The sequence below is a fragment of the Gastrolobium bilobum genome, unplaced genomic scaffold, assembly GCF_033153095.1.
Source record: "Gastrolobium bilobum isolate Gb01-03AN ecotype WA unplaced genomic scaffold, APGP_CSIRO_Gbil_v1 utg916, whole genome shotgun sequence".
NCBI classification, from domain to species: Eukaryota; Viridiplantae; Streptophyta; class Magnoliopsida; order Fabales; family Fabaceae; genus Gastrolobium; species Gastrolobium bilobum.
Genome location: NW_026896968.1, coordinates 110887 through 182975, shown reverse-complemented (window position 1 = coordinate 182975; position 72089 = coordinate 110887). Strand labels below are relative to the sequence as shown.

General features: G+C 37.2%; 5 protein-coding genes and 1 long non-coding RNA gene across 10 annotated transcripts in view; 5 read left to right on the top strand and 1 right to left on the bottom strand.

Annotated features, from left to right (window-relative positions):
- LOC133303066 (uncharacterized) overlaps positions 1–483 on the top strand; it is a 2403-nt gene extending 1920 nt beyond the window's left edge. Inside the window, exon 4 of the long non-coding RNA XR_009750423.1 lies at positions 222–483. This is a non-coding gene — a long non-coding RNA (uncharacterized LOC133303066). The remainder of the gene's footprint in view (positions 1–221) is intronic.
- Positions 484–15331: 14848 nt separating this feature from the next.
- LOC133303057 (uncharacterized) lies at positions 15332–17360 on the top strand. The gene has a single exon (XM_061502904.1). The coding sequence runs from the start codon at positions 15771–15773 to the stop codon at positions 17358–17360; it is 1590 nt and encodes a 529-aa protein (XP_061358888.1). The 5' UTR covers positions 15332–15770.
- Positions 17361–29565: 12205 nt separating this feature from the next.
- LOC133303056 (uncharacterized) lies at positions 29566–30480 on the bottom strand. Its single transcript, XM_061502903.1, has 2 exons — positions 30209–30480; positions 29566–30100 (listed from the first exon to the last, which is right to left on the bottom strand). Exons 1-2 carry the CDS (start codon positions 30478–30480, stop codon positions 29566–29568), a joined length of 807 nt encoding a protein of 268 aa, XP_061358887.1.
- An 11115-nt stretch (positions 30481–41595) lies between these two features.
- LOC133303065 (uncharacterized) lies at positions 41596–45980 on the top strand. The gene is made up of 3 exons (XM_061502920.1): positions 41596–41871; positions 42943–43416; positions 45259–45980. The coding sequence occupies exons 1-3, from the start codon at positions 41644–41646 to the stop codon at positions 45781–45783; spliced, it is 1227 nt and encodes a 408-aa protein (XP_061358904.1). The 5' UTR covers positions 41596–41643; the 3' UTR covers positions 45784–45980.
- A 2063-nt stretch (positions 45981–48043) lies between these two features.
- On the top strand, positions 48044–57668 carry LOC133303063 (uncharacterized). Of its 5 annotated transcripts, none has more exons than XM_061502916.1 (9): positions 48044–48087; positions 48295–48333; positions 48732–48852; positions 49295–49354; positions 54669–54771; positions 55250–55847; positions 56417–56516; positions 56665–56832; positions 56933–57668. In XM_061502916.1, the coding sequence occupies exons 3-9, from the start codon at positions 48772–48774 to the stop codon at positions 56987–56989; spliced, it is 1167 nt and encodes a 388-aa protein (XP_061358900.1). In that variant the 5' UTR covers positions 48044–48087; positions 48295–48333; positions 48732–48771; the 3' UTR covers positions 56990–57668. The 5 variants fall into 5 exon arrangements, with proteins under 5 accessions (XP_061358900.1, XP_061358898.1, XP_061358902.1 ...); XM_061502914.1 differs by having other exon boundaries at positions 56381–56516; XM_061502918.1 differs by lacking the exon at positions 56933–57668 and having other exon boundaries at positions 56381–56516; positions 56627–56794.
- A 3043-nt stretch (positions 57669–60711) lies between these two features.
- LOC133303055 (uncharacterized) lies at positions 60712–61743 on the top strand. The gene has a single exon (XM_061502902.1). The coding sequence runs from the start codon at positions 60712–60714 to the stop codon at positions 61741–61743; it is 1032 nt and encodes a 343-aa protein (XP_061358886.1).
- Positions 61744–72089: the final 10346 nt, after the last annotated feature.

Sequence of the window (72089 nt, the reverse complement as noted above, 5' to 3'; positions counted from 1 at the left end):
GTATGTTAGTACGTGCACAACGGTGCTATGAACGTACCTTATGAAGGCGTTATATACGCACTATGATGATATGTTAAACAATTGATCGAATAAGTTAAAATGTTGATGCGACTGTTTTGGAATTCTGTGCCTAGTTTAATATTGTTGCATTATTGGTTTTGCTATCACACTACTGAGATGTTTCTCACCCTTTTTGGGGCTCAATTTTTATAAAATTGCAGGAGGACGGAAAAGTATATGATGACGTTGTTAGTTGGATAATTGCTGTTTACTGCTGCTGTTTGGGATTTTTGCTGTTGTCTGCTTGTCTTATGGATGTTAACTGTTTGTCTGTTGGATGACTGTATTCTTGTAATATTTTGGGGAAGTTTGGATTACTGTTGGAAGCATGATTTAGCTTCTGTTTTACGATTTTTATAGTCGGTTTGCACTTTGGAAAAATTCTGGAAACTTTTTGCGAAAACTATTTCTTAAAGTTTTGAATGTAGCTTTATAAACTGTTTTGCGAGCACTTTGCAAGTTATATTTACTAGGGCTACAGCTTCCGAATTGCTTATAATTTATATGCGCGCGAAGCCCCACATGTCTAGTTTCTGATTATATAAATTTTACAATGAAATTCTGAAAGCACGATTTATTATGATTTTTGCACTAAGACAGGTTTTTCAGGAAAACAATTATTTCAGCAAGCCATGTTATTCACTAAGTTTTCACACTGCTTTAATTTCTTTTGACCAGATTTGAATACGAAATTTTAATGAGACGAAAAACAAATTTTTCGAACTTATCCGCTAATATTACGACTCTAATCCGCTTAGCAGACAACTCCCTTGGATGCATACAGGGGAGGGTGTCACAACCCGACTCTGATACTGTTTATTGGTGCAATTGGATCTATGGAAACATAAAGACCGTTGTGGTTTGAAATGCAATGAGTCATTATTGTTCTTTGTAATATCAAATCATACCACTTGGTGGTTAGACCCACGAGGAAACCAGTTGTGTAGGTATGGTAATCCTTTTTACCTCTGCTGCCAAGAAATCTCCTCCTTTTCTTCATAGCATGAACAAGTTTTCTTGCTAAAGATTGCTATAGGAAAGTTTTCAAGACTATTTTCAAGGGAGAGGAGTGTGTGGGCACTCTAAGGTTTCAGTTCTCAGATCTCACAACAACAACACTGGAGGCTGATGACTAAAGTGAGACTATTAATAAGGGCATCTAGAAATTCTAACCCTAGCTTCTTAGGCTCTTCTTATACATTGAACCCAATTAGACTTTTGGTAAAAAAAACACAAATCCAACAGTTAAACCTAGGGTACCAAAATATAAAGAAAGACTAAAATGCTATAATGGTGAACTTATAACACAACCACAATCGCCATTTAAAAGACAGGTATATGTCTGGTCCATAAAATTTTATTATCTAAAACAAATTTCCCTTTTCCAACATGTAAATTTAATGATTCTTTTTGAGTATCTCCAAAGCATTGCTGGTGATAAACTTGCTCCTAACACATGCACCATTATCACTTATATGTCTGTGAAGCAATGCATGTACCTTTTATCACTTATATATTTAACGGGAAATTTTACTTTCATATTGTATGAGATTGATATCTCATATTGCACTTACATCGAAAAATATGCCTCTTTTTTTTCTTTTTTTAAATTAGTGGGGCCCATTTCATTTGTCTCTCAACATAATAAAACTTCTCTCCTATTAAATGAGAGAAGTAATTCCCATATTTTATAAGTCTATAGTCTTATTTTCCTCTGTTTCTCTATTTTTCAGCAATCTCATCCATTTTTAATATATTTTTGTGAGGGTAACCACTCATTTTTAACTGAACCTTTCTGGAAAAGAGGGTTAAGCTATAAGGCTCCAAACTCCACAATTACTAGCTTGTGACTTGATTAAAACTCATAATGTTTATAACAAATTAGTATCTGCCACTGTTTAATTACCCACCGAAAAAAAAGGGTGCTATTTTCTAATCATTCGAGAACTTCAATCAATGATATGTCAGCCATATCTAAACTGCCTAATAAAAAATTGAAACCTTAGCAAAGTGGCTAAGATATCTATTACGAGGAAGGATATTCTTATTACCAAATTTTTTTACTACCAACTTACTACTTATCTAATCACCATTGTATCAAAGAGAGAGAATGCTAAAAAGTTTTTGAAAAAAGAGAAAATGTTGATCCAATGGTGATTAGATAGGTAGTGAGTTGGTAGTAGAAAATTTTGGTAGTGTTATGAACCTGACAAAGGCCTATATTATAGAAAGCCCAAATAGGGCTAACAGCTAAGAGGGAATTAATGAAATATTCGTTAATTATATTAATCCTATTACGGCAGCAATGGATCAACAATTGGACCCCGAATACTCCTAAAAGGCCCAAAAGTCCACTCCTACCAAGTAACCCATCTATAAAGAAATGGGTTAAACCAATAAGGTACACACACTCTAAATCCTCTCTCTTAACCTGTCACTGTGCACACACCACACGTCTTGACTATGTCATTATATTATAGTGCACAATGATCCGCTTATCTTTAGGGTACCTCTCCTATAGGTACCTGAGAGAGGGCAAACAAATCCTATATTAACATACCAATCTCTGATTGGATAGATCGATCTATCAGATCGTAACATTGGCGCCGTCTGTGGGAAACGATAAAATTCGATTCCTACCCAATAGTGGTGAAGGCTCAAAAGTCACCGACGTAATCAAATCCTAATATGATGGGCGCAAAGGACAAAATGAAGCTCATCAATAGCTCAAGGCCTATCAGAGTTCCCAATCTGAGATATGAAAGTCAATCTCAATAAGCATAACGAAATTGAGATTAGACCGTGATGCTGACTATGGCTGAGATCAGGATAAACAAAAAATGAGCAAATCAAGCAAAGAGTAAAAGCTAAGTTTTTCTCTTTTATCTATTCTTAATTTGCTTTTCAAGAAAAGGATCCACCTTTCTAATATTTTAGGAAAGAATCCATCTTTTTAATATTATTTAAGAAAAGGAACCACCTTTTTGAATATTTTATATCAATATTGGAGAAAAGTATCCATTTTTGTGAAATTATTTGAAAAGGAGATTCAATCTTTTAATACTATAGTAATAATGGAGAAAATACATCTCATGATCTTGAACATGAAGGAGACATTGTACTTGCATATTCTGCAAATAAAGATGCTGCCATATTGGTGTGCACGCGCCACAAGAATTGGTATCTTATACTGGTTTACAAAGTGCTCTCATATACAACGCAATATTCATATAAATTGTATTTGTAATTTATTATGATGCTGAATGTACCATGACACCATATACAATTTGACATTTATTTTATGGATAACGTGAATTTGTAAGGAAAAACCAACTCGCGTTGTGGTACCAAGAACGTACAGCTCCCAACTTTGGTATACTAGCATATTCAAATTATTTGGGACATGGATATGAGCTAATGGGAATGTAGCTCATTTACCGAGTTTCTCAAAAAATTAAGCTCAAGATATGAAGGCTTCAATATACCTCGACATCTTCAATTGACAGCAGAAAGGTTAAAGATGACGAGGATTAATAGCGATTTTTTCACATGTGCATGAACGCCGAAGTCATTGCTCCCAGAATCTGATTAGAACCACCAAAAAGTTAAGCATATTTGATCTTTGGATATTATTCAAAATATTTGATATTATCCTACTATCCAATTATATTAATATTGCACTATTGATTAAATTGAATGCTTTGGGAGTAATCTGTGGACAAATCAAAGATTTGTCTTGATTGGCATAATGTATTTAATACAGCCTTTGATTAAAACCTGATTAAATTGAATGCTTTGGGAATAATCTGTGGACAAATCAAAGATTTTTCTTGGTTGGCATAATGTATTTAATACAGTCTTTGATTAAAACATGATTAAATTGAATGCTTTGGGAATAATCTGTGGACAAATCAAAGATTTGTCTTAATTGACATAATGTATTTAATACATCCTTTAATATATATATACACGTGGCTTTATGATAGATGGTCAATCAAATTCGATAGCATGAAATACGGTCAACTAATGTTATTTATTGATTGATGCTGGTCAACTATTAATTGTTGATTACAATTATTATCTGATTACACATGGATAATTACTGATTGTTGATTGAAGCAAAATTATTGCTAATAGCCTACTTCATGCTTTACTATGTTGCATTTATTTTTGCAAAGAATAATCAAATAGGTGGTGTGGAGATCCCTCTAAAAAAGGAAGGAGATCCAGATCCACTCAAATAAAAAAGAAAATCCACCTAGATGAATGCAAGACTTAGGCGAAAGAAGCCAAGCTGAAAGAAGAGCCGAGGCACAAGAAGCCGGGCTCGAGAAAATGAAAAGACCACGGCAAATGAAGCCGGGTTATGATAAAATGGCACCGAAAAAGAAGTGGGGCCCAAATTAAAAAGCCATGCAAGAAGAAGAAGCAATGCAATTCAAAGAGGCAAAATGCTTCTCCTTAAATATAAGGCTTCAACAAAAGAAGCCAAGCCAGAATGAAGACGGATGTGGAGAGATCCAGTCCAAGATAAAAGTTGAAGAAAGAAAAAAATAAAGCAATTCAACCATAGAACCGAGTTCAAATACTCAAAATATAAATTAAGAAAGAACTCGACCAAGGGCCCTGACATCTGCAAGGCCAACCAACCAGCATTCAAACAGATGTGATGGCTAGCAAATACAAAGTTGACCAGCAAAAAATTATAGGCCAGGTGAATAGAAACTTACATCAATGGTTAGACAGTCAATATTTAAATTTTTATCAGTATATTTGATACATTAATTTGTGATAATGATATGAGCACACTAACAATTAATGGGCGAAGCCCATTTGCAAGTGCGTTATCTCCATAATTTCAGGACATGTAAAGGAAATTTGGGCAGTTAGCATGCCTTATGTATAAAAATCATAAAATGATGATCCAACAAATTTATTCCTCCTTAAAATGTTCTAGCAAAGAAACAGCAATAGGGCCATAGCCCCCAATAAATAAGCAAACTGGCCATGCAGCCGAGTTCCAAAAACTTTTGACACTAAATTCAAAGATCAAAAGCATTCTGATCACAGCATCGGGATCCGAGATAAAGAATAAAGACTGGATTAGAGAGATGGGATCTTGGCAAAAAGATCACATCATAATTTGAAATATAAATATGAAGACGGATTGCAATCCTTACGACAGGATGGCACCTAAATCCGAGATAAAGACCGGCCCACCGAGATATAAATGGTTGTTAAATAAAGACCGGCCCTCTGGAATATAAATGGTTGTGAAATAAAGATACGAGGTACAAATTGGAAATAAAATGAAGACGGATATGGCGAAATCCAATCCGAGATAGAAATAAAGATCTGAGATACAAATCGGAGATAAAACGGAGATGGATATGGTGAGATCCAATCCAATCCAAGTTAAAAGCGGATATGGAGAAATCCAATCCGGGATAGAAATAAAGATTCGAGATATAAATCGGAAATAAAACGAAGACGGATGTGGCGAGATCCAATCCGGGATAAATATAAATCCAGGATATAAACTGGAAGACGGACCCAATCCGGGTTCAAACATAATAATAATGCATGCATGCGACATCAAGCATGGTTCAAGGAAAGCGAGAGGACGCTTCCATAATCCAAACTGAACTAAAATTCAAGAGGGCAGATTGAAGCGACACTAATCAAGTCATCATGACGCCTTTGAAATTGAAACTCAGGCAAAAACCGAGTTGGATATTATGAAACAACGGTATACGAATCCGGGTTAAAGTAAAACAAGAGAACAATTAGATACCTTCGTAAATATGGATCCTTGTGTTTCTGATGCATCAACACAAATCTGAGATACAAGCGCAATTTGTCACGCTGACTCTGATCAAGTCGGAATGCTCCGTAGTAAGGTCGAAAGACCCAAGTGGGACATGTGACAATACTGCCTTTATCTTGGATAGTACCGGGTTATGAAACTCAGGTCATGATTGAAGGCGACAATGATCACCTTCATCAATGCTGACTTAACAAAACGTTAAGTAAAAACAAACATGCGTCACAGATAGTGACAAAAAGCGAAATCTGTATAATGCTTTGACCTCGGCCAGGTCAATATACCGGAACTCGTAAAATGCACGAGTTGCGAACATAAGAATTTATTCGAGTTGTAAAAATAACTCGTCTCGGATGAGGGACAACTCAGGTAAGGTTTGATATTCTTAGAAAATTGCCTAAGTTACAAACCTAGATAACAAGGATACAAGCTTGTTTATCAAAATCAAGAGAATGCTAAGTCCTTAGAAGTATTTAACGAATACTTCAAGCAACTCTAGAATCTGATGAACCTCAAATACTTAGAAAAATATATCTAAGTTATCAAGGAGGCATAAAACTCAAGATGCGAGTATAAAGGCAAAATCATTCAACGGGATTCTCACCCCGTTTTATCTGAACGTCACGACAAAGCAAGCCGGACTCAAAAAGGTGAATGGTTTTGATCAAATCAAAATCTATGAAACACACGGTATGCACTACCGGGTTGAAACAGAAGATGATATCACAACGAGATTATGGCAAAGCCGAGCTCAAGTGAATAAAGCTATAATATATAAAACTGGGCTAAATTCAACTCTGCAAATGAAACATGCTGAGAACCGGGAACAAAACCCCCCAACATCAGTGAAAAGGGATCTCAAAGATCCTCAAATCAGCAAAAATGGCAAATTGCAAAAGCAAGAATGTATTACGACATAAAAATGCTTGAATTAAAGTAATACAGCCCGACAACCCGGATTTCCCGACTGCCGGACTGGGGGGAAAGTGTGTAACAACCCGTTGTACAGCGGTATTGTTAAAATTAATTATGATATTAAGCGCAGTTACAATCACAAAAATTCATTTATAAAAATGCGAGTAAACTTTTTTCGTTTATTACGCGAGCATTTAATACCGTAAAAAGCGTAATAAATAAAAGCTGTGACCATAACTGTAAACTCTTGTGATACTTGTTTAAACTATTTTTATATCTTATTTTACTTAATACTAGTCACTAAGGGGTTCCCATAAACCCACTTAGCTAATTTCTCACTTTTACGTTTTCTACCTACCCGAACATAGTTCAGTATATTCATTTATATTCACTCAATTTTCTTTGTGTTTGTCTCATATTTTGACATGTTATTCTACACTCAATTACCTCTCTAGGAAGCTATCACACGCATTATTTAGAGCTCATTTGCTCCGGATATCACCGTTTGAAGTTGGACAAAAAAAACTTCCAACAAACCCCAAAACAGCTTCAAACATCCCTCACCCACGAATTACTGCAGAAAGTTCACTCAACCAATTGCTCTCAAATTTTTATACAACAAACTATACACCTCAAACTTCAATTTGATATATCATACATCTAATTTGACTTAGAAACGAAGTGGGAATTAATTTCTCAAAAACTGCCAGAAACAGCCCCTGCACAGGTGCGTTCTGCACAGTCCTTGTTCACAGGATTCTATAGGGCTTCGTACAACCCATAAAATTCTCAAATTTTAACACAATGTAGAGGAAATCTCAAGCTTCAAAATGGAGTATGGCACGTCCGTATTAGACCCCTGTGGAGGGAGATATGCCCTCCCGAAGTTTGCCTAAATTCTGCCAATTCTACAGAAAATTTGCCAGAGTTTCCTTTGTTTTTACAAAAATTCCCAAGTTGCAAATGCTTTCTAATACCTCAAATGTACCTAATAACCAATGTGTGGCACACACAAGGACCAACAATGCCTTGGGGCACTTACAACCAACTCAGTTTATAGTTATTACACAATTCATATTATATTGCTCACTTTATTATTCCTTAACTTATTTCAATCACCAATGTCCATTTACATGCATTCTCTAAACATACATATAATCATAATCCTAAAATAGGCCTATTGCCCTTTCATCGTATTACACATGCTTCAAATTACACAAGATCCAAATACAATCTTTACAATTATCCAATTACAACATAATTCATAAATCTCCAAATGCTATAAAATACTTATTTCTAGACTTAGGCAAAATATCATGAACAAATATGAACATAAAACTCATCCTAGCAATAAATAACATGTTCATGCCTTAAATATAGCCTAATCCCAATGGCCATCAAAATGCAAAAACATAAACTCCTCCAATGACTCATCCTACGGGCTTCTTGCCCGCCGCTCCTGTGCCACTGCTACCTCCTGAAATAATGCCCCCAAGACGGGGTGAGATATACGAATATATCTCAGTAACCCAGAGGTTCTGGAGAATACTCCGTCCAATGGCTCACTTCGATGCATATAAATAATATAAAACAACATCTTGAAAAATGGGATAAAGCAAAGGATATAGAGAAACTGGGGATCATAGGAATATAAAATACGACGAAGCTGGAATGGTAGCTACCAATACCACGCAACGCCCTGCCTAATGACTTGGCATATAAGCCTACAGGTCTCATCCAAGGCGTGTTACAAGAACATCCAACTAAGGTACCCCTCCCATCCGCATACACCCGAGACTTTCTAGTGTGCTCTAATCCGGATCACACACCACGACCCTAGGTCAACTGGAACTCCCTCTCGGAGACCTATTCAGTGGAAGTCCGAAATGCCCGAAGGATAACTGTCTACTGGCCAGAGACTCGGTACCTATGTACCAATATACATACTACATGCATGCTCATGCTGTTCTACACTACTCATATACATTTCCTACCATCACCCTCAACGGGCATGGTGGAACACACAAGGGGATCAAGCCCCAGTACCAAGAGGTTACCTTAATATGCCTCTCCACTTAGCTCCAAAGCAGTATATTCTCTGAGCTCGTTACTCAACAGAAATGCCTACACAGAGGACATTCCCAATCACTTAAAACTCATGCGAACACATGCAAGTTAACAATTATTCAAGCATTGTTCCAATCACTTACCTCAATCCCACTTGGTCCAAGACCAATGGTAATCCACCGACTCACGGTTCGAGATTCAACTCAACGTACGGCAACCTACAACAACCATGTACGAACAATCAATACACGACAAATCTATCAAATTACGAAAACGTCAAAAATCCTCCCCTACACCATGTAGGTTCGGCCATTAAGGTGCAAATTTTGCATTTTATTTTTCTAACTTTTCTCTCTCATTTTCTTAGGCATCCTTAGGTTGCTAAAAGGCCATACCAAGTGTCGTTTTTCACTTTACGTCTTTTAAACAACGTTTTGCCTAATATTTTACTCTAGGATCCTTTATGGCATTTAACACCCTCAATTATTTTCAATTGATCCTTCAACCTTCAAACCACCACACAACCCATCTAAATACCATTTCACACATGATACATCATCCAAGCAAGGCCAACAACATCAAGTCCCTAAAATCCCCCCAAAATGGCCAAATTGTTACCTATGCAATCCCAAGGGATTTTCATTCAATTTTTAACCATTACACACTTCATACAATCCCATTATATTAACATATAATCATCCAACAACTCACCAATCCAACCCCAACACATTTTCAAATTTCAAAGTCATGACACCTCAAATTTCTCTAAGTTACAAAATCATATTTTTCGTCAAAAATTTTCATTGCATTTATAGCTAATACACATTATTCTAAGACACATTCATGTACAAATTTTTTTCAATTGAGCTCTCTAAACACATCAATCACAAAATCCCTCTTTAAGGTTCATAAACTCAATCACCAAATTAAACCGTTAAAATACAAGGAAACTCACCCAAATGCAAGGCACAAGGCTCCTCCTAAACATACTCCACCATTGGAGCACCTAGAAGCTCCATGAACACAAATCTAAGCAAGTGAGCCGCGACCTGGGAGGGATATTTCTCAAAAACTAGTGGCTTTCAAGGCTTGCAACTAGAAGGTGTTTCCCAATGAATTTCAACACGAAAATCAAAGGATTTGGTGGAGAAATGAGTGATTTAGAAAGAAAAGAAAAAAAGCTTGGTGATTGGATATGGAGGGGGAAGGGCCACGGGTTTGCAAGGAAGGAGGGAGAGAGAGATGGTGTCTTGTGGGGTTATGCACATGTGGCATGCCCTACTTAAGTGAGGTAGGCCCCACATGCGATTTAACTTTAATCAATCACCTAATTTAAATCATCAATTCATAACCTACGTAATTTTCTCGTCCACGTCATATTTTTACTTCCTAGAAATACTGATTATATTTTTACGCTTATCGGTACAATTATACCGCAGTATTTTACACCGGAAAAATCATTATTCATCAAATTTTCTGAAACTTGCCTATCCACTCGATTTTTCGTTCCGATTCCATTTCCAGGGTTATTTTTATCATATGAGACCTTCTACTCAATTTTTATCAGCCTAGGGTTGCGTGTAGGGGTGTAAATGGGCTGGGCTGGGCTGGGCTTTGGCCATCCTGGCCCAAGCCTACGTCAAAAAAAATTCAGCCTATCTGGCCTACTGGCCTATTAAAGGCTTTATTTGTAGGCCAAGCTCGGCCCATTTTCAAAAATAAGAAAGCCCGACATGGCCTACAGGCCTTGTAGGCCTCCCACTATATATACTAAGCAAAAAAAATAATTGTATAGAGCAAAGAAAGCTCCATTCATGCATGCACTAATACTTCTCATAAGAAAAAAATGACAAACAAGAAAGAGTCAACATACTACCTCAGCTCTAGAATGTATATCATAGAGGAATAGAGTCAAAGAAATGGAAAAAATATGAAAAATACAATTACTGGATGCTGAAATAAAGTCTACAAGAGAATGTCATTCATTTAAAAATTTTTAAATCACCATCAAGATAAGGGAAAGAAGAGTATTATTGAAAGATTTTCATCAGCAACATCATAATCCAGCAAGGTACCCATTGCTCTATGGTATTAAGCTGCAACAACATGTAAAATTTGGAGACATTAGACAAGTTTTCCTTTCATAGAATAAAATAGCACAAAAAGTAAGAGATATTAGTATTTGGTACTTTGTGTCTTTGCCACATAAAATAAATGTTATTTTATTATTTTATTTTAATAAATTAAATAGGCCAGCCTACAAGGCTGTAGGCCGGGCTTGACAAAATTGGCCTATGGCCTATTTATTAAAAAATCTTTTTTATAAGCCTAAGCCTACTCTATTTTTCTGAAAGGTCGGGCCTGGGCTGGGCTCAATGTAGGCCGGGCCGTAGGCTGGGCTGGGCCAGCCTGGCCCATTTACACCCCTAGTTGCGTGTTGGCTAATTACCGTTTTGCCCTTTCTTTGTATTTTGGCCTATTTTTCAGGATTTTCACTAATCCTTCCCTTAAATTCTCATTTATTATTTTAATACATAGTTTAGAATTGCGAGGTGTTATAAAGTGCAGGAATACAACCAAAATTAAAAGAAGAAAGCAACAATCCTCATAAGTCAAGATCTCGGTACGACAGTAAAAAAGACTGGTCAACTAGTCCGAGCTACGTACCTCGACCAAAAAGGTTGAGGGAGGAATGTTGAAACAGCATACACGGTACCCGGCTTATGAGGTCAGACATCGAAGAAAGAACGAAATAAGAAAAAATAAAACCAAAACACGGATCGACAAGAATCCATGAATTCAAAAGCTTACTATTATGGGACTTTTATTAATGAATGTACCTGGATGACTTGGTTGTCACTGTTAAGATACAAAAGTGATGTCTTTGATGCCTTCAAAAATTTTTACAGCATGGTCCAAACCCAATATCAGTCTAAGGTTCAAATTCTACAATCTGATAATGGTAGGGAATATTTAGATGGCCACTTTATTGATTTCTTGAGCACACAGGGGATCCGACACCAAACCTCTTGCCCTTATACACCCCAATAGAACGACCTAGCTGAACGAAAAAATAGACAACTACTAAAAGTGGTTCGTGCCTCCCTTTTTGGTATGAATTTGCCTAAAACATATTGGGGTGAAGCTGTTGTTTCTGCTGCCTACCTCATCAACCGTACTCCATCCAGCGCCCTTCACTTTAAAACTCCACAACATACACTGGAATCTTATTTCTCCATTCCTCACATTCCCAACCTTGAGCCTCATGTTTTTGGGTGCACGGTGTATGTCCATATACCCAAGGTATTACGAAACAAATTGGATCCTTGTGCTAAAAAATGTGTATTTGTGGGTTACTCTAATGTACAAAAAGTTTACAGGTGTTATGATCCCATTCTCCACAAAATGCATGTTACCATGGACGTGTCTTTTAGAGAATTAGAACCATATTATTCAGGGGTTCTGTTACTTCTTCTCAGGGGGAGATACCTACTACTGGAGAAGAAATTATAACTCTTCAACACACTCCTGAACCAGATGTTACTCCTCCCACAAATGATTTTGCTACGCATCTAACACCTATAACTGAGGCATCGTCCCTGGATGTTCCTAAATCCATACTTGAGGTAAACACTAATCCTACTCCTATTTCTTCAAATGGACCTTCTATTACTAGCATAGATGGTCCCATCTTACCTGTCAGAGTGTCACAAAGACCAAATAAAGGTGTACCAAAATAGCTTTATGAACCAGATCCAAACTCTAAGGTCAAATACCCTATCGGTAACTACATGTCCAATCATAGGTTGTCAGAATCATATATTGCATCTGTTAATCAATTGTCTAGTATATTTGTTCCTAACAATGTGCAGGATGCTTTGGATGATCCAAATTGGAAGGAAGCCATGAATGTAGAAATGAATGCCTTACAAAAAAACTCAACGTGGGACCTGGTTCCTTTACCAACCGGGAAGAAACCAATTGGATGCAAATGGGTGTTTACTCTGAAGCTTAAAGCAGATGGCAGCCTTGGCAGATGTAAAGCCAGATTAGTTGCTAAGGGATACGCACAAAAATATGGGGTTGATTACCAAGATACATTTGCACCAGTAGCAAAACTGAACACAATTCGTATTCTGATTTCTATAGCAGCTAACAGGGACTGGCCACTCAAGCAATTTGATGTAAAGAATGCATTTTTAAATGGAGACTTAGAAGAAGAAGTATATATGGAAATTCCATCAGGCGCCAAACATGCCAACTTGAAGGGAAATGAAGTGTGTAGATTAAAAAAAGCACTATACGGCCTCAAGCAATCACCTAGAGCTTGGTTTGGCAGATTCTCTTTCTTCATAAGAAGTTTGGATACAAACAAAGTAATGCAGACCACACCCTATTCATAAAACATAATGGAGGAAAGGTAACAGTGTTAATAGTATATGTTGATGATATGGTTTTGACTGGTGATGATTTATTTGAAATGGAGTTATTGGAAAGACATTTAGCAAATGAGTTTGAAATGAAAGATCTAGGATCATTAAAGTACTTTCTTGGAATTGAAATTGCTAGATCAAATCAGGGAATTTTTTTGTCACAAAAAAAGTACATTTTAGATCTACTTGCCGAATCAGGAATGACAACATGTAAACCAGCAGCAACACCAATTGAAATGAATCATGTATTGGGTTTATATCCTGATCAAGTATAGACTGATGTTGGTAGATATCAAAGGCTAGTAGGGAGGCTAATTTATTTATCACATATTAGGCCAGACATTTCTTATGCGGTTAGTGTTGTGAGCAGATTTATGCACAACCCAAGTGAGGATCACATGGCTACTGTGTATCGAATATTGAGGTATTTAAAAGGGTGTCCAGGAAAGGTCTACTTTACTCAAAAAATAATAGTCCTGGAGTTAAAGGCTACACAAATTCAGATTAGGCTGGAGATAAAATTACCAGACAGTCTATTCAGGATATTTTACTTTTGTTGAAGGCAATCTAGTTACTTGGAAGAGTAAGAAGCAGAAAGTTGTGGCTAGATCGAGTGCAGAAGCAGAGTTTAGAGGAATGGCACATGAAGTGTGTGAATTGTTGTGGATTAAGAGCATCCTACAGGACTTAGGAATCTGCTACAATCAGCCTATGGAGTTACATTGTGATAATAAAGCTGCTATTGAAATTGCCCATAATCCAGTTCAACATGATAGAACCAAGCATGTAGAAGTGGATATACACTTTGTCAAGGAAAAGCTAGATCAAAAAATTATTCAATTTCCCTACATCAAATCGGAAGATCAGTTAGCCGACATCTTGACAAAGGTTGTATTAGGAAAAGTGTTTGAAGAAGCAATTAGCAAGTTGAGCATGATTGATATCTATGCACCAACTTGAGGGGGAGTGTTGAAATGAGATAATATTTGCTGAGTTGTACATTTGTTGGAATTTTAATCATTGATTACACAATTACATAATCATAGGAGATTTGTATTAAATAGATTAATTTTCTTATTTGCAGTTGATTGACATAATCATAGGAGATTTGTATTAAATAGAAATAGTAACAGGTTATTTCATTTCCTTATTCATAGCTGATTGACAACTAATTTGTAATGGACCTAGAATCTTCATTTATGTATATAATTACCCCAGTAGAGAAAGAATAAATATGCAAAAATATTTATAAGATGACACCATTATTTTGACACAATAAGAATTCCAGAGAGTTAAATAAAAAATAGCAACCAACCCTACTTGATAATGACCCACCAATCCAAATGTGTGAGGAATTTTACTTTACCAAAATGCCCTTGAAATGTGGAGAATCAAGAAAACAGTGGCATGGCGCATTGGCAGGCTTTGGTTGGAATATGAAGCAAATGGAACTTGATGGAGGGTAACCCAATGGACCCACTTGAAAAATCTGTTTCAAATCCAGCAAATTAAAACACAAATTAGTAATAGGAAGTCCAGAAGAATAACTGGCAGATAGTAGAACCTTTCACTTCAAGTGTGTCTTCGCACTCACACACACTTACACACAAAGAGAGACATTTCACTTCGAGCCATTAGGCTGCGTGAAATTATAGGTTCAAACTTTAGTGTTATCATTATACCCGAGAAAAAAAAAAAGACATTTCCTTAATAGCAAGACAAAGGAAGGATAGTTGGGAATGCAGTTAGTTTTTAAGTGGGTGGTTCCTCATCTATAAGGTGCTGACGTGGACAAATCTGAGAGCGTTGGATTAAGGGGTGGCGTAGTATCCTCAGTTGAGGACACGTGCTGTCCCTCTCTATCTATCTATCTCTCTCTCTTTACCGCTCTTCTTTATTTTATTTTATTTTAATCTTTGCTTCCATGCATGGATTTCTCCTCCAAATATAGTCAAGTTGAGAGAGAGAGAGAGAGAAACAAACGCACGCTCGTTCACTCTTAATAGTTCTTTTCTCCCTTGGCTTGCTCATCATAGCTATCATTAGTAACAAAGGTAAACACAACACAAAACTCATCTTAACCTCTTCAAGTTTAATTTTTTCTTCAAAACTCAACTTCCAAAGGAAAGCAGCAGCTGAGCCTGAGCCTGAGCCTGAGGAAGCTTTACAACACGTTCTCTTGGCCTTATTCTTTTCCTCCTTTTGTGCCTGAGATCTTGCACTTAGCTTGGAACTTTGGTGTAAATCCAGAGATGGGTTTTCTCTTCACTTCGGCAAGTTGCAAAGATGCGATGTGACTTGATGCAGTATTCGGATTTTGTACTTGATAATCTGATCTGGGTCTTGCTAGTTTTCCCTCGTATCCTCTGTTTTTATGAGCACTTGTGTTGATGAGATCGACCAATTCAGCATTCTTGGGTATTTTCTGATTCAGCATCGTGATCCGGTAACCCTTTTTGATTTTAAATCCAATGGAAGAAGATCAAGAACTCAAACACGCGTGCAAGTTCTGCAGCAAGAGCTTCCCTTGTGGTAGATCCTTGGGAGGTCACGTGAGGTCTCACGTGATCAATGTTTCCGCTGAGACAGAGGAGAAGTTTGCAACAACGAGGAAGCTTTCATCTCTTAACAACAACAACAACAACAACAATGATGGAGATCACACAGGAAGAGAAGGTTCTGAAGCAGGAACTAATAATGCTGGTTATGGTCTTAGAGAAAACCCCAAGAAAACTTGGAGACTCACAGATAAAAGTGAAGACACTTCTGTGTTGGACAAGTTCTGCAGAGAATGTGGTAAAGGGTTTCCCTCTTGGAAAGCTTTGTTTGGTCACATGAAGTGCCATTCTGAGAAAGAAAGAGTGTCCAATAACAGCTTCGGTGATCAAGATTCATGGACTAACAATGCTAGCCAATCTGATGATGAAGCCACTGCTCCCAATCGAAGGAAAAGATCCAAGAGAAGAACAAGGTACCTGACCCCATCAACTTCTTCTTTGTCCTTTGCTACCAATCCTTCATCTTCTGTTTCTGAGGCTGAACATGAACACGAAGAGGTTGCTATGAGCTTGATGATGCTTAGCAGGGATTTGAGTCCTTGGGGTGGTTTGGATTTTGTTGTTGAGTCCTCTCACAATAACTCTTTGCACTTGGAAGCATCATCTTCTGTTCCCACTAATAATATGGTTTCTAAGATTGATGGCAAGAGGCTTGGCAATTGGGTTTCTTCAAATCTCAACTCCAAAGGAAAAAGTTCAGAACTTTTGGATACTGAGAGTCCTGTGAATGGATTTAGGATGAACAAAACAAGAGTTTCCATTAATGGGTTCATCAAGAATGGGAAGGATAAGAATTCTGAGCTTGATTCTCAGCCTGCATATGATGCCAATGGAACAGAATTAGTTTTGTCAAATTCGGCTACTAGTAAAAAGTACACTCCAATCAAGGCAAAGTTTTTGGATTCTGAATCCAAGTCAAGTTCTTTGAAGAATTGTGTTAGCAAGCCTTCAGAAGCTGAATTCAGCAAGAGCTCTCACAAGAGAGGCAAGTTTGAGTGTACTACTTGCAACAAAATCTTCCACTCCTACCAAGCTCTTGGAGGCCATAGAGCTAGTCATAAGAAGATCAAAGGTTGCTTTGCTTCAAGAAGTGAAAACAGCATTGAATTTGAAGCAGACCTCTACCCTGACCCAACAACAACAACAACAGAAAGCAAGCTCATGAAGAATAGTGATATCAATGAATATAAGGAAGAACATGAAGTGGATAGAGTCTCCAAGAAGAACAAAGGGCACGAGTGCCCAATTTGCCTCAAGGTTTTTCCTTCAGGGCAAGCCTTGGGTGGCCACAAAAGATCTCATTTGGCTGGTGGGTTTGAGGGTAGAAACTTTCAAAGTCAAATTCAGGAATCAGTCCCAGAAATTAGGGAATTCCTTGATCTTAATATTCCTGCTCCTACAGATGATGAAAGTAATAGCAATGTCACTGAGCCTTATAGACCCTGGTGGGTACTTGGAGGTATCCACAAGCAGGAGGCACTGGTAGGCCTCATGTCTAACTAAACCTCATATAGTTCATTCCAGCAATGATTCAACTTCAGAGTGAAGATTTCAAACTGTATAGAAAAGTTTCTGCATTTATTTCATTACATGATTCATCTCTTCTTTGAGGTATTTCTGTTCTGCTCATATTCTTCAAGTAGTTCATAAGGAACTTTTCATCTGTTCTCTTCCCCTTTTTTTTCTAATTTTTTTTTTTTGGGTGACATATGTTGATTGCTTTGTTCATACTTCAGAGAATAAGTTCCTATGCTGCAAATTTTAAGCTCGTGATTTTGGTTCTCCTTGAAAGTTAAGGAATTGTAACAGATTTTTAACACAGTTTGTGTTGTTTTCGCAAGCTTTCCACCTCGGCAAATTATATAAATGCACTTGGTTGTAATGAAATTCCAAAAGTGACATTGTGGTGGGTAATTATCTTTTCTTTGCATCAAAGAAAAATGAATGAGGTGTTGAAAAATTAGGATAGGTACCGGACGTCATTACAAATGACATGAGAAAATCAAAAAGGCAAGATTTTATAATGAACATAAAAAGAAGGCATGTGAGCATAAAGGTGGTTGTTTAGTCACCTACCATAAAACCTGACCACCCATCTATTTCTTGTTTCCTTCTCTCACTTGTAACACAAGTGGTGTTTTATTAAATCCTTCTCACTAATCACTATGTACTGAGTATAGCAGCGTATAACTTCCCCATTTCATTGTTCTCAGTAATAATAGCAGCATATAACTTGACACAAAGTGCAGCTAACTATAAAGGGAAAAAAAAAGAAAAAGATGAAGAGAACAAAATCTGAGATCTCATAATAGAAAGGGTGAGATGCAAGAGCTGGGACCAATGAAATGGGGCTTAGATGTCTAGTTCAAAAAAATAAATAAATAAAAAATTGAGAAATGTGAGTGAATCCTATCATATCCCATTTTAACATAATCATATTATACGAGAAATGTATTCATTCCACCAAATAGGCGAATCAATTAGTAAAAGATTATTTTAACTTAATCAGTGCTCCCAATAAGTTCTATCAAATTTGAATGTGACTAATTAAATAACCCATAAATAGATGGATAATATAAAAAACAAATCTATCTATTAATTATCCATCGTCAAAATATATCATGTGAATCAAATGAGGGTAACTCAGTTGGCGCCAGGGAACTAAGTAGGTAGAGGTAAGAGCATGTGTTCAATCTTCCACATTACCATCTTTGGAAGGTCGATCCTTCGTATTACCATCTTTGGAAGGGGTTTAAAGGCTTAAACCTGGAATTCGTCCCGAATCGAACTAGTCACTAAACAATGAACCGATTGAAATATTTTCAATATATATATATATATATATATATATATGAGGTAGGATCCTTTGACATCATTGTCAAATTTGAAATTTGACACCTTATCTGAGAGCCGTCAGATCAAAAAAGATCAACGACTCCGATTTGTAAGCATATGACACCATTGATCTTTTGTGATCTAACGGCTATCAGATGAGGTGTCAAATTTAAAATTTAACACCGGTGTCAAATGATTATATATATATATATATATATATATATATATATATATATATATATATATATATATATATATGGTTTTATAAGAGTTATGTTGTAGGAAAAGTGATTGTGTAATGTTATAGAGATTCGTTTTGCGTGCCGTGATTTCTTTTTTTTTCTTTAAAAGGTGTGGGTCCCACAAAATATTGTGTGTAGAAAAGTTTATTGTGTCAAGTTAAATGACAAATGTAAACCCCATATATATATATGGCTTTAATGTTTCTAAAGTGAATGTAGATAAGTTATCTACATTCACTTCCAAAACGATGTTGTTTTGGGTTAAAAAATTACAATGAAAAAGACTATTATAACCCTGAAATAAATTATAATTACAAAAATACCTTGATTTCTGCCTCAAAACAACGTCGTTTTGAGCTCACTGTAGATAAGTTATCTACGTTGACCGTAGAAAAAGCGAACCCTATATATATATATATATATATATGAGAGGTAGGATTCTTTGACACCAGTGTCAAATTTTAAATTTGACACCTCATCTAAGAGCAGTTAGATCAAAAAAGATCAACGACTCTGATTTGCAAGCATGTGACACCATTGATTTTTTTTGATCTAATGACTATCAGATGAGGTGTCAAATTTAAAATTTGACACCGGTGTCAAAGGATCCTACCTATATATATATATATATATATATATATATATATATATCATGTGAGAAACCTCATTCATTAACAATGGTCAATCAAAATGACTATTTCATCTATTTCCTTATACAAACTTTATCATTAAAATTATAACTGTGAATAAATAAATGAATGTGTGGCTTTCAATGTGTCATGGCCAACTATCTTGTGCAGCTTAGAAAACGGCATTTGTTGGGAGAGGTAGAGGGTTTGTTCAGTAGCACAGAATGAGAAAGTCCCCGTTTTTCTTGGGGCAGTGGCAGGTGTTGTTATGCTGCTTTGTCAACTAGTACAAGGAACTAACTGCCATCTGCAATCTCAACACTCACATGTCGTTAGGCACCTGTTCCCAAGGGCATTCTAGTCATAAAAATTAACGACTTTTTTTTTTTCATAATTAAACTTATCTTCAAATTTGTGCCATAAGGCCAAGATAGAGATGGGTTGTCCGCTTGTGCATCAATATCTTTTTTCTGTGTGACCTTGTACTCGAATTACATGTTTTATAAATAGCTGGATAAGGATTTAGAGTATTTTGTCTAGTAGAATAAAATTATCCCAATTAATGCTTTGTTAAAAAAACAAAATATATGAATAATCATTGGTTCAAGTTAATTGTTCACTTTTTTTTTTGGTAATCAATTGTTCACTTTAATTAGAGGTTTCAAGTTCCAGTTTTGAGAATAGAATTCATAAATTTTTGTTAATTGCCCAAACTCTTGACTGTTTAACTGACTTTTGGTAATTAAAGATTTGTATAACATACTACCGTTATACTTTCTTTTTTACATTGTCACATGTGTCTTAACTTTACTTAGCTCCGTTTATAATGAAATTTATCTGAAAAAAACACTGTAAATGAACTTAAATATTAAATTATGGCATCGGCATATCAACCTTGCATCATGCTTAGCTTGGCTTAGGGAAATACTGAAAATATAATTAAGAAAAGAAAGAAGTGATGAAGAAGTTTTCGGGTGGAACTAAGAAAAAAGCTAAAATACTTCGTAGTCAACTTATATAATTACGAGCTAATTGGATTCCTTTAGAAGTATGGTTCCCATGTAAGTCATAGTGGGATGTGGGATGATTTAATAATAGTATTATAATATGGAAAAAGTATTTGTCTGACATAAAGTTATGTCATTTTAAGAGAGAGATAGACACAAAATAATATTTTTTATTTAAAATTTAAATTAAAAAAAACCACTCATTTTCTCCCCAATGATTTTCATTCTTTGTGTCTATCTCTCTCCTAAAATAATATAACTTATCTCATTTGAAATGACAAACACCAAACCCTAATATAATATATATATATATATATATATATATATATATATATATATATATATATTTAGTATATTGACTCTAATTATTTCTTTGAGACGGTTTCCAGTATTCTTACAAGTTTCAACTATTTGAGTCAACTATAAAACTAATCCTGAGTCAGGGCTTAATCACAATTAAAGTCTATCGTCTCTCCCAAAAAATAATGTTATAATATATATTAAACTTTATTCTCATAAACTTTTACGGTGGAGTCATGAAAATTATAATAAAACAAAGATATTATTTTAAGGGGAGGGATTCCCTTACCACCAATTAAGTTTATCACTTCTTACCATAAAATTTTAATTGTTAATTTCTGTTAGTGTGACAGTTATAATTTATTGAATGTCACTTATTAATTAATTATTAATTCTCAATAAGTTATAACCGTCAGATTAACGGAAATCAACAATTAAAATTTGGTAGTAAAAATTGATAAACTTAATTGATGGTAAGTATATCATGTCTCTTATTTTAAAACTTAAATATCAGTCAGTAAAGATTTATAAATATTAGATGTATACAACATGTATTGGATTTGGATCATCTCATGTGAAAAAATAGTCATATTATTTGATCACAACTATTCGTTTAAAAGTCATACACTTTTCTCTTTTATCTCATCATTAATGAGTGGTTGTGATCAAATAATATGACCACATGACCACTTTTTTACATGAGAAGATTCAAATCCAAATTTGATATACCACTTTTATACTTTCTTATTTGAAAAAATTAAGATAAAGAAATGTTTATTAAAATGTACTTTTTTTTTTGTTATACCATTAGAAAAAAAGAAGTTATGTATAATAAAATAATATGTAAGGCTAATATTTAAAGTTTTACTTTTTATAGTGAAAATTGTTGACGAAAAAGTATAAAATTATAATTGTTGATTAAAAATTGGTATAATAAATTATAAGGTTCTAAAAATTTACTCTCTTAATTTTGTTAAATAAAAATTATAATTTTTATATTTTAGCTTCTATAATACATCTTCATTTAATATCAGCCGATCATATAATAAACTTATAACATGGTTGGGGACCTTGGGGCTGGGGTTGAAAGAATCCGAATGATTAGTTCAGCCTTTTATTGGATCTTGACTTTTCCCATTTCCATCAAACTTAATGAGGGTCACTTCTCCTTACTAATGTTATGTTATTGAAAATAGTACTTTAATATGGCTGAGACAAGTATGTGCAGTGTTGTTCAAACTTGGCCCGAACATGCTATCGACTCCGTGAATTAGTCAAGAACTGCGGTTCGATGAACTGATTTTATTGTTCAAACTGATTTTGAAAAAAATATTTTCAATGTTGAAGCCACTGAAATTCAAACTCGAGTCTCGTGAGAATGTCCAACAACAACTTACTACTGTGATAAGTTTGTTAGTTAATTAATATGCACCATTTAATATAAGAGTTATGTTGTACTGAATTTCAAACTGATTGTGTAATGTTATAGAAATTCATTTTGCGTGCCTTAGTTTTTTTTTTTTTTGCTTCAAAAAGTGCGAGCCCCAGAAAATGTTGTGTGTGTACTGTGTAGGAAACTTTTTTTGTGTCATGTGACATGATAGATGCAAATCCCTTAATATATATATATATATATATATATATATATATATATATATATATATGGGAAAAGTGTTTGTCATTTTAAATGACAGAAAATTATGTCATTTTAAGAGAGATACAGACACAGAAAATTTGAATTTTAAATTAAAAAAAATCATTCACTTTCTCTCTCCCATAATTTCCGTTTTTCTGTGTCTATCTCTCTCCTAAAATGACATAACTTATGTCATTTAAAATGACAAACACCAAATCCTATATATATAGGGGAGTAAGACTTCTAAGTCGCATTTAGTAGGAATCGAACCCTTATTATGAAGATATAAATTATAGTCTTTAGTTCTTACCACTAAACTACATTTGGTTTTTAGTTTACTTGCACCATTTAAAATATTTATTATATAATTGAGTATAAAATATAAATTTATAATATATATATATATATCTGATTCATGTGATTGAACTAGTGATTCACTGATCCGGTATCCCGATCGGATCGATCACCGGTCTGAATTTAATAACATTGAGTATGTGGGTTTCATAATTTAATAAAAAAAGAAAAAAGAAAAAATTGGCACACGATTTGATGGGAATACAATATAAGATAACTTTCTCCAACACCAAGAGGTTTATATTTCCATTTTATTATTGTGTTCAATTATTTTCGATTAACACTTTATCTATCAATGATTTACTCTTATTCCCAGCTTTTGAACTGTGTTCAATTTTTTTTTCCAAAAAAAAAAAAAAAAATTGAACCCTAAAAAATAGTCTCCGAATATTTTATCATTTTTCTAAGCTTTATTGCAACTGTTAGAAGCACACATATTGCTATTTTCTACTCGTAATTAGTTATAACTGTTGAGATATATAGTCCCACATTGATTGGATGAGCAACTAATATGACCTTTATAAGGTCTTGAGCACTCCTACCCCTTGAGCTAGCTTTTGGAGTGGTGTATCCCAAGATTCTTTACAATAACTAGTTATTTTTCTTATTAATTAAAGTTTTTAATATTTTTTTTGGTCAATAAAAAAAAGTTTCTTTACCTTTTATATTATTTAATAAATAGTCAAAATATCTGACATTATAAAATAATTAATAATTAAAAGTTATATTTTGTATTTTCTCTATTTTTTTTTTTAACTTTTCCCATTTGATTATATTTTTAAAAAAAATACAGTTTTTGTGTGAGCAGAGAGATTAGTTTATAATGGTCATTATTGTTGGAGCACAAGCAAAAGGAAGTAAGAGTTGAATTTGATTTTAATAAATTCTGTGTAAAATTTATTTACTCTAAGATTCAATTACATAAATAAATATTGGCTTTAATGTTTTTACAGTGAATTCAAATAAGTTATTTACATTTACTCTCAAAATGACTTTGTTTTGGGTTGAAAAATTAAAAAATTATAATAAAAAATACTATTGTAACCCTGAAGTAAATTATAATTACAAAAATACCTTGATTTCTGCCTCAAAACGACGTCGTTTTGGGCTCAAAGTAGATAAGTTATTTACATTGACCGTAGAAAAAACGAATCCATAAATATTTAGTAAATTTTGCTTTTAAACTTAAGCAATATTTTCTTACCCAAAATAATGTTTCTCATAAGAGAAACATTAAATTTATTTCGAGCAACTTAAAATGATGTTGTTTTGAGATTCTGAAAAAAAGAGAGGATAGTTTGAGGAATTCATGTTACAAGAAAGAAGAAAAATTCCAAAAATTCTATATATTTTTTAAAAAAAAATCCCCAAAATAATATTGTTTAGAGATTGCAGGAGATAGTTTTATCTCCTGTGGCAAGAGAACAACTTTACCCATAAGAATTGTAATTAAATTTTGAAGCAATTCGAGCCACCCAAAATAAAAAAATAATTCTTTTAAAGAATTTTGCATAAATTATTTTGGCAATCTCTCCCCATCACTAAAGTACTTAAACTATGAGAAAAAAAAAAATTAGGACAGTCAAGAAACCATCAGAAAATGTATCACTTGGTGGCATTTTCCCTTGATTGCTACTTAAGGTTGGAAAAATGGTGTGAGTATCCTATTAGTCAATTTCAATTTAACGTGTTACTTTTGACAAGTAGCGTTATAGAAATCAACTAACTAATCCACGTAACTGCTACTTTTGACAAGTTGGAACAGTGCAAAATGAGTTCACCCGTTGAGCTTTTTTTCTTTTTCTTTTTTTCTTTTTTTGTATAAAGAGGAAAAGCAAGAAAACTACAAAGACAACTTCCTGGGCAATAGATTGCCCCTCTTATCATCTAAAACTAGACTTTCACATCCAGAAGGACTTCCACTGTACCACTGGATATCCCAAGTCGATTTGATGCTCCTTGTAGCCAGCCAATCTGCCACAAGATTCCCTTATCTATAGACATGACACACTTCAACTCTCCAATCTTCCTCCAGCAAAGATCTGATTCTGGAAATGACTTCATAACAAGGATGAGACCTTACGCATCCCTCTTTAGCTAGTTGGACTGCCACTAGGGAATCACTTTCCAGGACCACCTTTTTAAAACTCTTCACCCATACCCATTCAAGACCAATTAGGAGGCCCCAACACTCTGCCATTAGAGATGATTCTTGATAGATATTCTTTGAGAAACCCATGATCCACTTCCCTGCCTCATCTCTAACAACTCCCCCACAAGAAGCCCGAGTCAAATTCTCAGAGTAAGACCCATCAGTGTTAACCTTTATCCAACCAGCCCAAGGAGGAACCCAGCTAACCTAGAACTCAGTCTGCACTGAGGCAGCAAGACCCGCAGTAGAAAGCATATTATTAGCCTCCCTGATATTGTTTGAAAAAATGGAGGCTTGGGAAAAGATCCCCTGAGGAGAAAGGGACTTACTATTAAATACCAAACTGTTCCTATCTTTCCAAACCAGCCAGCAAATCACACCAAACTTCATCCTCCAATCCTTGTTCTTATTCATCCTGCCCAAATTATTAGCCAACCAGATATCCATATCATTTGCCAAGAAGCTCAACATCTCATTATTATCAATCCAACACCTCCAGACCTCCCGAACCCAAAGGCATTTTCTAAATATATGATCAGCATCCTCCACTGAGTTCTGGCATCTAGGACACAAGTCAATCATTACCATATCCCTGTGGGTTCTTTCTACATTGGTAAGTAGCTTGTTACCTGCTAATAACCAAAGAAAAAAACTGGATCCTAGGAGGACCTTCCCACTTCCAAATAAGGTCCCAATTCCAAGGACTAGTACTCATGCCAGGACTGGAAATGAATCTATATGCTGAATTAACAGTAAACTTCCCAGAGCTGGAAAGGGACCAGATTGCTCTATCAACTCCAGCAAGCCCAATTGTGGGGTTTATCTTTCTTATGGCTTCCAGGATATCATTGTTTAGGAACCTGTTCCAATTCCAGCAGCCCCCTAAGATACAGTCAGACACCTTCCAATTTCTGCAAACTGCAGAAACACTAGATGAGGTCCAATCAATCAGCCTGCCAGTATTAGGCACCCAATTGTCAAGCCAGAATAAAGTATTAGACCCATCTCTAATGATAACTCTGGATCCTTCCAACACCTTATCCCAAACTTTTTGAATACCTCTCCAAGTATTTGACCCACCCCTGCTTCTCCCAAGATCAGGCTTGAAAGAATCATTGATTTTATACTTGCTTTTCAATACTTTCACCCATAGATTCTCCTTGTTGGACAAGATGTCAAAGCCTAGTTTCATAGAGAAGGCTTTATTGACTACCTCGTGGTCCCTGAAACCTAACCCTCCCTCCTTCTTAGGTCTGCACACCTTTTTCCAGCTCACTAGATGGACTTTCCTTTGACTTTGAGAAGAACCCCAAATGAAATCCTTGGTCATCTTCTCCATTTCATTACAAGAACTCACAGGCAGAATTGCTGACTGCATGGAGTAAGCAGGAAGTGCTTCCAACATAGATTTAGCAAGGACAAATCTTCTAGCCAGAGATAAAGAGTTCTGGTTCCATTTAGAAAGCCTTTCCTGCATTCTGTCCCATACATTCCTGAATGTGCATTTGGTGACTCTTTTATGTTGAATAGGGACCCCAAGATACTTACCCAGATCTGTTGTTATCCCCATCCCAAAGTTTCACTAATTTCTTTGGCTTTATGATAGCACACATTCTTCGAGAAGAAGATCCTGATTTTATCCTTGCTCACCTTCTGGCCTGATGCATCAACAAATATCCTCAGAACCTGATTGATAGTATAAGCCTGCTCCAAGCTGGCCTCAGCACATAATATGATATCATCTGCAAAAAGAAGATTCGAAATAGGAGGAGCCTTTTTCCTTAAGAAAATAGGTTTCCAGGCTTTTGAATCTACAGCCATCTGGATTAGTTGAGAAAACTTTTCCATGCAAAGCACAAAAAGTAGAGGGAATATAGGGTCCCCTTGCCTAATACCTCTTTCAGGACATATTCCCTTAGTGACCACCCCATTCCATAATAGGCTCATAGATACAGAAGAAATACAGTGGTGAATTAACTGACAACGAGAGTCAGGAAAGCCAATATCAACTAGAGTTTCAAGGATAAAACTCCAATCCAGCCTATCATATGCCTTTTCTAAGTCAACCTTTATCAACATCCACCCTTTACCACCCTTCTTGGTTCTCATAGAGTGGATGATCTCCTGTACTATGATGATATTATCATTACCTTGCCTACCTCTAATGAAGCTACATTGATTTGGGGAGACAATCTTAGGCAGAAGGTACTTCAGTCTACCAGTAATGATTTTAGATATGATCTTATAAACCACATTACATAAACTTATGGGCCTAAACTCCTTCATGTTTTCAGGACTCTCTTTTTTAGGAATTAAACAGATTAGAATACCATTGACATTCCTCACCTCCTCAGGATTAGCAAAAATACCCTCAACTAGCTTGCAAACAGAACCCCCAATAGTCTCCCATTGGCTTTGGAAGAGAATGGCACTCAGGCCATCCGGACCAGGGGCTTTAAATTTCCCCATCATAAAAAATGTCCTCCTTATCTCTTCCTTAAAAGGTAATCTGGACAGGTCCCTCATCTCAGCACCTGTTAATACAGGGAATTTATTTTGGATAGGAAAGCTGCCCTCACTCACCTCATCAGCTTTGAAAAGCTTTTGATAGAATTCAGTGGCCATGTTAACCAACAAATCAGTATCAAACACCCAGTTTCCCTGATCATCTTTAAGAGCCACAATCCTGTTATGCCTTCTCCTAGCAACAGTTGAGGCATGGAAGAACTTGGAGTTTTTATCTCCATACTTTAGCCATTGATTCCTAGATCTTTGAAACCACATCAGCTCTTCTTGAACCAGGATAGCCTGAAGCTTCCTCCATAATTCCTTCTGAAGTAACTCAGTATTATGATCATATTTACCAAATCTATAGGAGTCCAGACCATTCAAGCGAGAGTATAATCTATTTTTCTTTTTAATTTCCTCCTTGAACACTTCTTGGTGCCAAACTTTAGCTTCAGACTCAAACTGATTCCTAGCATCCAACCAGTTTACATCACCTTCAAAGCTTCTTCTGACTAGTTCATTGAACCTACTATCTGTTAGCCAAGTTGCCATGAACTTGAAGCTCCTAGTGTGCTCTATAGGAGCAGTGTGACCCCCATCACAAAGCAGAATGGGCCTATGATCAGAGTTATAATAAGGAAGGTGGGACACATATCTGTTATCCCAAGCTATACTCCAAGCTTCATTGGCACACACTCTGTCAAGCCTCTCATGGAGTCTACCCCTCTTCCATGTAAAGTCAGGGCCTTTATGCCCAAGATCACTAATTTCACAGTCAATTAGACATTGATTGAACTCTTCCATACTTTTATAGCAAAGATCCATCCCCCCTATCTCCTCAGAAGCCTTGAGAATAGCATTAAAGTCACCCAAAACCATCCAAGGACCAGAAACCCCAGAACTGATAGCCTCCAAATCAGTCCATAAGGATCTTCTCTCCAATCTCCTAGGACTACCATATACAAAGGTGACAAACTCAGAAACCACAGACTCCAAATAAGACACCCTGGTATGAATAAATTGGTGTTGATTATCTAACACCTTCACATCCACCATGCTACCCTCCCATAGCAACCAGATCCCACCCGAGAACCCAACAGGATCCTGTCTATAATAATTAGGAAAACCCAGCTTCCTAATAATCTCCTCACCCCTAGCACCACCAATTTTAACTTCAAACAAAGCCAAAATGCTAACTTTATATCTAAATTTTAGATCTTTAATGAGAATTGGGAAGCTACTCTTACCCACTCCCCTACAATTCCAAGCTAAAACAGACATGAATGGTAAATTAAAAGAAACCAAACTGTACAGAGGAAAATCCCCAAGGTCACCTACTTACCTGGTGGGCTGACAGCCCACCCACCAAATTGGTAGGACTGACTCCATCCTTTAGTCTAACAAGACTAGCATTATAAGCCAGAAAAGAATAGAGCACTCCACTAGATTCTTTTCTGGAACTGGTATTCACCATGCCCCCACCAGTAGGATGAGTTTTAGAATTTCTGGACTTATTCCTGGCTTGCCTTTTGATTGGTCCATCTGTAGCAGAACAAGGAGGTACATTCTCCTCTCCATTCTTCTTCTAAGACTTAATACCAGTCTTGGATCTGTCCTTCCCCTTCTTTAACAAGGATTTCTTCACTCCAACTTCAGTAACTCTGCCACTTTTATGAGGGCTTAGAGAAACCACTACAACATTGGTATCAGCCACCAGAGAAGCCCCACCAACCACAGAACTAGCCACACAGCCCACCTCTTCAAGGTATTTTCTGTTGTCATTCCTGGTATCCATACCACTCATCTCTCCATCCAGACTAATCTTGGTAACCATCCCACTAGGACTAGTGACACCTGAATCAGGGTTAAGCTTCGGTTCCACCCTGGCCCCCTTAACAAGACTGAGGGGGTTTAGCCTTTAGTTTCCTGCTCTTGGGTTGCCTTTGGATCACCATCCAATTTCCAAAAGCTTCCACCTCTTTGACTATCTTTGGATCAGTATCACCATCTTCAGTTACCTCCTTACCCTGAACTAGAGTTTCCATTCAATGCTGAGTACAAGGGACCTGGTCAATAGGACATTGGTCTTTTCTGTGGCCGTATACCCCACACTTGAAACAAATTAGATGGAGACCTTCGTACCCCACTTGATACACCTTATTCCCTATCCAGAATTTAGGCAAGAAAGTCTTCCTCAAGTCTATCTTAACACAGATTCTAGGAAACCTGGCACGTTCAGTAATGACATCCTCACCAATCTCACTCTTCCTCAGGGAATTCCTGTCCACTTTCAAAGTGCGACCAAAGATGTTACCAATTTGCCATAAATGGCGAATGGTATACAGTTCAATGGGGAGACCTGGGATTCTCACCCAAACTGCCAGTTTTTTGACACTGTCGTCATAAGGATCGAACAAGGGCCTCCATCTTTGGACTACCACATAGTGGTCATTTACAATCCAAGGCCCTTCTTCGAGGACATGGCGGTAATCACCATCATCCTGGAACCTTAATAACAGAAATCCATTATCCAAATCAATAGCTTCATAGGAACTCACCAGATTCCAAATCCTCTGAAGTCTGGACAACAGGAACTTGAAACCAACTCGCTTGCCCAATATCTTGATGATCAGAGCCTTTTTCCATTTCTCGCAATCTTGCTTGTGCTCCTCTGTAGAGAACGTTTACCTCGGGCATAGAGGATTCTCCTCCTCAATCTGACCCAAGCCTTCCAAACGATCAGCTTCCTCATCCTCCCGTTTCTGTTGCAAGATCCAGTTGTCGTCTTCGTTATCCGACTGATCACCGTTGTCATTCAGCTTCAGAAGCTTATCCTTATAGGACACTACTCTTGCCCGAGTTCCACCTCTTCCCTCCGTCATCTTCACATCATGAATCATATGATCAAGATTACGGCATCCTGAAACAGCCGCATCATCCTCATGCATCTCCTCATCCATCGTCAGATCCTCTGGAACTTACCCTTTCGGTTTCTTCCCAGTCGGAGAGGGGTTCTCCTCCTCCGTCAAAATCCTACCTCTACCAATCTTAGATCCATCACCTTCTACCCGAGATTGCTGGTTAACACCTTCGATTTCCATGGTTCGAAACAGAAAGCTTAAAAAAGAAAAAACCCTAACAGACAGAAAATAAATCGCACGCGTGAGGCTACGCGTTCACATATTGTTACATAATTTTCTCTTTGTTTTTCTTTTTCTTTTTTATACTGGTCAAGGTGGATTTTGGGTTGGGTCACAGGTTAAGATTGGGGTTCCTTTTCTCCTTCTTCCCATATCCATCTCCTAGTTATTTCTATCTTTCCCATTTCCTCCCCTATGGAAACCACAACAAACATGTGCGATCTAACACCTTCTTTTCCCCTACATCGTCAGTCTATGATTGCATGTGCACGTCGACCTTTTCTTCCCAATTACATACCTTCATCCTGTTAGTGGTCTTTATTGTTTCATTGTTAGGTCTTCATTGTTTCAAAGTTACATTGTTTAATTGCACCATCTTTTGTTTGTCTCTATCAAGATTGTGCGTGCTTCTGTTCTAATAAATCTAGATTAGATAAGCACCCTTAAAATGAAAATAATACAATTGAAGACGACTAGTGGGTGCATAGCTTAAAGCATGAGCTCAAGTATGTGATTATCAAGCAAAGATGTAATTAATGAGTAAGGATGTGTTATAAGTAGTAATAATGGCTCAATAAATGTTGTAATAGAGTTCTTGACCTAATTGAGTCGTTAAAAATGAGTATTTATAGTTTCCACATAAAATATAGTCGTTTGTAGCCATTAGAAATGTTTCTAGAAAGTATTTGAGTAAATATCTATGCTTATTCTAGTAAATTATTCATCACGAAATCGAGTAAATGGTTTACTCGAGTAAATGTCTTGTGTTACTTGAACAAATTAATGATTTACTCTTTACTTAGGTAAATCAGATCATATGAGTATCCAAATTGCATAAACTAATCCCTTTTTATTTCAAACCAGATTTAACTTGGTGAAGGTGTCTGTGGGTTCAAAACATGTTAAAATAGTCCCTAACCAATTTTAAGGGATTAAACCATGATTTAATGAAATCTCAATATGCAACTTCGAGAAAAACTTAGCTCATACAATGAAAAAGCATACTCTCTTACAAACATGTTCTAAGTCCTAAAGTATGTCCTAATGTGATTTTGGACTAAGCACCATGCTTTGACTCTTGATTTTTCTATTTTGACACTTGAATACCTTGAGTGCATAGGATCTATATCTTCACTTTAATTTCACAATCTCCCCTTTTGGTTATTACAAACTGTAAATTGAGAAAAGGAATTAGTGTCGTGTGTATTTAATCACTTAAGTGCAAGTTGTTGGGAACTCGGTTCCCTCAGATCAGCTCAGGGGTCTTTTGTGCGGAAGTCAGTCAATGAGATCCTCGATCTCGGATCTCGGCAATACCTCGGCCTGAACTTCACCAGGTCGGGCAGCGCAGCGGAAAAATCAAAACGAAAAACACAAAACAGGAGAGAGAGAGAGAGAGAGAAGAAGAACACAACCAGATTTAACGTGGGAAAACCTTCTTCAATGAAGAAGTAAAAACCCACGGGACCTAGTCCAGATCAAAAAATCCACTATGAAAATAATGGTTACAAAGAATCAAATACACCAATGTGGTGGTTAACTCAACCTCTCCAACAATGGTGATAATCAAACTACTCTAGAGATATTTCACTCAAACTCTCTCTAGAGATCTCTCAAATGCAAAGCATGAAGCTTTGCTCAAACAATCAAATAATTATCTCTCAAATTTTCTCTCTCATTCACTTAACCTAGCCTCCACCCACAACTAATGAATATATAGAGGATGTGAGATCTAGGGTTAGGGTTTTTAGGAAACCCCTCAATGGGCTTGGGCTTAGCATTGAAGGAGGAAGCCCAACAAATCTCCCCCTCCGACTTCAATGCGTCGGCTTCAGCATCAACCAGGCTCCTTCACAGCAGTCTTCAAATTTCCTTGCTAGAATTGGCTTTGTCATCATGTCGGACCAATTTTGGTCAGTGTGCACCTTGACGAGTTCGAGCTCTCCACCTTCCACCACATCCCGAATCCAGTGATACCTCACATCAATATGCTTAGTGCGGGAGTGATAGGCCGAATTCTTCGCAAGATGGATTGCACTTTGATTGTCACAACCCAGCTCGTACTTGTCTTGATCATGGCCGAGTTCCATGAGGAAATTCTTCATCCACAACATCTCTTTGCTTTCCTCAGTAGCGGCAATGTACTCAGCCTCAGTTGTCGATAGTGCAACACATTTCTGAAGTCTTGATTGCCAAGAGACAGCTCCACCGGCAAATCTCATCAAATATCCTGTAGTCGACTTCCTCGAGTCAGCGTCTCCCCCTAAATCAGAATCCGAGTAGCCTTGCAACTCGGCTTTGCCTTCTCCAAATCGGAGACATAAGTCGGTCGTACCTCGGAGGTTCTTGAAAATCCACTTCACTGCTTCCCAGTGCTCTTTGCCGGGGTTTGACAAATACCGGCTTACCATTACAACAGCATACGCCAAGTAGGGTCTAGTGCAAACCATTTCATACATTAAGCTTCCGACGGCGGATTGGTAAGGGACCTTCATCATCTCATCTTTATCTTCATCAGATCTCAGACATTGCTTCTGGTTCAGCTTTATGTGTCCGGCAAGGGGGGTGCTCACTGTTTTGGCTTTGTCCATGCTGAATCTCTTCAGAATCTTCTCAATATATTTCTCTTGACTCAGCCACAGTAGTTTCTTCTGTCTATCTCGGATGATCTTGATTTCGAGAATCTGCTTTGCAGGGCCGAGGTCCTTCATTGCAAAGGACGAGCTCAACGCCTTTTTCAGGACGGCTATCCTCGATTTGTCTTTCCCTACAATAAGCATTTCGTCAACATATAACAAAAAAATCAAAAAATCTCTGGCCTCATACCTCTTCACAAATACGCAGTGGTCAGCTTTTGTCTTTTCAAACTTATGATCAGTCATGAATGATTCAAACTTCTTGTGCCACTGCCGAGGTGCTTGCTTCAAGCCATAGAGGCTCTTCTTCAACCGACATACCAAGTCTTCTTGGTTTGGAGCTCGGAACCCTTCAGGCTACTGCATATATATTTCTTCTTCTAAGTCACCGTGAAGAAATGCCGTCTTCACGTCCATTTGTTCTACCTCGAGATCTATTGAAGCCGCCATGGATAACACGGTTCGGACCGAGGTCATTTTCACCACAGGAGAAAAAAACTCCTCAAAGTCTACTCTTTTCTTCTGATTACAGCCTTTCACTTCAATCCGGGCTTTGTATCTCGGGTTTTGCCCGTTCTCTTCATTCTTAATCTTGTAGACCCATTTGTTTTTCAGAGCTCGTCTTCCTTCTGGCAACTTGGTCAGCTCATAAGTCTGATTCTCGTGCAGAGACTTTATCTCGTCTTGGATTGCCTTTTTCCATTCTTCTTTCTCTGAGCTCGTCACAGCCTCATCATAACTCTGAGGCTCACCGTCTTCAGCAACAACGGTGTATAGGGGTGTTCGCGGTCTGGATTGGATCAGTTTTGGAAGCAAAAATCATCTGATCCAATCCTTTCGGTTTGATCATATAATCATCCATTCAGTTTTGATTTTTTTTCAAATCCGATCCAATCCAAATTTTTCGGTTTGGATTGGATCGGCTTTCGGTTTTTTGAAAATCCTAAAATTTATTTCATGATTATTGTGCAAATAACATCTTTTGTATATATTGGCTTTGTAAAAAAAAAAATTTAAATACAAAAGAATTAGTAAACTATAATATAGTTTTTTTTTGGCAATGAGATATGAAGCTCTAGAAAGATAAAATTTTGTTGATGAGATGTGACTAGATTTATTCTTGGGTTTAGTTGATGGGTTAATGGGTTTAGAAATTTTTCGGCTATGATTAGGGACCAAATAGGTAGAGGGGAATTAATATATTGGATCGGTTTGGATTGGATCGGTTTTCATCAACTCATCCAAAAATCGATCCAATCCAATTAAAATTTGCGGTTTTTAATCGGTTTTCGATTTTTCGGTTTTCGGTTTATTCGGTTATCGGTTTTTCGGTTCGGTTACCGCGATTTGAATCTGTTTGGATCGATTGATGAACACCCCTAATGGTGTATTCATCAGATGGGTATCTCGTAGAGGGTCTTCTTTCTCGAGTTGGATATCTCAGCTGTTCTTCAGCTTGAGAACCTGGTTCATCATTCTCATCCCGGATCTCATCATCAACTCGAACCTCAGTGTCTTGGTCATCTTCAGCTTGATGCTGATCATCATTTTCTTCATTTTCTTGATTTTCTCCCCCTGCTTCAACTTGGACAGGAGGATTGGGTTCTTTGCGTCTGACAGTAACTTGGACTTTGGGCTTCGAGATGTCATGAATGTTCTCATCTTCATGAAAGATCACATCTCGACTTCTCACTATCTTCTTATTGATTGGATCCCAAAGTCAGAACCCGAACTCACATCTCGGCGAACCAAGATAGATGCATTCTTTAGTCTTCGCATCAAGTTTAACCCTTTCATCTTTAGGGATATGCACGAAAGCTCGGCATCCAAACACCTTCAATTGATTGTAGGCCGCTTTCCGACCTGTCCAGACTTCTTCTGGAATTTCTCCTTCGAGTGGCTGTGATGGTGAGAGGTTGATCAAGTCAACAGCTGTTTTGACAGCTTCTCCCCAGAATGATTTCGGCAATCCGACATTGGATAACATGCTTCAGACCTTCTCTTCAATAGCTCTATTCATCCTCTCAGCAAGTCCATTCAACTGTGGAGTCTTGGGAGACGTCTTCTCAAGTCGGATCCCGGCCATTCTGCAATATGCATCAAAAGAGACGCAATACTCACCACCATTATCAGATCAGACCACCTTCAATTTCTTGCCAGTCTCCCTTTCAACCATTGCATGGAATTCTTTAAAAGATTGGAGTACCTGGTCTTTAGACTTCAACAAATATACCCACACATTGCGGGAATGGTCATCAATAAATGAAACAAAGTATTGAGCTCCTCCAAGGGATCTTTCCGACATGGAGCAGACATCAGTATGGACGAGGTCAAGAATATACCTGCGTCGTCTGGGTTAATGCGGTCTCACAAAAGAAACCTGGTGCTGCTTTCCAGCTAGGCAGTACATGCAACTCTCCAACGCTTGGCCTTTCAACCTGGTCAGTAGTCCTTTCTTGTGTAAGATTTGGAGTCCTTTCACACTCATGTGGCCGAGGCGCTTGTGCCATAGCTCCAAGCTAGGTTCATCTCGGACAGAATTGGCTTCTCTGCCATTGATCTTTCCTTGCATCACATATAAGGAGCCTTCCTTCTTACCTCGGGCCACGACCAAGTTTCCCTTGGCCAGCTTCCATCTAAAACTATTGAAGTAGTTCACTATCCCGGCATCATCAAGTTTGCCTACCGAGATTAAGTTCAAACGCATGTCAGGAACGTGCCTTACATCTTTCAACACAAGTCGGCATCCAACATCCGTGGTCAGAGTTACATCACCGACACCAACAATCTTGCTAGTCACTTGATTTCCCATCTTCACGACTCCAAAATCACCACCTGTGTAAGAGGAGAAAAAACCTTTGTGTGGAGTAACATGGAAGGAGGCACTGGAGTCAAAAATCCAGGTGCAGTCATCGTATGCAACATTCAAATAATTATCCTCACCAAGGAGGAATATCTCGGCATCCGAGTTGGCAGCCACCGCAGTGGTGCTCTTGTCTTCCCTCTTCTTGGGAATAATCTGATATGGCTTCACAGAGCTGTTCTTCTCGTCATTCTGCAGGGTCCAACAGTCTGTCTTCTTATGACCTGTCTTTCCACAGTAAAAGCACTTCAACTCATATTTCGGCTTTGACCGACCTATGGACTTTCCTCTTCTGTCACGATCTCGACCCCGACTTTTGCTTCTACCCCGGGAGTCGGATTTCCCTTTGTTTTCAGCAATGTTAGCCTCAGACGTGCTTTAAATACCTCGTTCTCTTCTCCTGACTTCTTTGCTCAGGAGGCTGTATGTCACGACATCCATCTTCAACATTTCCTTTTGGAGCTGAATTACTTAAAGTCACCACCAGAGTATCCCATCTTTCTGGCAACGAGCTCAACAACAGCAAAACCTGCATCTCATCATCAATTTTCATCTCAGTTTTTGACAGCTGATTCACAATACCTTTATAGGTGTTGAGGTGTTCAATCATGCTCATGCTGTCCTTGTATTCAAGCTTCACAAGTCGACGAACCAGGTATGCTTTATTCCTGGGAGTCTTCTTCTGAATCATGGACTCCAGCTTCGTCCACAACTCATACGCGTTCGTGAACTCGGACACGTGCTCAAAGAGGCTTTTATCAATATATTTCCTGATCGTAGCTACCGCCTTCTGACTCAGGATCTCCCACTCCTTATCAGTTTTGCCTGTCGGTCTCTCATCAAGGATAATAGGCTCATGTAAATCTTTGCAGTAGAGATGATCTTCCATCATCGGTCTCCAATAGGTAAAATTATCTGCGGTCAACTTGAACATGTCTCCATCATTGGTTATGCCACTGGTGTCCATCTCGTCTCCCTCAGAACCCGTCGAACTCGGGCTCTGATACCACTGTTGGGAACTCGGTTCCCTCATATCAGCTCAGGGGTCTTTTGTGCGGAAGTCAGTCAATGAGATCCTCGATCTCGGATCTCAGTAATACCTTGGCCTGAACTTCACCAGGTCGGGCAACGCAGCGAAAAAATCAAAACAAAAAACACAAAACAGGAGAGAGAGAGAGAGACAGAGAGAAGAAGAATACAACCAGATTTAACGTGGGAAAACCTTCTTCAATGAAGAAGTAAAAACCCACGAGACCTAGTCCAAATCAAAAAATCCACTATGAAAATAATGGTTACAAAGAATCAAATACACCAATGTGGTGGTTAACTCAACCTCTCCAACAATGGTGATAATCAAACTACCCTAGAGATGTTTCACTCAAACTCTCTCTAGAGATCTCTCAAATGCAAAGCATGAGGCTTTGCTCACACAATCAAATAATTATCTCTCAAATTTTCTCTCTCATTCACTTAACCTAGCCTCCACCCACAACTAATGAATATATAGAGGAGGTGAGATCTAGGGTTAGGGTTTTTAGGAAACCCCTCAATGGGCTTGGGCTTAGCATTGAAGGAGGAAGCCCAACAGAAGTACTCTCCCTTAGATTGTGAATGGAATGAAAAATAAAAAAAATAAGATTCCAGGTTGAACAAACTCATTTTACCTTTATGTAGTTTATTCCATTTTCCATTTTCAAATTTATTTCTCCCTTTTTTTAACCTTTAAGATTTGTCTAGTGTATTATGTTGCTATTTCTCAATTTGCATATTTTTCTCCCCTTTTGATAACATAAAAAATATCAAGTAGTCCAAGATATATAACAAATCATATAAATGATGTAAGAGGTATAAGTGGGCAATGAAAGCTCAAATGAAATATAAAGAACATTATAATATCATTAAACCAAAGTAAGAGTCTATACAAGTCAAATAGAGTCATAGGTAAGCACGAGATCCAAGTGCATAAGCAATTCTAATTATAAGAGTAAAATGCAAAACCTTGCTAAGAAAAGGAAATTACATCATAAAACAAACAAGCCTGGTCTAATCAGACCAGTGTTTAAAAACGCGGCCCGACCATTGACCCAGCTGATGCCAGGGGTCACGGGATCACGGGTTCAACTGGGGGGTTACGGGGTCACTATGCTGACCCGGTTTTATATATTAAAAAAATATAAATATATATCCTATATGAAAATATTAAAAAATAAATCACCAATCATCAAAGATTCAAAATATACTTAATATAATTCACCAAATACAACCACAAGTCAATATTACACAACCTAATTAAAGTATCAAGATACCAAAGTACAAAACTCATATTCTAATGATACCAAAGTATCAAGATACCACAAGTATAGGTAGCTGGGAGAGAAGAGAACAATTAGATTTAGGTTTGCAAGCATTTTTATTTTATTTTTTTAATAAAACGACGTTGTTTCATGAAATTTTCTTTTAAAAAAAAACATGCAGTAACCCCGTTTGACCCCTCTGACCCGGGAGTCACTGAAACCCGACTGGGTTTTGGGGGTCGGACGACTCGATGTGCATATATGGTCTAACTTGTGACCCCAACTCTCAGAGGGGAGGGGTCAGGGTTGACCCGGGTCAACCCGAGGGTGGGGTGAGATTTTAAAACACTGAATTAGACACAATGTCTTCATCACCATCATCCTCTTTAAATATCACATGAATAGACTCTTTAATGACCATAGTTTTCTTATTATAGACTCTATATGCTTTACTTGTGAGTGAATAGCCTAAAAATATGCCTTCATAGAATCCCAAGGTTGATTCTCACTTTTTAAACAAATGTAGTATTTCTTAATTGAATTTCATATTCAACAAAACAATTTTCCCACATATCTTAAACAACAATATTTATTTAGATGTGACTTTTCCACTTTTTAATATTTATTTTTTTACTGGCTCATCGATTATCCGACTTAATTCGATTGGAGTATGGTCAAATCCAAATAATGATGACTCTTCCAAGACATTTTTTTTCTCTTTCTATGACTCAAACTCGAGACTTTTGATTAAGAAAAACAAGCTCCTTATTGCTTCAACCAATAATTATTGATTAGTGATTTAATTGTCTTATCCAACTTCTTTATCACCAATTCCAAATGGGGAAAAGAATCTATGAAAAAAATTAAAAAAGAAAAGGTTAAAAAAAGTGGAGGAGATCAAACTCAAGTTAAAGAAGAGAAGAGATGCTCAACATATAACCTGATACAAGTTAAGTCTGATTGTTTGCTTTTTTTGTTTTTAGTTCAAGCACATCAATATAAGAAAAAAAAAACCCATATTTGGGAAGAAAGCCCAAAAAAATCCAAAACCTTAACCAAATTGAAGAGTAGTGGGTGCATAAAGTATGGAAATGAGCTCAAGTATGTGATAATCAAACAAAGATGTAATTAATGAGCAAAAAAGTGTTTAGGGTGAAAATTTTCATATATCTAAAACAACAATATTTATTGAGATATTTCTAATATGGTATCAGAAGAAACTTTTTATTCTCCATGAATGGAGATTCCACAGTAGTCATTGTGTTCCCCCCTTGTTCCCTTTCTTCCAGATGTGATCTTGATCTGTGAATTTTATATTTTTTTATCATTAGAGCTTATTCGACTCTTGCTCTTTTATTTTTCTTTGTCCCATTTTCTAATTTTGGTTTAGGCTTGTCTTCTCCAATGACTTCTTGGAAACCTTCTTTATCTGTCTGCAAGTGTTCCTTTTAGTGGTTTTTGTTACTTCACGCAATGACTTGGTGGATTGAAGATCCCCATTTCGTTTTCACTCTATTTTTTTTCTCTCTTTCATATTTCTAGAATCTGAAAATAATATTTCTAGAATAACCATATACCAAGATATCCTAAATAATATTTCTATTTCTAATAGATATCAAATAATGTACCCAAAAAAAAAAAGATATCAAGTAGTCCAAGACATATAACAAATCATATAAATGATGTAAGATGTATAAATGGGCAATGAAAGCTCAAATAAAATATGAAGAACATTATAATATCATTTAACCAAAGTAAGGATCCATACAAGTCAAATATAGTCATAGGTAAGCACGAGATCCAACTGCATAGTCAATTCTAAGTATAAGAGTAAATTGCAAAACCTATCTCGGGAAAGGAAAATCATATCATAAAGCAAACAATCATAATCTAATTAGAACCTATGTCTTTATCATCATCATCCTCATTAAATATCACATAAATAGACTCTTCAATTACTATAGTTCTCTACTTATAGACACTATATGTTTTATTTGTGAGTGAATAGCCTAAAAATATACCTTCATAAATCCCAAGGTTGAATCTCACTTATTTTCAACAAAAGCAGTATTTCTTAATTGAATATCAAATTCAATAAAATATTTTTTTCATATATCTAAAACAACAATATTTATTGAGATATGACTCTTTCACTTTTTAAATTTTCTTTCATTTTATCAATTCATCGATTACCCGACTTAATCCGATTTGAGCAGGGTCAAATCCAAATAAGGGTGGCTCTTGCAAGATCATTTTTTCTATCTCTAAGACTCAACAAGACCTTTAAGTAAGGGGACGAGCTTCTTAGTAATTATTGATTAATAGTTCAATTGTCTTATCCAACTTCCTTAACACCAATTCCAAATGGAGAAAAGAATTTATGAGAAAAATAAAAAAGAAAAGGCAAAAAAAGAAAGAAAGTGGAGGATATCAAACTCAAATTAGGGCCTGTTTGGTGTGATGTATAAGGCCTGATAGTATAAGCTTATACTATATGTTATGACATTTTCAGTTGTTTGGTGTGACCATCGTATAGTATAAGCTTATACAGCAGGACCCCTTTATACATCTAAATGATGTATAACTCAATCTGGCCTAGGTTTGGTGGATTAGGCCTGATAAGGGGTTGATGTATTGATATTGCTTACAAGTACAATTCTCAAGAACTAATATATTATTTCAATATTTATATATTAAAATATTTTTAATATATTAATTTTTTAAATATTAGAGAATATTATTTTATACAATATCATACTAAACGCGGGATAGTATTAAAATTTAATCATGTCTTATACTCAGTTCTTATACTATCAGGCCTTATCATATACTATGCACCAAACATGCCCTTAAAAAAGATAAGAGATGCTTAACACATAATCTATACAAATTAGGCCCAACCTACATTTTTTTGTTTGCTCTTTTTTTTAAAAAAAAAAAGTTCAAGCACGTTAATATAACCAAAGAAAAAAACCCATACTGTGAAGAAAGCCCATAAAAATCCAAAACCTTAGCCAATTTTTTTTTAAAACAAAGCCCGACAGTGTTACTCTTTGATCCCATAATGTGGTGTTTTCGTCTCCCTTCAACCTTCCAATTAACAATTTCCAATGGGAGTGTTGTGCTGCAAAGTGCAAATAGAATCACTTGAGGGAGTTTTGGCTTGAATGCTTGGTATCAATTGGTAAAAATGTACCCACAGCAACAACACCATGTTCCCTACACCAACATACAGCAACCATACTATTCTGCAAACCCATTCTTGTTATCGTTCCCTTTCCCCTCCGATTCTGCTCTTCACCCTCCTGGCATCATCGACCCACTTGGAAATTCAACACCTTCTGCTGCTTATGGAGCCCAAACAACAGATTCTCAGAACTGGATCGTCAAACAAGCTGACCCCATCAGATATGATCTTGTTAGTCTTCCCCCCATTTAATCAAAGTTTTCAAATTTGGTTTCAAAATTGTTTTTTTCTTATGTTTTTCCATTTGGGGTGCTTTCTGCCTATCTATCTTTGCAATCTCATTGATGTTCTTTGGCATGTATGTTTTGTTTTGTTTTGTTTTTAATTGTTATTGCATTTTATGGAAGTTGTTAAATCAGAGAGCTTGTTGTCTGTTTTGGATAAAGTCTTTGACTTGTGGATGGAAATGTGGAATTCCAATAATCTCTTTTGGTTTATACGATTGGAAGAGAAAGGAAGGAATATAGTCTGGCAATGACATGATTTTCATAAAAGATTTTCATATGCTCCTCAGCATCAACTCAGATGTTTTCTACCCCAAGTCATTTTTCATTTTGGAGGAAAACACAAAAGTTTTCTAGCAATGAAAATCTTAAATTCTCCAAATTAATTGGTCATGAACTCAAATGGATCACCATGGAATACAAGCTTAAAGAAGTAGAACTAGAAGCCAAACTCTTGGTTGCAATTAATTATGTGTGTCTTCACCGGGATATTTCTTGTAGGTTTTATATTCTCTGTCACTATGATTCTTTTTATCGTGAAATTTGCTGAGGACCCAAAAGGCTATTTACTCTTCTTTTTAACAAGAATTTGTGAAATGTAAATTGAAAAGGGAAGGAAGGAGATGACAAAGGGGTATTTGTGGTAATTTATAAGGGGTATTTGTGGTAATTTATGTTAATGATTATCAAATATTTAATGCCGATTGAAATGGGACATTTGCAATATATATTGTTAATTTAGGGTGAAAAGTGAAATGAGACTTATAAATTAGATAGGTAAAGTGCATTTGACACTTGTTGTTTGGGTTTTGAATTTAATTGGAGGCTTCAGATCGGGCGAGCCTTAGAGTAGTGATATGGTTGCTCCTTATGACTGGAAAGTCATAGGTTCGATTCTGGAAAACAATCTCTTTACAAAAATACACGTACCCTTGCAAGTCAAGGAGTCTTGTGTGATTTTCCCTTTGCCCTGAAGATTTGCACTGTGGTTTTGAATTGCAATTCTTCTAATATGCAGGCTGTTGGTTCATCACATGAGACTTTGGCAGCATCAGCAAATTTGCTTTCCACATGGAATGACACATGGTCACATCAATATTTCACTAATAATATTGCAGGAATGTTACCTAACCAGACCAAAGACACGAAACCAATGAGATGTGAAGTTTGCAAAATTGATTGTAACAGCAAAGATGTTTATGATAAGCACATAATAGGGAAGAAACACCAGAGGAATTTGCAGGAACAGATTAATTCCACCAATACATTATTAGCAGGACCCTCTCATGTGAGTGTACAAAGTTACACAAGTAGTGTCCAAGCACAAGTGTTAACTGGTGCCGTAGGAAAGGACTTAGAGTCTAAGAAACGGAAGCTTTTGAATGGTGGTGCGCCCATTGATTCTGTAAAGGTTTGTACGGTATGCAACATTGTGTGCAATAGTCAAGAAGTATTTAACAAACATCTAGCAGGAAAAAAGCATGCTGCTCAGGTAAAAATTGTAAATTCAATTCTCCTTTTATAAGGTTACATGCCATGCTGAGATTACATATTTTTCTGTTTTCTCCTCGTTCTATATCTTGTTGATGCTTCTACCACTGTCCTTATCCTTGTTTTAGTAGCATGCTTTGATTTTTTTTATTGATAGAAACAGAATAATATAGGTAATGGATTTTAGGATTTTTCTATTGATCTACTCTGCTATTTTCACAACCGCAACCCACTATAAAGCTATAGCATTTTTCAGGGTTGACCACGACAGGCCGCAATATGCATTTGATAACTTTGCTATATCATAGTTGATAATATCTCTTTTTGCATATTCGAACACAACGCACACCGCTGGCACACTCTTGTAGGCATAATTTTTAACAAGCATTTCTTGCATTAAACAAATTATTCTGACAGGACCATAAACCTAAACAGGAGGACAATTGGTTTACTATCATTGCCTAATCTCTCGCTCATGGTTTCCAACCACTGTTATTACACTTTGTTTTTGTCTTGAATGCTTTAGCACAAAGAAATTCGATATTGCCCAGTCAAATTCCACTTTTTTTACTTTGCAACTAATAACTATTGAATACTTAAATATCTTTGATTTCTTCAATAACTTTGATGTGTCAATTAAGCAAATCTATCATCTGTTATTTGAATTTGATGAAGGCAATGAGGACCTGAAATGCCCATACAGAAAATGAACTGTTCCATTTAGTTGAAATGTCTGCACGAGTGGCTGGTTATACATCCCCCCCCCCCCCCCCCCCCCCCCCCAATGTCATAGTAGTGAGTAGTTTAATTCAAAACGTGTGATCTACTCATCCACTGCGAAGAAGTAACTGGAAAAAAGAGAGAGTAATTCACAGATATCATACTGGATGATATATTGTATTATGTTTTTTATTTATTTATTTATTTTTATTTGCTTTATGTCAATTTTTTTAAACTATTACACGTGCAATCTTGGGGCAGCATGTTCTGATGAGAAACATCATGAATGCAATGCACACGGGTGACACACTTTTATGATCTTGAGTGCTGTGGGCTATTTTCTTACTATTCTTTCTCGTATTCAACTTATTCTATATTCTAATAGAAGCAGAACATTAAACAGCAAGAGAATTGGTCTTCTATCATTGTCTAAATTCTTGATCTTTGTTCTGCTTCAAGTACTGTTGTCATTATTAATTTTGTGTCTGACTGTTATACTGCAACGAAATTCTGTATTGCCCAGCCACATTCCAAATTTTAACCCTAACCTTTGAATTGTTAAATATGGTAAATAAATATCTTATGATGTTTTCCTTGACATTGATAGGTCAATTAAGTAAAAGTCTAGTTATATGGTTTTTGAATTTTGACAAAAGCAGTGAGCACTTGATATGGCCATAAAAAAAAGAAGAAAAAAAAGAAAATGAACAGTTAAGTAATTCAATTTTTCAATTTTATATTATCAGTTCTACAATTTATCTTAGGGCAATCCTTGAAGCAGCGATAAAGGTGCTCCTTATGATCGAAAGGTCACATGTTTGAGTTTGAGAAATAGCCTTTTTTTAAAAATACAAGGGTAAAGTTGCATACAATCGACTTTCTCTCCTACCTTCACAAGTTGGGGAGCTTTGTACACCGAGATTTGCCTTTTTTAGCTTTACAATTTATTTGTTGTATTTTATGGTGAACTGCTTGCAAACGGAGACTGCTTATTTCAACAAGATTTTATTATTATTACTTTGTGCCATCAATCAAGTTTTTGTATTCAATACCTGCATTTTGCGAAGTTGCACATTTTATTTGCTTTACCTTCTGAAATACAATAGTGTTGGTCTTTCCATAGGTTGGCTTGATGTCTAATAATGGGATTGGTCCATATATTGCTGCATTTAAGCGACAAGGTATTGGTCCTTGGAAGAAAGCTCCAAAGAAAATCAAGGTTGCTCAATCAGCATGGTGTGAAGTTTGTAAGATTAATTGTAATAGCAGGGATGTGTATATTGTACACTTATCTGGGAAGAAACACCTGAAGAACTTGGAGAAACTATCAAAACCAAAAATTGATGCTGCTGCTGGTGCTGCTACCACCACAGCAAATGCTTTGCAACTTGCGGCGAATCCGGTAATCGGGCCACAGGAAAAGCCAGATTCTGATAAACTGAAATCACAGAAGGAACCAGAAATGGATATCGAGACAAAGAAGCGTAAAGTTGTAGAAGGGGGGGCTGCAGCAGGGGCTGTTAGATTTTGCACTCTATGCAATGTGGTATGTAACAGCGAAACGGTTTTTAATGCTCACCTTACTGGGCATAAACATGGTGCTATGGTGAAGAAGCAGACAGAGTCAAGAGGGGCAACTACTGGCTGAGATGATTACTGCCATAGTGCCATCTAAACTTGGTGATAATAGTATGCAGTGATCACTGTTCTTTTGCTAATTGCTAACTTCAACTCTTTTATCTGCCATTGGGTGTCTTGTATAGCTTTTGTGTAGGAGAGAAATCTGCACTTTGTGGTTGGGAAAGTAAATATTCTTTGGCATCTCATGATTCAGTTCATTTTAAGTCCGATCATATAAATCTATTCAAACAAATTTAATGGATTTGATTTGGATTTCTTTTTCTTTTTCTTTTTTCCAAAACGGTGTAATCTAGTTCAAGTAATGTCGAACCTATATTGAGGGTGGCTTTTCTGATGTCATTTTATTTATTTATAGGACTCGAATTCGAAAATTCTAATTAAGGAAAACAATGAATATATAGTTATATGTTGCTTTTTCATATTCTTTGGGTTTGTCTAAACCAATAAACACCAGACTTTAGTTCTTTCACTCAAGTTGTACAAAAGGTGCCTTTTATTTAAGAGGAGGATATTCTCACTATCAATTTTTTTTACTACTAACCTACTATCTATCTAATCACTATTAGATTAACATTTTCTCTCTCTTCAATTTTTTTTAACATTTTCTCTCTTTGATCCAATGATGATATGATGGGTAGTAAGTTAGTAGTAAGAATTTTTGGTAGTTAGAATATCCTTACTTTTTATTTAAAAATGAAGTAAGAAATATTTCAAAAATTAATATATTAATAAAGGGAAAAAAGTATCTAATGTTACTTTAGACAATTTTGTCTAATGTTCACCGAAACGATGTCGTTTTGAGGTTGAAAAATTAAAAAAATTAGAATGATAAATATTATTATAACCCTGAAATAAATTAAAATTACAAATACACTACACCATAATTTCTGTCTCAAAACGACGTCATTTCAGCGAATATTAGATAAAGTTGTATAAAGTAACTTTAGAAAAAACGAACCCATAAAAAAATTTGAAAAATTTGAAAGAGAGGGGAAGAGGGATTTGATAGGATTTTATATCAATCTTTTAGGATCTGTTTGATATTTTGTTTTTAAGAATTGATTTTTAGGATCTGCTTGAATTTGGTTCTATTTGTTTTAAATTATTTCATATAATTGTTTCTTAAAATTATGGAGTTTATAAATCTTATGTTATTGCACCAATTTTTTTTTTTGATGCTGAGACAATAAAGATGTGGGGATTACAAATTTTTTTTTCTCTTTCTTCATCTCACTTTTTCTCTCTTCTTTATTGTATCATTTGCAAATTTTATTTTTGTTGCAGTAACATAAGATTTATAAGCCCCTAAAATTATTTACATGATAAAAATATTAAAAAATATAATGTATTCTTATGCTTTTAATCGCAAAAAACATTATGGAAAACAAATTTTTTAAATAAAAAAATAACCAAATAAATTTTATTTTGAGTTTTAGTTGTTGAAAACAGAAAAGCATGTCTTTATTTGATGAATTTGTTTTTTGATGGATATTTTGTATAAGTTTATTATTTTTTGGTGAACTAAGATTTTTTGGCCAAGTGATATAAATTATTTTTACTAATTTTTTTTTAACAAATATTAAGTAGTGGATAATACAAGTTACTTTATTTCTTTCATTCAATCTTAAAACAGAACGCCACAAATTTTACATTAGTTTTTCGTATGTCAAAATTTTATTTTATTATCTTTGAATAAGATATCCTCGTAGGCATTAGTGTGAGACTAATCTTTTTGAAGAAGACGTTATTAAATGCCTTCCTAACAATTGCATTTTTGAGGATGTGAAGTTATGTAACTTTGTTTAATGTTAATCTGTCTAATACTTTGATGACAATTTATTTTGTGTTAAAACCGTGTAAGTAATTATTTTGTAAAAATATGAGATAATTTTATTTTCTGAATATATATGCAAATGAGTTGAATCCAATGACAAAAAAAGAGAGAAAAAATAAAATAAAATTCACTCATACATATTTTATATTTACGTATGAGATAAGATTATGTTCAAGTGACGGTAAACATCAAAACCTTTTATGTAATTCTATTCTATATTATAACTTTATAAGGGTAAAATTTAACATAAAATAATGATTTGAAAATTGAAATCCGTATCATTAGAAAAAAGATGGGAAAAAGAAAACATGATTATTTATCTTTTAATTTTTGGGAAATGTAAAAAGCAAAGAAACTTAAGTAAATTTGAATAATGTATTAATGTATCCATCCTTTAACTAACGTTCAAAAACTTCTCCTTTGGCAAAGCAGCTGCTATTCCAATTTTGATTTCTGATTCCTCCAGTCCAGTACCAGGTTAGTTCAAAGCTCCGTTTTTCCCGCTTTCACGTTGGTTTTTGGGTGTCTTTCACAAAAAAAAAAACGTTTCCGGTTTCCAACTTTCTCACTTCGGTTTTGGCGTTAATTTGGGATTATATTTTTTATCCCCAATAGTAATAGAATCTTTAGTGAATCCCTTTTGAAGGGTTTAACTGAATTCATTTCTATGGTCAATTCTATTAGAAAACACTGTGATCGGGTTCTCTAATTTGCAACCAAACAGTATGTTTTCTTTTCTCTCTCTCTCTCTCTTTTTTTTTTGAAATTTTTGTTAAAGAAGAAAATATTTGATTATAAATTGTAGGAATGTAATAAGCGTTGTATCATTCATTCCTCTCTTTTTTGTCACAGTCATATTTCAAGTATCGACTGTTTTTTTTTTTTTTTAAAGAAAATAAAAAGTTTCAACTGGAAAATGTTGACGGAGTAATATGACTCTTCTTTTGTTGCATGGACTTGCTGCTAATTCCATTTTTAATAATGTAATCCCTTATTATTAGGGTTTTTTTTTTTTTTTTTAATTCTGAAATCTTTGGTGTGTAATGATTGTTGGATCGGTGTTTCTTATTTTAGTGTTGGAAGATTTTAACTTTGGTTATATGCTGATGAATATTAATCAGGCAGTCCTGTTATGCACTTGTGTGAATTTTGATTTCGTAAATGTCAATTAGCTCCAGAAGTGATAGTGATACTCCCTTAGATGTGGAGGAACTCTTTCAAATTGGAACAAGATGTAGACAGGTAATATATCATTTCCTAATTTAAGTTGTCTGGTTTGATGAAATTCCTAATCTTATTAATTTATAGAATTATGTATATGAGGTTACCTATTATTCATATGATAATCAAGTGCATTCACAGCTTGAAAATGAAGAATATGTTATCACTTGGTTGCATTATGGATGATTTTCATACAAAACTTTAGAGGGCAAAACACCTTGTATTTATTTTACTTTTTCTTTTTAAAATTTCTTTTGATTTATCAAATTTCTTTTGATTTATCAAATTTCTTTTGATTTATCAAATTTCTTCGTTCTTGTACCCATTGGAATAAAGTATAACTTCTATGTAAATGTTCTAAAATTTTCAAATTTTTGTTGGGATATACAAGCTGTTAATAACTTAAATCTGTGCATTATGTGGTATTTTGAGTACTGATATATATCTTGATTATGATTTGCAGCTTAGAAAAGAAAAGGACAAATTGAAAAGTTCACAATCCCAAAGCTTTGAATTAATCCGAGTACGTTACATTCTAGGTTACTTGTTATTAACTCATTATAAGTTATACAGTACAGTAATATATGTAATTAACTAGCTTTTTATCTTTGGCATCTTAATGTGTTATATTTGGTCTTGTTGACCCCAAAATTCCCAGTATAGTGCATTTTAGACGTATTTACATTTATTTTACTTGTTATTACATTGTATTTGTGCAAAACCATTACTACATTTTGGTTGTGTGGTTATTGTGGATAATTTCAAGGTGATAATATGTAATTGCAATGCTTGATGAACATAAAAAACTCCCCTTGCAATTATCCTCCGCCGTGAAATTTTTATACAGAAACTCTCGCTGAACTTCCAATTCAAATTAAAGACTTGCTCTAATATTTGTGTCAGCCATTTAGATTTGTGGCGTGCAACTTTTTAGACGATTAATGAGTGTTAGATATATTAGCCTTCCCCTAATAGTTTAAGTTAAATGTAAAAGAATACGTTGTGTATTGATCTGTGTCAGAGAGTTACAATATATAGAGACCCTAATGGGCTTAAGTGTAAGGCCCAAACCTACCCAAACCTAATCCTAATACAGTCAGACTATTTACGGATAAGACAGAATCCAATCATATCTAATCATATCATATCTAATATTCTAACACTTCCCCTCAAGCTGGTGCGTATATATTATGAGCACCAAGCTTGTTACAAATGTATTCAACTCGAGAACCTCTAAGAGCTTTAGTGAAAACATCCGCTAGTTGATCAGAGGAGTTGACGAAAGCAGTCTTGATTTCTCCTGACTGAATCTTTTCTCGAATGAAGTGACAATCAATCTCTATATGTTTGGTCCTCTCATGAAAGACAGGATTAGAGGATATATGTAGCGCAGCTTGATTATCACAGATGAGTGTCATGGGTTGTTTCTGTTCACAAAGATGAAGCTCCTGAATCAACTGCTTTAACCAGACTAACTCACAGGTAGCGTTTGCCATTGCACGATACTCAGCTTCTGCACTAGATCGAGCAACAACAAGTTGTTTCTTGCTCTTCCACGAAATTAAGTTTCCTCCAAAGAAGACACAATAGCCAGAAGTAGAGCGTCTGTCCGAGGGTGATCCTGCCCAATCAGCATCTGAATAACCACAAATTTCTGTATTTCCCTGATCTGAGTACAACAAACCTTTTCCTGGTGCTCCTTTGATGTATCGGAGGATCCTCACAGCAGCATCCCAATGTGAATCACAAGGGGAATCAAGAAACTGACTAGCCGTACTAACAGCGAAAGAAATATCTGGCCTAGTCACAGTAAGATAGTTGAGCTTCCCAATTAGCCTCCGATAACGTCCAGGATCAGATAACGGCTCCCCCTGTCCGGGTAATAACTTGACATTAGGATCCATAGGTGTATCAACTGGTTTACTCCCCAACATACCAGTTTCTTCTAGGATATCCAAGGCATATTTCCTTTGACAGATAGAGATGCCCTGTCTGGATTGCGCCACCTCAATTCCCAAGAAGTAACGCAGCTTCCCAAGGTCCTTTGTTTGAAATGTACTAAACAAATGCTGTTTTAACTGACGAATTCCGTCTTGATCACTTCCGGTGAGAATGATATCGTCAACATAGACTAACAAATAGATACACTTATTAGGAGATGTAATCCTATAAAACACAGAATGGTCAACTTTACTGCGGATTAAGCCAAACGCCTGAACAGCAGAACTGAAGCGACTGAACCATGCTCGAGGAGACTGCTTGAGACCATATAAGGATTTCCGAAGATGACACACCTTTCCAAACTCCCCCTGAGCAACAAAACCAGGTGGTTGCTCCATGTAAACTTCTTGTAAATCACCATGAAGAAAGGCATTTTTGATGTCAAGTTGAAGGAGTGGCCAGTGACGAACAGCAGCAAGGGCAAGAAAGAGGCGGACTGACGCCATCTTAGCGACCGGAGAAAATGTATCGCTATAATCAAGGCCAAAGATTTGAGTAAAACCCTTGGCAACTAAACGTGCCTTGAGACGATCAATATGGCCATCAGGTCCAACTTTCACAGTAAAAACCCAGCGACAACCAACTATAGACTTCTCTGGAGGAGCAGAACAAGGTCCCAAGTGCCATTGGAATGAAGTGCAGTCATCTCATCAAGCATTGCTTGGCGCCACCCTGGATGGGAAAGTGCTTCACCTGTGGTCTTAGGAATAGAAATAGAAGAAAGACTAGAAACAAAGGTGAAATGAGGTGAAGAAAGACGGTCATAACTCAAAAAGGTATAAAGAGGATAAGGGTTACGAGTAGTACGTGTACCTTTTCTTTGAGCAATGGGAAGAGTCTCTGATGAAGGATCCGGAGGGGAAGAAGCAACAGCAGTGGGCGATGAGTCAGCAAGAGTCGAGTCGACAGGAGGCACAATTTTGCGACGCTGATAGGTGAGAAGTGGACGGTCCTCAGGTATAGAAGCAATAGGTTGCTCATCTGAAATAGAAGCACCTGCAGCTGGCAAAGACAAGCCAAGAAAAGGGACAGGAAGTACATGATCAACCTGTGACATCTGAGATGGGATAGAATTAAAGGGTTGTTGATCAAGAAAAGTGACATCAGCGGAAACTAAGTAACGCTTAAGGTCGGGAGAATAACAACGATAACCCTTTTGAAGACGAGAATAACCAAGAAAGATACACTGAAAGGCTTTGGATGTTAACTTATCCTTACCAGGAGTGAGATCATGAACAAAACAAGTACAACCAAAGACATGTGGAGTTAGAGGATAAAGAGGAACATCTGGAAGCAATAGATTATGAGGAATGTCATTGTGGAGCACAGATGAAGGCATGCGATTGATGAGAAAACAAGAGATGAGTACAGCATCTGCCCAGAAGTGAAGGGGAACCTGCATATGAATAAGAAGGGTACAGGCAGTTTCAATGAGATGTCTGTTTTTACGTTCAGCCACCCCATTTTGTTGTGGAGTGTGAGGACAAGTAGTTTGATGTAAAGTACCTTGTGTGGCCAAGAAATTAGAAAAATCAATAGAAACATATTCCTTAGCATTATCACTACGTAGAATACGAATAGAAACACCAAATTGAGTCTGGATCTCAGTAGAAAACCTTTTATAAATGGAAAATAACTCAGAATGATTTTTCATTAAATAGGTCCAAGTGCAACGGGAAAAATCATCAATAAAGGTAACGAAATACCGAAAACCTAAGACAGACAAGGTACGACTTGGACCCCAGATATCTGAATGAACAAGAGAGAAAAGGGCATCAGCTCGTTTATTGACTCGACTGGCAAAAGAGGAGCGTGTATGCTTCCCTTGTTGACATGACACACAATCTAAAGACTGAAGACCGGACAAAAGAGGAACCATTTTCTGCAACTTTGAAAGACTTGGATGACCAAGGCGACTGTGGATAAGTTGTGGAGATTCTGTGAGAGAGCATGTGACTGAAGGACGAGGCACATCCAGATAATAAAGCCCCCGTGACTCACGACCCACTCCAATCATTTTCCCCGTACCCGGATCCTGCACAGAAACAAAATGGTTAGAGAAAGTAATGGTGCAAGTGAGGGAGTGGATCAACTTACTAATAGAAATTAAGTTATAAGGGATGCCAGGAATGTAATAGACAGATGTCAGGGCCAAGGTAGAGGTCGGATGAGCTTGTCCAATCCCACGAACTGGGGCTTTGGTTCCATCCGCAAGGGTAAAAGACGGTAAATGATCAGAATAAGTAAGAGATGTAAAGAGTTCCTTATTACCACAGAGATGATCGGTAGCACCGGAGTCAAATATCCAAGTGCCAAGTGATGTAGAATGAGAAACACAAGCAACAGAATTACCAGTATAAGGCTGAGACTGAGGAGAAGCCTTCCTGAGAGGGGTTTGGAGTGCAGCATAGTCCGAACCTGAACCAAATGATGCATTGTCTGACTGAGCTATATTTGCAACCATAGAAGGAGAGTTAACCTCCGAGAGATCAGGAGATGCTGCTGCCATTTAAAGATAAAATATAAAAGCCGTAAACGAAGGCAAACGATATCCAATCAAGAAGAACCACGCGTCTAAGGTCAGACCCACAGAGAAACAATCACAGATCCAGGAAGGGGAGGAGAAGGCGAGTTTCTCTATCCAAGACCGGCCGGAAAAAGCCGCCGGAATAGTGCTCACGCGCCGGCAGAAGGTGGCGCGTGAAGCCCACGCGCAGAGAAGACTGGAGGCGCGTGAGAGCGCGTGACAACTCCGATGGTGGCCGGACTTCCACAGAGCAGGTCGCCGGGAGGAGAGGGTTCTGCTCGCGTTCGTTCCAGACTGAAAACTCGCCGGAAAAGTACTGCGGCAGCCTGAACAGTGGCTGACGGTGGCTGATGGTGGCTCCGGTGACTGTTTGAGGATGTGGACACGTGCAGAAGATGCCTGGAGAGGACTTACAGTCCTTGATGTCTTGCCGGAAGGACGCACGACAAAGAAAAGATGACTCCTAAGCAGTGGGCTTAGGTTTTAAAGCGAAGAACAAGATTTCTAAGCAGAAGCGAGGGTTCCCAGAACGAAATAGCTCTGGTACCAAGTTAAATGTAAAAGAATACGTTGTGTATTGATCTGTGTCAGGGAGTTACAATATATAGAGACCCTAATGGGCTTAAGTGTAAGGCCCAAACCTACCCAAACCTAATCCTAATACAGTCAGACTATTTACGGATAAGACAGAATCCAATCATATCTAATCATATCTAATCATATCTAATCATATCATATCTAATATTCTAACAGTTTAAGTCTTAAGTTTTTGGGATAATTGGTTTTTGATATGGTATTAGAATCTATATGATCAAGTGATCAAAAGTTCGATACTTATAATGCCCATTCTTTTAAATAAAAGTTGAACTTCAGTACAAGGTAGTGGGCCTATGTATTGTCCCCACTTCAAGCTCAACTGGATTTTGTATGAGAGGGCGTGTTAGAGATAAAAATAATTCATGATCCTTCACCATATAGCTTAAGCTTTTGGGATTGTTGGTTCTTGACAAGGAACTACATGCAAGTGTATATTCTCCTGAACCGGCAGTCAATGTTTATTCAATGAATCTGCATACCATGCAAAACTCTTTCACATCCAAAGTACATTAGTCAAAGAGGGGGTAAAGAACAATATATGGTGAAGAATAGAAAGGAGGGTTGAATACTGTATAGAATCCCTCTTTCTTGGCTCATTAGATCTTGACACTGCTTGTTGGGATATACTCTTGTGAAATCATTATGAAATTTCAATAATTGAGCATTTTCTTGCAAACAAATTATAGCAATCTGATTTATGACATTTATGCAGTTACTAGAACTACATGAGAAGTCAATGTTAGATGCCCATACAGAAGACAAGAAACACATCCAGAGGTTGGAAAAAGAGCTACTGAATTATTCTCAAGAAATAGGTAGTCTGTCTTGATGCTGCTTTTTGGCCCCTTGCATTCGAAAGTGATTAGTGTGTGTTTGGATTAGTTTATTTTATTTTTAAAGTAGCTTATAATCAAAGTCTTACTAAGAGAGCTTTTGAAAAAAAGAAGTGATTTTCTCTAAATTTAAGTAATTCCAAACAAAGCACTAAAACTATTTCATATGATTACTGGATAAAAATATTTTTTTCTCTTCCTTCCTTTTTATCTTTATGGCATACATGCTGCTGTATAAGACAAACAGTGTGCATTATTGCGTATATTAACCTTCATTGGTAAACCATTTGTGAACATATGATTGCCATTCATGAGTAGGAGTTTTTTTTCTTAGATGTCTTAATTTAAAGTAGTCAATGAGTTCCTGTGGAATACATTTTTTTAATTGAATTTGGCTCATGCATTAAAATTTTAGTTATAAAAACACTTAAATTGGTTAATTTGATCATGCTTTATACAGATTACCTTCAGGATCAGCTAAATTCGAGCAACACAGAGGTTAATCATCTGAAAAAATGTGTTCACTGCCTTGAAGTGAAATTAAAGGAGATGGAAGATTTACAAGAAGAGGTTTTATGGTTAAGGGAGGAACTTCAGAGGTCCAATTCGGAGCAGTTTTTCTTGATGCAGGAACTACAGACTAAACAATTGGAATTACAGAAGTCATCCTTGTCCATAGAGAAAATGGAGGAATCAATTTCGTCCATGACATTAGAGTCTCAGTGTGAAATAGAAAGTATGAAGCTTGATATGATGGCCTTGGAACAGAGTTGTTTTGAGGCTAAAAAAATCCTGGAACAAACTGTCGATGAAAAAATTAGACTGAGTAGATTGATCAATGAGCTCCAGGTTGCATTTCAGGATGCGCAAAAACTTATCATCTCTCTAAATGAGGAAAATAGGGAACTTAAAAGGAAGCTTGATACTACATACATGAACACTAGAAGTTTTTCTCAAAAGATTGAAGACTGGATTGAAAAAAAGGGCAGATCAGAACTCAACCGTCAATCCTCCCTGAGTGAACAAGAGAGTAATTCTACTATATCAGAGGACATAAGGTGCATAAGGAAGTTAGTTATTCTGTTTATTGTATGTTGTATTTGCTTTTGTTTTGTATGTAATTTTAATTGCATAGTAGTTGGTAGATGATGAAGGTTTTCATTGTGGTCTTCTCCCTACTCTTGCATACATTTTTGCTTGACCTTCTATATGCTAGTTTCAGAGAGTAAAATAATATTTCTGTTTTTACTTGAAAAATAAAAGAAATATAGAGCTACTTACACAAAGTCATAACATTATTTATTTGATCAGAATTGTAGGCCTATACATGATATTTTAAGTGTTTATTAAATTGACTTGACTGCACCTTTGGGTCTTTTGAAAATGTTATTTTTAACGATCAACATGCTCATTACAACAAATTCAACATGTCTAAGCAGATACTTATTTTTGCTTAGGTAGAGAAAAAGATCATGCGATCATTTTATCCTGTTGTTAGAGATAATATAGATGTATGATTGTTTCCCTTTTTTTGGTATTTGAAGTGTTCTTGCACTAATTTTCTAGTAATGTTTTCATGAAATTTCACCAGTTCTTATGGAGAAGTATTTGGTCCATTTCTTGCAAGATTGGCAATGTTCTTGGAACCAGTTGCAGATTTAAAAGGGGAGAGGGAGAAGATGTCCCATCAGATGCAAGAATATGAATTTCTTGTGGAGAAACTTAAGGTATGGTCACTTTCTCTTACTTTGATCATTCATCTACGTCAATTTGTTAAATACAATGAAGAAAACAAGATGCTTGTGACATAACTCCTTTAATTGAAATCATTTTTTAGCTTGGAGATTTATGAAGTGTTTCAACTCCCTTTACTAGGGAGAATTGAGAGAGGAAAAGTTGAAGGCCAAAGAAGAAGCAGAGGACCTAGCTCAGGAAATGGCAGAACTGAGATACCAAATGACAGGTTTACTAGATGAAGAACGTAAGCGCCGTGCTTGCATTGAACAGGCATCTTTGCAAAGAATTGTGGAGTTAGAAGCCCAGGTATGAATTTAGAAGTTAAATATCTCTTTCTTTCTCTTTGTTGTCAATTAGAGATCAGTCAAAGAAATTTACTTTTTTTCACTTTTTCTTTTTATTCAAGCTTCAAAGGGAGCAGAAAGAACCCTTAATTGCTGTCAGACATCTCCCCGGAACATAGAGGTTTTCAAAGTCTTTCAGATTCCGTGGTAGAGATTTGTCTTAAAGGTTTGTGCCAATTTATCCCCTTTAAGTTGCCCCTTTCAATATTAAATTATTTTATCAAGTACTCAATGTCATCAGAGGGAAGGAAACTATTGAATTCATAGTGGCAGTTAAAATTCCAGCATATATTCCTTTTCACATGCATCTGTTAGCCAAGTGGCCTTGTCAATGACCTTTGACCCTATTCTCTTGTACTCTTGAGGGGGGAGTTTTTTGTTCTCAAGGCTCGATGGCTGCTTGCTACTCTATCTGAAGATTGAATTTAATGCATGAGTCAGGAAGTATTGTTCTGTTAAGTACATGAGTTTACCTTTCTTCCATTTCATATTAAATAAACCCTTCTCTTGTCTGGCCCTGGTTTGCATTACTTTGCAACAACTTCTAGCTTCCTCTGACTAGGATGCAGGTGAGGCAAAATTTTAATGCCTATTTTTAGGGGGGAGAAGACTTCAAGGAACATTGTAATGATAGTCAGAATGGAACATGATGGTAATGTAATGAGTTTCTTTCCGTTTGTTTTAATTGTTAAAAGAGGAGAGAAGGAAATTAAGGGATCCCTTTGTGAGATCACGGGAAAAGGAAGGAAATTGGTTTATATTATTATGAATTAATCTCCATTTTGATCTCTTCTAGATGGTGACAGTTAAATTAGTCTGAGTAATTCACCGAGAATTCTTCTAAATCTCCCATTTCTACCTACTTCTCCGAGTGAATATGTTTTTCCAAGGAAATATACAGTTCTCTATACCTCCCTTGTTTTCCCCCCATTCTGTTTCACAGGGCCATGAAACAAGAATTGGCTCTTTTCGCTTCTTATTCTATTATACTACTCAAACTAACTGTAGTAGACATTTGATAACGAACAATTAGGAAAGCATCCAGAATTAGAGTGGTTTCTTCTGGAAGGCTCTATCTTGTTATGAGATATTTGAGTTAGGAACTGACTGGATCTTCATTACTCGCATCCCTGAAAAACTGCTAAATTTTCTGTCTATAAAGATTTGCAGATGATAGATTTTTATCTAAATCAAAAGATGAATCTCGTGGTGGCCTGTTCTTTTGAATGTGACTGATTTTCAATCCTGATGGCAATAAGTTGTTGGATTTTGATTTTCGATCCTAGGTCAAAAGTTGCTTGAACAGGCAGAATAATAAATCTACTAAAAGTCCAATATGGATTTGACTTCACTCAAAAGAATTTTTTTTATGCTTTTCAATTATTCCATACCTGGATTATTTCTTGCAAAATTTAGAACCTTAAAGGGGTGTAGACGGACATATGTTATTTCCTATCACTAGAATTTTACATCTTGACATTCCAACCCCTAATTATACATACTCATTGCCCATGGTGTTTCTATAGAAAAATTAGTGCTGAGAGTACATTTTAATTCCAACTACATGAACAACACACAACCATATTCTACTAGTAACTAGTAATGCTGGACATGATGTAATCCTCATTTCACAAAATACATAAGTTCTACATTCATACATCAAAAGGGCCTAATGTCGTTAAGATGATGACATCAAAACATTATAGACTTGATACAACTTCATTTATCTAGTATCCTCTTGGGCTGCTCCCACCACATTGTGATCTTTCCCTGAAATTTAATCCCCAAAAGGAGTGAGATTTTCATCCCAGTAAAATGAGAAATTACAGAACTATTCAAGGAACCGGTAGTCACGAAAAGCTAACACATTATGTAATAGGACCCTGCATGAAAGGAGAATAGACGGACGGCCACACGGATATCGATATCTATATTATGTTTTACTGATTGAAAAAATTATATTAGATTTTAATTTTTTTTTTATTAATATCATTGCATTTTTTTTATTGACTCGTATAATTTTGAATGTATGTTAAAAATTCATATTTTTTAAAATCTTATAAATTCATATTGTCCTTTCAAATCTTATAAATTCTATTAAAATTCAATCTTATGAAATCTTGATTGTAAAAAAAGTTCTTTAAAAAAGTCTTTAGAGTCCTTCTAATTCTAAATAATTTTTAAAATCTATAAGATTATTTATATCAAAAAAATCTTTTAAAATCCTAATCAAGTACCACCTAAAGTCACTTAATTGGGCTGTCTTCCAACACTTATGCAGGTACGAATATGATGGGCGCTTGTGAATACTCTTGGGCTTGATAGTGGGACATACCGTAACATAAATACTGAATGCAAATCTGGTTAAAGAATGCCAACTATTAGATGATTAACTACACTTTCTACAATTCTAAAGAATGAAAATAAAAATAAATAATTTTAAAAATTGACATCACATTAATGAAAGACGACAATGACAGTGATTATGAATGAAATTTTAAAATAATAATTTTAAAGTTTGACAAATTAATTGTAGATAAAATATGGTTTTAATATTTCTACAGTAAATGTAAATAAGTTATATATATTCACTTTTAAAATGACATCGTTCTGAGTTGAAAGATTAAAAAATTATAATGAGAAATATTATTATAATCTTGAAATAAAATTAATTATAAAAATACTTTAATTTTTGCCCTAAAACGATATCATTTTGGGTTTTGATCCGGATAAAATATAGGCTCAATCAAAGCCCCATAAGGAAAGTCCAAGCCCTTCCGAAGCACAAAGAACAAGCATTGACGCGATGCCCACATCGCGGCGTTCCAGACGCGATATCCCAATCGCGACATACAGGACGCGATGGTCTCATCGCGGCACACAAGACTCGATCCTCATATCGCGCATGAAACCTTCTAAGAGAGGTAAACGTAAGGCTCAAGGTAACTCCACCGCGCCTTAGCTCCAGTAAACAACGAATAGCTCCAGCTTGCCTCAAATCTACTACTAGACCCTCTGGAAGATAAGGCTACATAGGTCCCCTAAATAATTTACAGCCCAAGGCTGGCCACTCAGAAGTCAAGCCGCCTTAACTAAGGCGGCATCCCAGCTACTATATAAACACACGATATACCACCAAGGTACGATCATCCTTTACTGTAACAAGATAGCACACCTGCCTCTGATACTAACTTAAGCATCAGAGTGTCTTCGCAGGTACCCCCCCATTTGGTGCAATGTGCCAACGTGAAGGACAAAGCTCAAGATCAGTCCGACAGCAATACTAGGCCAATGCCAACAACAACGTAAGGTGATTCAACCGTGTGTGATTGGGCTCTATACATATAGGCTAGTTCATACTATATCTGGTCCGATCATTGGCGTCGTCTGTGGGAAATTACTACCCACCTTTCTTTAAAAACATGGTTGACACTCGCAGCAAATCCCAGAATGGCTCCAAAGGAAAGCGGAAGGAGACCCCTGCTTCCCCTGTCCCATCCACCTGGATGACCCACCGACACCCCAACATCTGTTGGACCTCATCACACTACAGAATAAGAAAATCGCCCAGCAGAATCAAGATTTAGCTCGATTGAAAAAAGCTCAAAAGAACAAAGACAAAATCCAAGAAAAAGGAAAAGAAAAAGATTCGGAGAAAGAAAAAAATCCTGAAAATTCTGATGAAAGTGAACCACCCCATGCACACTCAGCTGATAACCCAGGACCTTCGGGTCACAAAAATAAGAAAGGTGAAGAAATAAAAGATACTCATGAGAATGAAAATTCTCATGAAAATTCAAGAATATTCTCTCGAATCGTTCACCCTTTCGTTCCTTGTATAATGAACATCCCAATTCCTCGGGATATCAAGATCTCAACAGAAAAATATAATGGCAAGGGGGATCCCCAAGAGCATCTGGAACAATTCCAGACAAACATGATGGCACAGGATGTGGCAGATCCAATAGCATGTCGACTGTTTCCGACAACCCTAAAGGAGACATCACTTAGGTGGTACTCAGCGTTGCCACCTAATTCGGTGCAAAGTTGGGACGACCTAACCAACCAATTCCTCATACGATTTGCAACGAGCAAGGCGCAATACAAATCTACGCACGCGTTAAAAACTGTGCGTCAAGGATCTAAAGAAACCTTGCGTGATTATCTAAACAGATTCTTCGATGAAGCACTTTTGGTCAGAGATTTGGATTCACAAGTCTCACTACACATCATTACTGAAGGACTAGTTGAAGGCCCTTTCTCCATGTCGCTAGCCAAACAGCGACCGCGCACCATAGAGGAATTGCGCTCACGATCAGAAAAATTCATCAACCTCGAAGATTACAAGCGCTCACGAGAAATTTCTTACACCAGGGCCAACACAGACAACTTTGAAAGAGATGTCCATAAGAGTTTTCAACGAAAATTTCGTGAAAAAAGAAAGTGGGAAAAGTATGACAATTACACCTCTTTAAACACCTACCAAAGACGTATTCTGAAGGAAGTATTCCAAACAGGGTATGTACGGGTCAACAGGCAACCCCCAATGCCGCAAGGAGTGCAGCGTGATGAAACTAAATTTTGTGAATTTCACAATGACAAAGGTCATATAACTGATGAATGCCTCGCGCTCAAAAATACCATTGAGGCACTCATACGAGAAGGAAAACTCCAGGAGTTCATTTCCAGTTGCAGGGAGTATAAGGCGCTGAGGAGGCGCGATAGAAGTCCAGACCACGACCCAAATTCCAATGAACAAAGGGCGTATCCCAGGAGAAACTATAACCTTGCTCGTAACAATGATCAAAGAAGAGCAACTCTGACTGACAGACGTCAGGGATCTCCACCGCGAAATAGACAGCGAACCACGTAGCAACAGCGCGATGGACTACCTCATAACGCGGCAGGAGTTTTAGCTACCATTGCTGGTGGATTAGCGGGAGGAGGTGCGACAAAATCTCAACGCAAAAAACATCTGAAATCAGTCATGACGGTGCACGATCACGCTCGCCATTCCACTTCTCGTAGTCAAAGACAGGCCATAAGTTTTGACGACGACGACTATGGCGACATCATCACAGACCATGATGACCCGTTGGTGATCTCAGCTTGCATGGTTAATCTCCAGGTAAAGCGTATTATGGTTGATAATGGTAGTTCAACTGATATTATTTTCTGGGATGCTTTTCGCACGATGCACATCCCAGAGGAACATTTACTTCATGGATGTTCAGACCTAATTGGCTTCGCTGGAGAATGCGTACAACCTAAGGGCACCATTGAGATGTGGGTAACCTATGGAATCCTGCCTTAGGTGCGTACTATCAAAGTATGGTTTTATGTTATTGAATACCCATCGACATACAACATCATCCTAGGAAGACCAACCATTGCCGCACTCAAGGCAATCATCTCTATGCCCCACCTTTTGATGAAATTCTGCGATACATCTGGCGCAGTAGTCGCTATCAGGGGTGACCAGAAAGCAGCGCGCAGCTGCTATAATACAAGCCTACGAGCCAAAGCCCTTTTACCATCTGATGACAAAGTCAAAGCATCTGTCAATATGACAGATCTCGATATGCGCAATGATTTGCGGGATACACGTCCTCAACCCGATGGAGAATTGGAAAACCTTCAGGTAGGGCCACTACCTGAAAACGTCACCAAAATTGGGCGACACCTCCCCTAAGCCGAGAAGAGCGCGTTGGTAACAGTGCTATTGAAACATAAAGATCTCTTTGCTTGGACAACAGTTGACATGCCAGGAATAGACCCATACGTTATTTGTCACCATTTAACGTTAGACCCCAAAGTTAAACCAATCGCGCAGAAAAAGCGCAAGATTTCCCCAGAAAAACAGATGGTGGTAGAGACCGAAGTAGCAAAACTACTTGATGCATGAGTAATCAGAGAAATCACGTACTCTACTTGACTTTCCAATGTCGTACTAGTCAAAAAACCCAACGGAAAGTAGCGCATGTTACAGATTACACAGATCTCAACAAATACTGCCCAAAGGACTTCTATCCACTTCCCACCATCGATAAATTGGTTGACAATTCTGCAGGATACCAGATCTTATTCTTCATGGACGCATATTCGGGCTACAACCAGATTCCGATGTTCACACCAGATGAGGAAGCCACAACTTTTATCACTGAAAAAGCTACCTACTGCTATAATATGATGTTGTTTGGTCTTAAGAATGCCGGTGCTACTTACCAACGCATGATGAATAAAGTTTTCAGTCAGCAGATTGGTTAGATGCTTGAAGTATACATTGATGACATGATAGTCAAAACAATGACTACTGTACAACATCCCCAGGATTTGGAACAAGTGTTTCAGCAACTGCGCAAATACAAGTTACGACTTAATCCTGCCAAATGCGCGTTTGGAGTACCAGCTGGAAAGTTTTTAGGATTCATGCTGACACATCGCGGCATAGAGGCCAATCCTGATAACTGTAAGGCTATACTCAACATGACCAGCCTGCGAAACATAAAGGAACTACAGTAATTGACGGGAAGAATTATTGCTCTAACCAGATTCCTTCCTGCGTCAGCACAAAAGTCATTGCCAATGTTTAAACTATTGCGCAAACAGTCAAATTTCACATGGACTCCCAAGTGCGAGGCAGGGTTCATGGCCATTAAAGAACATTTGGCCAACTCACCAGTTTTGGTCAGGCCTTTGCCCAACGAACCTTTGGTCTTATACCTCTCAGTCAGCAATGAAGCCATAAACGCTGTCTTATTGCGCGAAGAGAACCAGGAACAACAGCCAATCTACTTCGTGAGCAAAGCACTCCAAGGACCAGAACTACGCTATCAGCAAATTGAAAAAGTTGCTTTCGCGCTCATCTTGACATTGCAACGCCTACGCCATTATTTCTAGGGACACACTATCAAAGTTCGCACAAGCCAACCCCTTCGACAAGTGCTGAGACAACCGGATTTGGTAGGCCGCATGATCTCGTGGTCAATAGAATTGTCGGAATACGACATCATCTACGAACCGCGACAAGCAATTAAAGCCCAGGTATTAGCAGATTTCCTTGTCGAAATGACACACCTACATGACGCTGAGATGAGTGAGGGTTGGGTTATTTATGTCGATGGATCTTCCAATGTTAAAGGGAGCGGTGCAGGAGTCATCGTAGAAAGCCCTCAAGGCGTTACTGTGGAGCACTCTATCCATTTTGGATTCAAAGCTTCAAACAATCAAGCCGAATACGAAGCGGTCCTCGCTGGGCTCGCCATGGCCAAAGACTTGGGGGCAAAAAACATAATTCTCAAGAGTGATTCACAATTAGTGATTGCTCAAGTCCAAGGAAGCTACCAGGCGAAAGAAGCATTAATGATAAAATATTTGGAAAAAGTAAGATTACTTCTGACAGAGTTTCAAAGCTTCACCATGGAGCACATCCCCAGAGAGCAAAACTCCCGCGCTGACATTTTATCCAAGTTAACCAGCACAAAGGGACCAGGAAACAACAGATCAGTAATCCAACAAAGCGTCCCTAATCCTAGCATCATAATGGCAGTAACTAAGTGAAGAGCTCAACCATCCCAAAATGCACAATCCATGGTGGATGATGACAACATACCATTAGACGGTACGGAGACTTGGATGACATCAATTTGGAATTATTTGGTCAGAGGAGAGGTACCACAAGAAACAGGCGCAGCAAAAAAGCTATCGCGCAAGGCTTCGTTCTACACTATCATCAACAACCAACTCTACAAGAAAGGGTTTTCCTCTCCAATGTTTAAATGTTTAGATCCTCAGCAAGCTCAGTATGTAATATTTGAGGTACACGAGGGAATTGGCGGACATCACATGGGAGGGAAATCCTTATCTCAAAAACTGCTTCACGCAGGCTATTTTTGGCCAACTATGGAAGATGACTCCAAAAAACACGTGCGACAGTGAGTCAAATGTCAGGAGCATGCAGACTTACATCATGCTCCTCCTGAGGAATTATCTTCAATGATGTCCCCATGGCCATTCTACCAATGGGGCATGGACATATTGGGCCCATTCCCAGTGGCTGTGGGAGGAGTCAAATGGTTGCTGGTAGCAATCAACTACTTCTCCAAGTGGATCGAGGCAGAAGCTTTAGCTACGATATCTGCTAGCAAGGTTCGCTGTTTCTTTTACCGACAAATCATAAGTCAGTTCGGCGTTCCTCATACCATCATAACTGATAATGGTACACAGTTTGTGGACAGAAAATTCAATCAAATTCTTCAGGATTTGCATATCAAACACCGATACACATCGATTGAACATCCACAAACTAACGGATTGGCAGAAGCTGCAAATCGGGTCCTTAAACGCGGATTGGAAAGAAGACTATAAGCAGCAAAAGGAGAATGGCCTGAACAACTAGACTTTGTGCTATGGGGTTACAGGACAACCAAACATTCAACTACAGGAGAAACCCCATTTCGCATGGTCTATGGTAGTGAAGCCATGATCCCAGTAGAAATTGGAGAACCATCATGGCGAAAGATGTACACAAATGAAGACAACAACTCACAGGCATTGCTTCATAACTTAGACGCGATAGAGGAAATGCGCGAAATTGCGCACGTTAAAGAAATAACACTTAAACAGAGAATAGCAGCGCGCTATAATTTAAGGGTTGTCAGACGAGGCTTCAACGTGGGCGACTTAGTCCTACGCAGAGCTGACATCGGTAATAAGAACGCGCGACAAGGCAAATTGGCTGCAAACTGGGAAGGACCTTATCGCATCCACAGCAAAACGGATAAGGGGGAATATGTCATTGAGACATTATCTGGTCTCGCTATCCCACACACATGGAACGCGGACAAGCTTAAGACATTCTATAGCTAAGTCTCTTACGACTCACAACATATTTATCTTCTCGCATTCTTAATCATTTTGTGTCAAGTTTAAGACATTCTTAATAAAAACATCGCCAATTTTCCTTTTGCTATTAATCATTTTGTATCAAGCTTAAGTACACAGGATCACAACGTTCTTGTTGATCAGGATTCTCTAACGAATCCTTCAATTAACAGGATACCTCTCATGGTTTCTATCAAGTATCAGGATTCTCTCACGAATCCTCCAATTAACAGGATACCTCTCATGGTTCCTATCAAGTATCAGGATTCTCTCACGAATCCTCCAATTAACAGGAAACCTCTCATGGTTCCTATCAAATATCAGGATTCTCTCACGAATCCTCCAAAATTAACAGGAAACCTCCCATGGTTCCTATCAAGTATCAGGATTCTCTCACGAATCCTCCAATTAACAGGAAACCTCTCATGGTTCCTATCAAGTATCGGGATTCTCTCACGAATCCTCCAATTAACAGGATACCTCTCATGGATCCTATCAAGTATTAGGATTCTCTCACGAATCCTCCAAGTAACAGGACTCCTCTCATGGATCCTATCAAATATTAGGAGTCTCCCACGAATCCTCCAATCAACAGACTCCTCCACAAGGATCTCCTCAACAGATCGGAACTATTCAAGTCACGATCCCCCAAGACATATCGCGATGCTCAAACGCGATAGCGTTAACAAAGGAAATGGCTCATGCAAGGATGGCGCGATAGGTTCAGTATCCATCGCACTGATCAACTCCACTGGAACTTCTTGATTTTGCTCATTAAGTGTCACTAGCTGACCATTCTTGAAATAGTGGTAATAATGCACGTTTTCCAGCTTGATAGAAGGATTGAAGAAGCACACCTGCTCCATAACATTTACGAAGGTTGCTTCCGCTTCCTTCTCAAATAAATCCTGATACCTCTTCACCTCACCAGTCAAGAATGCCTTCTCTTCGGCCCAGGTATCAGTGTTTCTTTCCAGTTCCAAGATACGCTTGGACAGATCAGTCTTTTCTGCTTCCAATCCCTTATTGGAGGTTGTCAGGGCCTTCAGGGCGCCATCCTTCTTCGCCATAGACGTTTTCAGTGTAGATACTTCCTCTTCAGATTTCTTCAATTTAGCCTCAAGGTCAGCGCGTTGTTGAGCACTTTCACCCTTCAGCGCCTCAATTCGCGCCTTCAGAAAATCCACTGTGCCTGTTACATATTAAAGAGCAGTAAGTATATATGCAATATCATATCATATAAACAACGAAATATCAAGGTAATTACCAGGTGCAGACATAAGGAATTGACTCGCTACGGTCAAGCTCTGGGACATCTGTAGCCATTGGTCTTGCGGCAGCGCTTCCAGAGGAGCGCCAAACTCTCTGCCTTGAGCGCGAATATCTTGGTCCAACTTCCAGTCAAAGTCTGGCCACTCTGTAGTAGATCCCCCGGTCATCTCCTCCAGGGATCTTTTCTTACCCCTTGCGGTATTTTCCACCACTACCACATGAGGGATGACATCTAACGGGGCGGTGGGAGGAGTTAAGGACTTCATTGGAGACTTCAACCGCACAGCAGCATGCTCGCTTGTTTCTGCAACAGCAGCACCCGCAGACATAGACGGTTGGGGAGATCTTGAAGCACCAGCTGCAGCACGATTGGCAGCAATCCATTCCATTTTACTTAACGATGCCGTCATCGAGCTATCTGCAAACCAGAACAAAGAAATTCATGATTAAAGATATTTCAAACATAGCGCGTCATCACGGTATACTCAGATACTTTGATTAAAACATTTACAAAGTGAGTAAGGGTCTAAGTTACCCTGATAAGCTCGAATATCATCATCGGAATACTCATTCAAAATCGTGTACGTGCTCAGCGAGCCCGTATCAGAAGCTTCTCGAGCAATGTTACCTAAAGTGGTCACTGTCTTCTGTTCTACATCACTCAAATCAGTAAAATTATAGACCAGGACATCGCTTTCAGTTGAATATTCTGACCAATATAACGGGAAGATAGGAGTCCCATCATCGCCTATAAAAAAAGGTTTGGTACCTTCGGCGGGGTAAATCTTGAAGTATTCTGCGCTCCACTTGTTAATCTTTCGTGAATATGACTCGCAGAATTTCACTTTGCTCCTAAATGATATCCAGCTATTGCGAGGTCCCATTACACTAAACATATACAAGAATGATTGCACAGATTTGAACAGACCGTAGGCATTGCAAACCATCTCGTACACTCTGATAAAACCCCAAGCGTTGGGAGTCAGCTGTGAAGGCGCCACATTCAAGTGCGCCAAAAGTTTACAAACAAAAGGTGAAAAAGGAAACCGAACACCTATGGACAGAAAAAAGAATGAGTACATCACCATGTAATGCCTGGTTGATCCTTCGGCCCGCGATGAACAAACGCGCTCATTCTTCGGGACAACACCAACTTCCCATTGGTCATCAAAAGCTTTATTGGGGGTCAGGTGGAGAGCTGCTGCTTTTTCAGCCAATTCTCCTGGGGAGCAAAACACAGACTCAGTATCCAACACTGTGTCTGCCACCCAACTAAGGGTATCTTCGTCCCGTAGATTCTGGCTAACTGGCTGCTCATCATCGGGGTCAAGGCGTAGGATTTTCTTCTTCGTGTCAGATTGCAATTTTTGTTTTTTCTTCTCATGAGCACCGCGTCTTGCCATTATCTCTCTGATCTGAGGGGACACAAAATTTGATTCAGAAGAGGAAGAAGAATCAGTGGAAGAAGACAAGTCAGAAGAAATAGGCGTATAGTTATCAAAATCCCTTTTCTTAAAAGGATACCCGGCAGGATAGACAACATTTAACGGTAAAGGACTAGGGCTCTTTTGACCTAAAGATTCATGCGCGATAGAACAAGGAGAATCGCGCGACGAGTTTGAAGAGGACGATTTAGGGCTCTTTGATTCAACTGATTTGTAGCTATTTGCAGTGCTCGAAGAAGAATCACTCGATAGCACAATGGGCTTTGACATGTTCAAAGAAACTTGGGGAAACACAGACGAGCTATGTTCTGGCAATGTCTTTACGCGATTAGGATGTCGCGAAGATGACCCTAACTCAAACGTACGAATCGAGGGGACATGCCTAGCATAAGCTTTGGAGCAAGGGGCTAAAATTCCTACAGTAGGCCTCTTGTCACTGGTTCGCAAAGACCTTGATCTTGGCAACAATCCCGAAGGAGGACTGGACGAGCCAGACTGTTCACAAAGTCTGATAAAATCCGCACATTTGCAATTATCAGACATGCTTCACACAGAAAGAAGGAAAAATACTGAACCAGATGAAAAAAACACAGAAAAGATCAGATGGAAGGAGGAACAACATACCTGAGCTTTATACTTCGGAACTTCACACTACAAACAGGGCGTGTCACCACCGAAAATGCAGAAGAAAGCACTGAGAGATGAGAGATTTTTCACAAAATCACCGAAATAATTTTTCCCTCCAAGACTCAGTACAAATATGAAAGGTTTCTCACCAACGGATAGACCGAAAGCCACAAGACGTGTTAAACAAAACGGGTTCCAAGGGACACGTGGCAGGTAGGGGAAGCGTTTTACTTACAAAAACCACCCACGCCTGTACTTAAACTCCCACGTAATCACAACAGCATTTAATGCTCTTGATTGATTAGACGTTTAATCCACCATTTTTTAAGCGGTAGAAAGTCATGATGACACTATCAGGCACAACTACCGCAGCACACAGAAAAAGGACATATGAATAATATGCTATCGCGCCTTGAGCAAAAACATATAGCTCACGGCCTTGCCAAATGACAACACCGCAAGCTAGGGGGCAACTGATCCGGATAAAGTATAGGCCCAATCAAAGCCCCATAAGGAAAGCCCAAGCCCTTCCGAAGCACAAGGAACAAGCATTGACGCGATGCCCACATCACGGCGTTCCAGACGCGATATCCCCATCGCGACATACAGGACGCGATGGTCTCATCGCGGCACACAAGACTCGATCCTCATATCGCGCATGAAACCTTCTAAGAGAGGTAAACGTAAGGCTCAAGGTAACTCCACCGCGCCTTAGCTCCAGTAAAAAACGAACAGCTCCAGCTTGCCTCAAATCTACTACTAGACCCTCTGGAAGATAAGGCTACATAGGTCCCCTAAATAACTTGCAGTCCAAGGCTGGCCACTCATAAGCCAAGTCGCCTTAACTAAGGCAGCATCCCAGTTACTATATAAACAGACGATATACCACCAAGGTACGATCATCCTTTACTGCAGCAAGATAGCACACCTGCCTCTGATACTAACTTAAGCATCATAGTGTCTTCGCAGGTATCCCCCCATTTGGTGCAATGTGCCAACGTGAAGGACAAAGCTCAAGACTAGTCCGACAACAATACTAGGCCCAGGCCAACAACGACGTAAGGTGATTCAACCGTGTGTGATTGGGCTCTATACACATAGGCCAGTCCATACTGTATCTGGTCCGATCAGGTTCAATATAGATAACTTATTTACATTACCTGCAGAAAGAATCGATAAAATAAGCATCACTTGAGAGGTTATTTGTAATTGATTCTATATTAAAATTGCAACTTCCTCTATTTTATATATAAAAACAATTATCCAATAGCACTTAATCTAGTCATAAAATACATGGCTGAGTTTGGTGACATCTTTGAGACGCTTATTTAATCATCAAATGTATACAATATGATAAAGTCAATGGCTATCAACTTCTTCTTTTTTTAATGGTTTAAATTGTTCCTAGTGAATATAAACAATATATGCAGAAGATCATACAGTATAATTAAGGAAGGAAGATGTTATCAAAGTCTTACCATTTTCGGTCTGAAATGGCACCTACTCACATAAACCATATGAAAAGGTCCTCACTACATTAATTCAAACCTTTTCTTTTCTTTTCTTTTTTTTAGTAGAGCTTCAAACCTTTTCTTAACTTAGCTGGGAAAAGAGAGGGGGGATCACTGAATTTGAAATGAAATATTTTATTAATTGATTTTTTTTTTTTTTTCACAAAACAAAGCTAGGTAAGTATAGGTAGTTCAAATCTAAAGTTACGATGCGTTATCGTCAACATCTTTCTATCTTATTAATTAAACCAAATCTCAATATGAATTAATAATTCAATCTTTAATTTGGAAAACTATAAAATAAGAATTGACTTGATTTCATTTTTTAACAAAATTATTATTATTTATATTAGTTGTATATAAATATAAACCGTTATGGACTCAAGTCCATTTACTACCAGGCCCTACAAGGGACAATTCAAATATAAAATTCAAATATAAATCTGATATAATTAAAGGAGGATATCTATCTAAGATATCATTCTAATACAACGACATTAAACATGGGCTTGGACCGCTAGAAGAGGCACAGAAGGTCTAGAATCTAATACCCACTAGTAAACTTTATAAATAGGATGTAAAGCCTACAAGTATAATTATTCTTTCTCTCTTACTGTTATGTTGTCACTGTGCACATATACCACCCTTTTGAGATTATAAATTAAATATAAAGACTATAATAACCCTAAAATAAACTAAAATTACAAAAATACCATGAGTTCCGCCCCAAAACGACATCGTATTGGGCTTACCGTAGATGACTTATCTGCAGTAACTGCAGAAAAAACGAACCCTATATATATATAAACACGTTCGATTTTTTTTTAAGTTACTTTAAAAATTTTTGTCCAATGTTCAATGAAACGACGTCATTTTAGGGCGAAAATATGGTGTTTTTGTATTTTTAATTTATTACAGGGTTATAATAGATATCATTCTAATTTTTTAATCTTTCAACAACAAAATTACTTCGTTTTGGTGAACATTAGACAAATTTTTGTAAAGTAACTTTAGAAACTTTATTGCGTATATATATAGGAAAAACTATTGTCATGTTACATGAGATTAGTTTTTTCTCCTACACACTCTTCGATAGCCGTGTAGCCTTTTTTTTTCAGGTGGTGGAACCCACATATTTTTTTCTATGACATAAGATAACTTATCTCTTTTAACATGAGATTAATAATATTCATATATATATATATATATATATATATATATATATATATATATATAGGGTAAATATTTATACAACCACTTTAGATAAGCTACAACTATCCAAAAAACTACGTTGTTTTGTTTAATGAAGGGTGTGTCTGTAATTTTAGGTGAATTAATGAAGGGTGTTTTCATAATTTTGTTTATTTTTTTTTATCATATACATTTTACTGAAACACCCTTCATTAATTCACCTAAAATTACATAAACACCCTTCAGTAATCAAAACGACGTAGTTTTTGAGGTAACTGTAGATAACCTTA

What these genes read in the sequence shown, in the direction of transcription:
- LOC133303057 (XM_061502904.1), top strand. Translation starts at nt 15,771, where the DNA reads ATGGAAGAAGATCAAGAACTCAAACACGCGTGCAAGTTCTGCAGCAAG.
- LOC133303056 (XM_061502903.1), bottom strand. Translation starts at nt 30,480, where the DNA reads ATGGATGAGGAGATGCATGAGGATGATGCGGCTGTTTCAGGATGCCGT. An exon ending in GAGAATCCTCTATGCCCGAG is followed by an intron (nt 30,101 to 30,208) that starts GTAAACGTTCTC and finishes CCTGTTGTCCAG; the next exon opens with ACTTCAGAGGATTTGGAATC.
- LOC133303065 (XM_061502920.1), top strand. Translation starts at nt 41,644, where the DNA reads ATGTACCCACAGCAACAACACCATGTTCCCTACACCAACATACAGCAA. An exon ending in ACCCCATCAGATATGATCTT is followed by an intron (nt 41,872 to 42,942) that starts GTTAGTCTTCCC and finishes TCTAATATGCAG; the next exon opens with GCTGTTGGTTCATCACATGA. An exon ending in GAAAAAAGCATGCTGCTCAG is followed by an intron (nt 43,417 to 45,258) that starts GTAAAAATTGTA and finishes GTCTTTCCATAG; the next exon opens with GTTGGCTTGATGTCTAATAA.
- LOC133303063 (XM_061502914.1), top strand. Translation starts at nt 48,772, where the DNA reads ATGTCAATTAGCTCCAGAAGTGATAGTGATACTCCCTTAGATGTGGAG. An exon ending in TTGGAACAAGATGTAGACAG is followed by an intron (nt 48,853 to 49,294) that starts GTAATATATCAT and finishes TATGATTTGCAG; the next exon opens with CTTAGAAAAGAAAAGGACAA. An exon ending in GAATTATTCTCAAGAAATAG is followed by an intron (nt 54,772 to 55,249) that starts GTAGTCTGTCTT and finishes TGCTTTATACAG; the next exon opens with ATTACCTTCAGGATCAGCTA.
- LOC133303055 (XM_061502902.1), top strand. Translation starts at nt 60,712, where the DNA reads ATGAACATCCCAATTCCTCGGGATATCAAGATCTCAACAGAAAAATAT.